The sequence below is a fragment of the Brachionichthys hirsutus genome, chromosome 14 (assembly GCF_040956055.1).
Source record: "Brachionichthys hirsutus isolate HB-005 chromosome 14, CSIRO-AGI_Bhir_v1, whole genome shotgun sequence".
NCBI lineage: Eukaryota > Metazoa > Chordata > Actinopteri > Lophiiformes > Brachionichthyidae > Brachionichthys > Brachionichthys hirsutus.
Genome location: NC_090910.1, coordinates 5,439,304 through 5,504,137, shown reverse-complemented (window position 1 = coordinate 5,504,137; position 64,834 = coordinate 5,439,304). Strand labels below are relative to the sequence as shown.

At 47.9% G+C, this 64,834-nt stretch overlaps 6 protein-coding genes across 6 annotated transcripts; 3 read left to right on the top strand and 3 right to left on the bottom strand.

The window, feature by feature from the left end:
- Positions 1–18,505: 18,505 nt before the first annotated feature.
- Positions 18,506–29,634, bottom strand: pdcd6 (programmed cell death 6). Its single transcript, XM_068747914.1, has 6 exons — positions 29,457–29,634; positions 26,846–26,907; positions 22,449–22,493; positions 21,844–22,002; positions 20,936–21,045; positions 18,506–20,218 (listed from the first exon to the last, which is right to left on the bottom strand). Exons 1-6 carry the CDS (start codon positions 29,537–29,539, stop codon positions 20,120–20,122), a joined length of 558 nt encoding a protein of 185 aa, XP_068604015.1. The 5' UTR covers positions 29,540–29,634; the 3' UTR covers positions 18,506–20,119.
- Positions 29,635–30,104: 470 nt separating this feature from the next.
- Positions 30,105–36,693, top strand: rec8b (REC8 meiotic recombination protein b). Its single transcript, XM_068748092.1, has 18 exons — positions 30,105–30,160; positions 30,309–30,377; positions 30,610–30,752; positions 31,854–31,929; positions 32,021–32,132; positions 32,368–32,443; positions 32,630–32,697; positions 33,283–33,364; positions 33,507–33,558; positions 33,772–33,946; positions 34,257–34,391; positions 34,530–34,605; positions 34,960–35,114; positions 35,386–35,416; positions 35,585–35,660; positions 35,736–35,837; positions 36,055–36,161; positions 36,281–36,693. The coding sequence occupies exons 1-18, from the start codon at positions 30,105–30,107 to the stop codon at positions 36,370–36,372; spliced, it is 1,683 nt and encodes a 560-aa protein (XP_068604193.1). The 3' UTR covers positions 36,373–36,693.
- An 867-nt stretch (positions 36,694–37,560) lies between these two features.
- si:ch211-196f5.2 (uncharacterized protein LOC556372 homolog) lies at positions 37,561–38,294 on the top strand. The gene is made up of 3 exons (XM_068747917.1): positions 37,561–37,826; positions 37,912–38,011; positions 38,118–38,294. Exons 1-3 carry the CDS (start codon positions 37,621–37,623, stop codon positions 38,286–38,288), a joined length of 477 nt encoding a protein of 158 aa, XP_068604018.1. The 5' UTR covers positions 37,561–37,620; the 3' UTR covers positions 38,289–38,294.
- Positions 38,295–38,827: 533 nt separating this feature from the next.
- On the bottom strand, positions 38,828–47,772 carry ipo4 (importin 4). Its single transcript, XM_068747916.1, has 30 exons — positions 47,707–47,772; positions 47,410–47,496; positions 47,207–47,286; positions 47,047–47,088; positions 46,811–46,940; positions 46,444–46,623; positions 46,295–46,360; positions 46,109–46,210; positions 45,939–46,022; positions 45,503–45,658; positions 45,332–45,385; positions 45,138–45,247; positions 44,881–44,989; positions 44,587–44,716; positions 44,253–44,366; positions 43,612–43,725; positions 43,397–43,520; positions 43,101–43,212; positions 42,887–43,017; positions 42,726–42,803; positions 42,575–42,632; positions 41,898–42,003; positions 41,496–41,689; positions 41,343–41,393; positions 41,125–41,250; positions 40,762–40,988; positions 40,561–40,693; positions 39,773–39,877; positions 39,138–39,207; positions 38,828–38,979 (listed from the first exon to the last, which is right to left on the bottom strand). Exons 1-30 carry the CDS (start codon positions 47,770–47,772, stop codon positions 38,849–38,851), a joined length of 3,270 nt encoding a protein of 1,089 aa, XP_068604017.1. The 3' UTR covers positions 38,828–38,848.
- Positions 47,773–54,010: 6,238 nt separating this feature from the next.
- On the bottom strand, positions 54,011–58,561 carry tm9sf1 (transmembrane 9 superfamily member 1). The gene is made up of 8 exons (XM_068748139.1): positions 58,355–58,561; positions 58,018–58,149; positions 57,507–57,629; positions 57,048–57,406; positions 56,779–56,933; positions 56,447–56,632; positions 55,473–55,746; positions 54,011–54,621 (listed from the first exon to the last, which is right to left on the bottom strand). The coding sequence occupies exons 1-8, from the start codon at positions 58,559–58,561 to the stop codon at positions 54,228–54,230; spliced, it is 1,830 nt and encodes a 609-aa protein (XP_068604240.1). The 3' UTR covers positions 54,011–54,227.
- A 2,118-nt stretch (positions 58,562–60,679) lies between these two features.
- fen1 (flap structure-specific endonuclease 1) lies at positions 60,680–63,214 on the top strand. The gene is made up of 11 exons (XM_068747954.1): positions 60,680–60,799; positions 60,934–61,036; positions 61,118–61,220; positions 61,517–61,580; positions 61,654–61,763; positions 61,831–61,967; positions 62,090–62,156; positions 62,341–62,472; positions 62,554–62,705; positions 62,826–62,940; positions 63,080–63,214. Exons 1-11 carry the CDS (start codon positions 60,718–60,720, stop codon positions 63,155–63,157), a joined length of 1,143 nt encoding a protein of 380 aa, XP_068604055.1. The 5' UTR covers positions 60,680–60,717; the 3' UTR covers positions 63,158–63,214.
- Positions 63,215–64,834: the final 1,620 nt, after the last annotated feature.

Sequence of the window (64,834 nt, the reverse complement as noted above, 5' to 3'; positions counted from 1 at the left end):
GCATCGCCCAGCACAGAAAGGTACGCTTTAGGGGAAAAGTTTTTTTATTTAAAAGCTTCTTTCAACACAGTCGTATATTTGTATATAATCAGAATTCTACAATATTTAAATTAGAATTCTATGCTGATCTTGAAATAAAAAAAAATAGACCACTTTGGTTTAATTTAAGTTTTGGTGAAGGCAGATCAAGCTGTGAGTAAACAGAGGTTAAAGCCTGTCGGTGCATGATGATGCTCACAGCTGTAATCCACACTAAACCTACGTATCGCTGCAATCAGACCTGGAGCACAGCATTGTGGGTTGTTAATTCATTAAAAAGGAAAACAATATCGTGTATCATGCCCAGAAAACCAGAAAATGTTTTTATGACATCAAATGAGAACTAATCTCTCCCCTGCAGAAGAAGCTCTGCAGAGATTAAATCAGCAAAACGCTTGCGTCAGCAGATCGGTGGGAGAATTCGCCTGAACCGCGCCGTTCTCTCGTGTACGCGTGCCACGAGGCCGGCTTGGTGACATCATCGACGGGTCTGATTCCTGCATCAGGTGCTTCAGCGATGTCACTGTGCCTCCATGTCCACGTGAAAGTGCTGCACGACATCCGGATCAGGTGGATGCCAGTTCGACTCCCTACATCTGGCTACCGGATACTTCTTTATATTTATTTGAAGTTAAACTCACACGAAGGGATCATCCCAATTACGAGGATTAATTGTGGGGAGAAGAATTCCCTGAAAGAATTATGATAATCTTCATCTGCCATCTAAACACAGAGGGCAGGATTTGCACACGGAAGACTTAAAAGGGATTTAAGGATTGAGGAATGTGAAAGCATTGATATCAGGCAGGAGAAGTTGTACTGCGAAGGATGTGTAGCCTAATCCTCAGAATGCTGCTCGAAAGAACCGGGAGAGGACAGTACAAATGTTGAGTTACGGCTTTAGCGCCGGATGTGGAGCCAAATACAGGAAACAGAGTCACTGGAGCAAATGAATATTACACAGGATCTTTGTCTGATCTTCTAGAAGCCACTGAAATGTTACGTCTGAAATTTATCTGCAAGGGGGAATGGCAACAAAGTGAAACCAGTTGTGCTTATATATATATATTTATGTATATTATGTGAGGCAGACTAACAAAGGGGGATGTACCACTAATATCAAAATACTGCTGACGGTTGGGAATAAATGATGCGCAGCAGAACCAACCCTAAATGAGAACAGCGGCCTAATCTCAGCGAGGCCTCGGAGGGACGCAGCGTCTCGCTCTGGCTAACAGCGTTGGGCTCGCGTACAAAACTAAATCACAACTGACTGAATGAGCCGCCGCGGGTCGGCCGTCGTGCCAATCAGAGGCCAGCAGACAAGAAGACATCGTCCAAAAGACAATCATAGAGGAGGGGGGGGGGGGGGGGGGGCTATGCTGCCAGTTTATACTCTACAATCTACAATTTGATGGCTATAGGGTACGTGCCTGGGGGGCCTAACTACTGCTATTCTCCGTTTTACACGATAGTATAAAGTTATGAAAACCTTTTCATCTGATACACTTTTCTTAATTTATTTTGATCTGATCAATAAATCAAAAACAATGAAGTCATGCTGATTAAAATTAAGATCTTCAGCCATTTCGTACACCATAAAAGGTATCCTGTATTAAAACATCTTTATCTTTCCACTGTGTTGTTGCTGTATCCATATAAACCTAATGTGGGGGGGGGGGGGGTCCTTTGCATGTATACAGCATGCATTAATCTAGATTAATCTAGATAACAGTCAGGGCAGCAGTATTTTTTTATTTCTCTTTAACCCTGTTTTCTTCCCATCAGAACATTAAAAACTCCTCCTTCGTCCCAGTGGACATATTTATACTAATACTGAGTCTATACCCAAAGACATGGAGCAACATAATGGAGGCCATGGATAGAGAAACGAGGAGAGAGAGAGAGAGAGAGAGAGAGAGAGAGAGAGATCTGCAAGGAACAGTAAGCTTCTGGCATCAGTCCTAATTTCTAAAGAGCACCAGCTGGAACTGGCATACTTTATACTGCTCAGCACTCCTCAATTCCATGCCACGATCCCGAATCCCTTATTCCCCCCCCCCAGTCCCTGATTCTGTTTGACCACCCCCTTATTGAGAGCACATGTGTCAGACATGTTTTCATAACCCCAAATCATCGTTCGAGCCTTTCGTTCCCCCCCCCCCCCTCCGCTCTCATGCTGCTGGGACTTGATTCATACTCTGCAAGCTGGACTCTCTTTCTCTGTAACATTGAAGTGAATTAGAATGGAACACATATCACCGATCCAGGGCCCCGGTTTGGATTCTGACAGGCAGAGGGCTGTGATTAGGTGGGGGTGGGGGTGGGGGGGTGTTACACTGTCTGCCCCGTTGCAGGAATGTGTTCTACTGCATTGTGAGTTACAGGCTGAGCTTTGTGAAGTGCTGAAATGCAACACGCACGATGTCTGACTTCCCGTCAGTCAGCGAGAGAGAATCCTGCAGATCCTTGCAGCGCAGGTGTGAGCGAGGTCAAACACACGCACACACACGCACACGCACACACACACACACACACACACACACACCGCGTTGGCCTCCATCCCTGATTATCAGAGCCACAGATAAATCTGATCAACACATGACTGCATCATGTTAGATCACATTTAACACTTAATGTGCTGTAAAGTGGATGTTATTACAATAAACCCAACTGTTAAACACTAATGCATACTAATACTACAAATAATACTTACAACTATATGAGTGGGAGAACAATCTGTTTATACTTTGAGCCATTTCAGTCTTTAAGTTAAGCATTTTAACTTTTTAATTCCAACTCTAGTCTATTTGACCACCAGCAGCAACACCTGTGGTACATCATGCACCCCCCCCCCCCCCCCCCTTTTTTTTTTTACTCCTCAGCGACAGGAGGTCGCTGAGGAGCTTCTCTCGGCCATGTTCTGTACAATCGTCCTTGATGGCAGCAAAAGAGAACAGAAGGAAGGAAAAGAGAGAGAGAGAGAGAGAGGTCGGCTATAAACCAGTAACAAGACACTGGGATGTAATGAAGCAGAGCACGGCTCTATAAAAAGGTCAGATAAAGAGCCCGAACGACCTCCAGTTTGTCTTTCTTTGTTGCTCCCGCTGGCACCGCAGCTATCAGCCTCCGGAGGAATCTCTTATCCGCAGCACTCGTCTCCGGCACCTCAACCCTCACCCTCCTCTCTCCGTCTTGATAGTCCTGTCTCTGATGTGTCCCGTTTGCGGGAATTTACACAGACCTGCGCTTTGTCCCACATGAATGGGAGCCGGGAGGCTGGGCGCACATCCTTGAAGTAGTTTTAACTCAAAAGGCATGTTTGCCTTGAAGGATGATGGCTGAGACGGAAGCCGGTGGCTTCTGATCCCTTCTGATCTGAGGGAAATTCCTGGCGGTGATCCCGATACAAGATAATCAGTCGGCTTCCTATAAATAAACGTGCGGATTTGTCATTATCGGTTCTCCCGTAATGAGTAAAACATTTGCGAAGGAGTTCCTTGTTCAACTCGCGTAAGCCCCACGGCTTATTATCAAAGCTGATCCTGAGTCAGCTAAACGTCCTCACAAGAAGACAGATGGACGGTTCTGCCCGTCACAGCCTCTCTGACTGACTGCTATGTGGAGGAGAGAAGGCATTCGGTGTCCTGTGGTACCAAAGAATTCGCTGTGATGTAAATCATCATGAAAGAAATGCTAAAAATGCTCAAACCGAGTTCAGTTTAGTTTTTTCTTTGTTCTGTAGAATCGTCAATCAGCATTTATTTGCTTCAAGTCACTTAAAGAGCTCCCGTCATGCTTCTGGCGGATCTGCTTTTCTGTTTCCGGGCTAACCCTTGTGGCAGCAGCCTCGTGTGGCGTTCTGCCTTCGCGTCTGAAACTCTTCCGTGTGTAAATATATTCTGCCGACCCGTCTCCACGCCGCCTTTATTTTAACGGCATCACACAAACGCAGCACGCGATTTTGGCAAACAGCAGAATAACACGTCAGCGACGTTTACGACGTTTACGACATTACGAAGTCTTGCCGCGCGAGGATAATCCTTTAAATCAATTCATTTTGAATTAACTTTTTACTCACTTGTGAAGCTTTTATGTCTTACACTGAGCCACTGATGATGCACCGTGCATATCGTGGCTTCACCTTTTACACAATTCAAAACGGAATATATTACATGACTTCCATATTCTACAAAGTGTAATCTATGTTTTTGCTGCAACAACGGATGCTGTGGATCTCTTGAAACTGTGCGCATCCATTTACTATGAAGAATCAATCCAGGCAACAGTCACTGATAAAGAAAAACGCCCCCCCCCCCCGAGTCTGAGTCCACTTTTCAGCCGTTGTCCGGTGCATTGATTCGTAGCTGATCCCTGAACACGTTGTGGACTTTGAAACGAATCAGAAACGGCTTCCGTTTTCTACTTGATCTTGGTGCCAAGTCAGATAAGAGGCGACCACGCGCTGCGGGGCGCCACCTCTCCCACCTACAGCTGCTAAGAACCCCCCCCCCAGAGCCAAGTGTGAAACGGGACACACTCGGCATTCTGGTTTGCTGCTGGCAGCCGCACCACATCAAAGTCAAATCCACTACAATGGCCTACAAAAGCCTATGAGGGTAATGCGATTAAATTTGATGTGGATTAACAGTTTCCGGACGGCAGCGGGCTGAAACGGACAGAGGCAGAAAGGAGGAAGCCTTCAGGAGGAGACTCGCTTTGAAATACTCGCTTGGAATGACTGAAATAGCTCCGAGTGGGCTGGATCACAGGCCGGTGCCACACAGTTAACTTGATTTCATATATTTAGCCCACAGATTTAATACCAGGGGCCGCATTCTTTCGAGCAACGTATGGAGAGACCACCAAGGCAGCAAACGGCGCCTTGTACCAGGAAGACGGCTGCACCTCACAGGAAAGAATAAGTCGTCACCGTTTGACTTTAGATAATCAATTAAACTATCGGTGACTGTTAAAACGACGGCCATATTTCTATTTATCCAATTAACACGATTAACTGATTTTCACCTCGGCACTCGCCATCCCTCATGGAAAGGAAGCCCAGCGGCGCCAGCTTTGAGGCGAGATGATGTAATTACTGCACAACGGCGCCCAGCTTCCGATTCGCCAGTCGGGTGTTTGAATTGGCCGAAGTTACGCAGGCTTTGGACTGAGGTTGGACGTTGATTCAGCGTGCGGCTTCTTCTGATTCGCCATTCTTAAGTCTCTCATCCGGCAATGAGACGAGATTTAAAGCTGGGGAGGAAGGGAAGGGGACGCATTCGTGATCGATTGGGGTGTGTGTGTGTGTGCGTGTGTGTGTGTGTGAACACTTTCCATTTCAAACAGGAAAATCAGAGACCTTCTGCCGTAGCAATCCCGAGCAGCCTCCACGCTTGCCTCGCTTATCCTCACATGAAGCGTGACCGAGCTATTTTACGTTTCCTTTTCTGGGGGCCGACATTTCTTTTCTTTTGCTTTTTTTTTTTTTTCTTTGTGATGTTCCTTTGGTTTAACAACCCAAAATATCATCGGAGAATTAGCTAAGCGCAGGGGTTCCTAATTCAAGTCCCTCAAAACTCAAAGAGGAGTCGACACTAATGACGCAACCATCTCTTCCTTCTCATTTCCTCCTCGGCGAGCCAAAGGGGCCCCAGACAGGAAGCCGCACGTTCGGCAGCCAATCACGTGCCAGAAAACTGTCAGATCCTTATGGCGGCCATTGGCCCACATCAGAGTGGCATATAGTGAGCTTCTGAGGGGTTTTTTTTTCTGACTTCCAAAGCAGGGATTCCCTCCAGCTGCTGCCATCTGCACCCAACCCCAAACCAGTTGCAGAATTCAACCATTAAAAGGAAATAATGGGTAAGAAACGGTTTCTTTAAATAAGCTGTGCTTCCCACATAGCAGCCCGAGGTTTGACGTATATGAGGAAGGAAGTCTGGTGTTCATTGTTTATTGATGACAGAGTAAAGTAAGGTTCAACGCATGCTGCTATGTCTTTTTTCAAAACTGAGGTCTTATAAGAAAGCATTGTGGAATGCAATCCCATTAAATCTTCACATTCCTTCAGTCATTGTAGGACTTAAACTGTAAACAGGCTTGGAAAGATGGCGATGGTGGCTGTGCCGCGTTAAGCTGCACAGAGCGTGGGTTTAAGATGATGAGAGCCAGCATTCCAAATAATAATCACTCTGTTAAACACGCATCAGAACGGAAAGCCACAGCGGTTTCCACTAAAGCACAGGGAAACAAACAGCCCAAATGTGTTGACAAACAAGCCTTGCAGGAAAAAAAGTGGTTTGAAGAGGCAGAGAAGGAAAGACGGGCAAGAAATGTGTGAAGAATGTGTTGAAGCCAGAGTTTATGGCTGCAGGAGTCAGATTATTCTCCTCCTGAGCGGGACACAAAGAGTCAGGTGGAGACTTTTCTGTTTGTGTCCACATGCAGCGGGGAAATGAGCATTCATTGTGAAAAGCCAGACCAAGGACAAGCAGGGAACCCCCCTGGAATCAGACCTACATGAACAGAGGAGGGTTGGATCTGGAAGGGCATCCAGTGTAAAGCATCTACATTCAAACAGATGAGTCGATCCAGTGCAGAGAACAGCTGCAGAGCTTCCTGTCAACAAGTTGTCTGAAACAACCAGCTGAAATAATTAAAAGAAACGGGAGGAAAAATAAACGCTAAAAAAGACACAAGAAGAGTTTCGCACTGGATGACAGACGAGTCAGAAATACAAGACAGCTGCTCGGATGCTCTCCTGCTAAATTACAGGCCGGAGACGATAAGCGCAGAGAGTTTACAGTCGAAATGTGCTACTGTCAGGAAATTATAGCACGAAAACGGTATTTATAAACACCATGGTCACATTTAAAACCCGTGAGCGGCACGGCCCAAAGCAGCGACAACTGCATGAGCCGCCGTTACATTGTGAAAGACCTGCGTTAGCTGAAGGATGTTTACAGCAGAGGGTCCAGAGAACTAGTCGTTCTTTTAAAAACTGCAGGTGAGTCAGCGGGAAATCCGCGCCAGCAAGCTCCAAGACGCGGAAAAAGGGAAAATGTTGTTTATAGGGAAATGGCGTGACATAAATAATACGTAAGCCCTGTTGGGCCCCCCCCCATAGTGGAAACCTGGCAGCCGGTTGCTTCCTCTCCTACTTATCAACGCTGCCCAGCAGACTCTGGCTGGGATGTCAAAAGGTCACCGTCCCCGGCGTTATCGGACTAGAGCTCCATTCTAGCGACACAAAACAAGAGGAGCCCGGGGTGATAACGCAAGGCAGAGCAACAATGTCGCAAAATAGAAACGGCGTCGACTTCCTGGTGGTCGTCGTTGTATTATTGGATGCAAAAAAAAACAACAACAACAAGGATGCCGTCATGAGCTGCAACGCTCAATGCAAAGGGTGAGAGATGGATCTGCTGCTCTCCTCCAGCGCTATCGCCACGGCGATCGCTAGCAAGGCGAGCAGCGGCTGGATCAAAAGCACGAGTATCCAAAATGATCATATTAAAAAGGGGAAGTGAAATTAGTTTGAGCACCAGCCGAGATCAGAAGTATTCACATTCATTACGGCAATACTTCTACAAGTACTAGTAAATGTTTCACAGGAAGATGTACCTCAATCAGCTGAGGTAAGGAGTTGTTTTAATAAATAACAGCAGCACGACCAGCAGAAGAAAAACCTGAAATATGAATGATGTAAGTAATGAAAGGAAGAAAAAGAAAATCACAAAGTATTTATAAGATGAAGTGAAAATCAAACTAGAGATGTGAAGGTGCATAAATATCCCAGTAAAAGTATTTTCAGTGAAGATTACAAATATTCCTGATACGACTTTTAACTCAACGACCATCAGCTCCTGTGGAACACGTTCCCTCCATCGCCCTCTGAGCTGCATGCAGAACCGGCTCAGATCCCCGACGACCTCCAAGTCGGTCACTGCTGCTATAAGTAGCTGCACCGGCACCAAAAACACACTAAAACAAGCAAAGCTGTGCAGCTCTGGCACGGGGGGGTCACCACACAATCACGGTATCCACTACGGTATATCAGAAACGCGTCTTATGTGTAGATTTCTTGCTCTGATTTTCATAGTAATTCTACTGAAAGTGCTTCCAGATTTGATTTCCTGATCCAGTTTCTGACTATGGCTACAGGACATCAGCTCCAGACCACCGGCTCCATCCAAAATGCGTGAAACGATGCAGTCTAGACGGGATGTAGGATGTCGTCTGTATCCGTGCAGTACTTCAGTCGTGTACTCTCTTCACAGCTCCATCGGCTGTGGACGGAGGACACCACTCCCTAAACTCATCCACCTGTCTCCCCACGCCCTCCATTAAGTTATGTGGAAGCACAGATACAGCCCTCTCTCCAGCACATAGACGCAGCCTAAACAGCGCTCACCATCAGACCGGGACCCTTGGTGACATCTTGCTCCAATTTGAGGGAGGCTGTGTGATTGGCCAGCTCTTTCAGATCATAACCGGCACAGAAATTCCCTCCAGGAGGAGACCACAAAATTACAAAGTATGGCAGCTGGAAAGTCGGAGAGGAAGGGAAAATGATGAGGATGAAAAAAAATTTGGATTGCAGCTCGCTTTGGGGCTGGCGGGCATACAAATGCTCCCCTTACCTCAAGGGCCCAAATCCAACGCGTAGTTGCGGGGCATGCACGTGTTCACATAACGCACATACACAACATCCTCATTAATGGAAGACTTAACACACTCCGACCACATCCCCCCTTCAGACGGCTTCATGTGGTAACCGCAACATTACCCAAGAGGCCTACAAACGCTATGTCACAGGCTCAGGCAGAGACTCGTAAAATAATAAAATCCTCCTCTCTGGCTTATTGCAGCTGCAATGAAAATAATGTGCCAGCGACACCCATCATCTGGGAGCTTCGACTACAGCTGCGGGGCCAGCGCAGAGCAATTACAGACACGCCGCGCGTCATGTCGTTAATGGGAGCGGAGACGCGATGGACCTTCCCTCAACTCCGCTGTCCCCGCAGGACAAGAACCAGCAGAAGCTCCTGCAGAATTATTTCACTCCGAGGAGGGCGGCCGGCGAACCGTGAAGCCGAGCACACATTCGATTTACTTTTGAGTGACGACGTCTTTCCAGGAGTGTAAGAAAAAAAACACAAGTTTACGCTCAGAGCAGTAGGTTTTTGGTTTAAATCCCATCCCTGGGGGGGGTCTTTGTGTGAGGAGTTTACCTGTCCATGGTGAAAATGTGTCAAATCACAGGCGTGAATGTGAGCTCGAACAAATGTTTGTCTTTCTGTGTCAGCCCTGCAATGAACCGGTCGAGCCCACGCAGGGGGGGGGGGGGGGGGGGGCAGAACTTTGCACCCAATTTCAGAGCCCCCACTCTCTCCCACAGCCGCCGGTAAAAGATAAGCAGTTACAATGGTTGGATAGAAGCCTTCTTTAAAGTTTAAAAGATCTTCTTTGCTTCGTTAGAAACTGTTCGCTCGATGTGACGTCTTCAGTCGATGAGTCACAAGATAAACCTGAGGTTCGATAAAAAGGTTTGGAGGCTTTTGTTTTTACCACTTCTAACCTCCATCTGTTGAAAATGAGTGACAAACGGGACATGGAGAGTCCCCCCCCCCCCCACCCCAAGCGCTTACATTTAAAAAGAGATTTCAAACCAAACCGTTGCCTTTACGCCAAACGCATTCTAAAGTGTCAGAAAAAGCACAAGCTGGCTGAGCTTCTTTTGTGCCGCACGGGTTTCAGGATCCTGCTCTGGTGCTCGCCAGCTCGCTGTCAAGTTTCCCCGTGGCTGACGGTCCGTCCTCGCTCACACAGAAGAGGCTTCTGCTGAATTTTGTGGAAGTAAAATAAGAACAGAGAAACTAATGAGGATTTATAGACATTAAAACCGGCTTCATCTCCCACCCCAGCGGAACCTGTGGCACAGCTGGGTTGATATTCAGACCCCAGTTGACTGCGAATACCCACAAAAATATGAATCCCACGCACTTTCAGTACGTGCCAGCGTTAGTCGAACCCTGAAACTTGCAATTACTTTTAATTTTAGGGGGGTAAAAAAACACACACACAAAAAAAATGCTGACACAGAGAGAGTGATCACATCGATGCTAAATTTGAGCAAAATGGATTCCTTATGTTTTCAGAAGCGGCACATCCAAACCTGAAGCTCCCGCCTTTGTCATGTCACAACACAGACGGACTGCTAATCACCATCGAAGGTCAGCGTTCTGAGATACGGGACAGGCTGCCGACAGGAATGTGTGGTGAGGCGATTAAATTCCCATTATAGACACGGCGGGAAACACAGAAGAGCCACTTCAACCGGAACAAGGAGCCGCGTGCCTCCAAACTAACGCAGGACCGGTGGTCCCGAGCGGCCTCCAGCCGGAGAGGCTCCGACCTCCGAATGACTTTTGACATTGAAAGAGTCTTTAGAGCACATAATAAATAGCCCAACATGTTTTCAATGCTGCAGCACTGGCCAAGACTGAATAAAAAGATTCTACATTTTAATTAGCGAGGCTCCAGTCGGTGGTGAAGCAAGCCCTTCCGTCGACGCTACAGATGTAGGAAGTGTCAAGTCTGGATCCCTGTCGAAAGCCCCCCCAGGTCATCCCTGGGGGCCACGTTACGGCTCGTCTAGCCCAGAACAATAGACCCGGCTCTGAGTGATGTACCAGACAGTAGCTAAGACGGACCACGGCACACGAAAATGTAAATCCATTTACGTGGACCGATCTGAGGACGGAACCAGCGAGGATAGTGAATAAACGCATCGATTGTCTGGACCGAGGTGAAGCCGCCGGTTCTCAGTACGTATTTGTGAGTGGTTATGGCTCGCGGTCGCAGCAGGCAGTTGACCCGACGTCGTTGGGATCATCCCAAGGAATCGAGTCGTCAGCCACAAAGGCTGCAACCGAGAGAGCTAGAAAAACAAAGCTACAGGATGCACTGACCTCAAGGAGAAGGAACTGCTCAACTAAACTCAGCAGAGAGACTGAAATCTGATTGGCAGCTCACTTTTTTTGGGGGGGGGGGGGGGGGGGGTGGAGCCTAAAACACCTCTTGCTGCTTTTAATTCATAGGAGAGGAGCTTAAAGTTAGAATTCTGAGAATTAAGCCATAACTTTGAGAAATGAAAAGAATATGTTAATGTCACGTTACTACTTTTCTGGTTGTGGTTCAAAATATGATGTTTTTTTTTCCTGCTTGCAATTAATCAATTGAAAATAATCAAATCATTATGAAAAATAATCACAGCAGACAAAGAAAACATATTTTCACCGAGCACATTTGGTACAGTACAGGTTTTAAAACACAGGTGGGGCTAGAACCGAGTTTAACTTTAGGTTTATCACTTTGGCATCCTGGGTGAGACATTAATCACATTTTAATTGTACCTTTGTTTGCTGTGGACTAAAGATTAGTGTTGCAGATCTGCCCTTTAACTCGTGTTCTCACATTTGTGAAATGTCACTTGTGATGGAACCGTTTCCTCGCAGAAGAAAAGGGATGATAGTGTTATTGGAAAGTGCAACACTTTTTAGATTATTTTAAATGTAATATTTGTATTTAATTTTTTATTTTGAAGGTTTGAAAATCTGTGAACTGTTAGATATTTTAGTAATTTTAGTAATACATGCACGCTTACAATACATAGGCCACACCACCACTCTGAGCTGCTTCATTTCTACATACGTCATAGTAAACATACACATACATTAATCACACATAATGACACATGGGTAACTGATACATGGTAGGAATCAGTTAGGGCTCATCCCAGGTGGAGGGTGTAAGCACCCCCTGGGAGGATGGTGATAACGCCCAGGCGCGTCGACAGGGGGTGGGGGGACAGCCGGGTATGTTGCCCCGGGCCCCAACAAGTCTGTTGACGGCCCTGATGATGCCCACTATAAAGATCATGGCCGTAGATCATTCGTGACTCTTCTACAGAGTCTCGCTTCCGATTTGTAATTACTGAAAACACTCAGTAGACTTGATATTGTAATCCTGACTCTTTATTGAATACACACCTTTAATACGAGAAAAAGGAACCGAGGGAAAATTGAGAATTCTAACAGAACACTTATTTGAACAAAAACATTGGAGTTCACTTTGAGGAGTTTTCCTAATAAATCATTTTAAACATTTTTACTTGTACAGTTAGTAACTTTCTAACCCTGAAAATTCTTGATAGAGGGCAGAAGAAAATAGAATGAATATACAGTCGAGTCGTGAAAAGTGCTAATTTTGTGATGATTATAAAAAGGAAAAAGGGGTCATGCATCACCAAAATGTTTTCTTAACAGTAACCAATACTGTCGTAATAATGCAGGTCTGTAAATTGTCCACTAGAGGGCGCCGTGCTGCTTCACTGTGAAAACTTGGGACTGACGTGCTGCCATGTTACACTGATCAGTGAAGAGCTTCTCCTCGTCCTGAGGCAGAATGTGAAGGAGTAACGCTCTCCTCCCACTACCTCGCCTCAGTGCAGCGTCCAGAGTCCTCCAGTAGAGGGCAGTGGTTTGGACTGGTTTTGTCCCACTGCCTCGCCCCAGTGCAGAGTCCAGCGTCCTCCAGTAGAGGGCAGCGGTTTGGACTGGTTTTGTCCCACTGCCTCGCCCCAGTGCAGTGTCCAGCATCCTCCAGTAGAGGGCAGCGGTTTGGACTGGTTTTGTCCCACTGCCTCGCCCCAGTGCAGTGTCCAGCGTCCTCCAGTAGAGGGCAGTGGTTTGGACTGGCTTCGTTTCCGATGGCTCCTCGGCGTGATCTTTTCGGTGACTGTGTGCGCTCCTCCCTCGGCGCCTCCTGCTGGCCTGTAGCAGAGTCATTAAGTGCTGGTTAAATATTATATCAGATAAAAACGCTGCACAACCCTCTAAATATCATTTCGCAATATATCCATGATGATTTATTGATCAACCGCAATTGGAATTTTGTGTTTTACCCATGTGCAAAGAGTAAGCAGCAAGTACAGGCCAGATTATCTGTGTTGGGGGGGAGTTGCAAATTAGTCAAATTTTAATATTTCAATTTTAAGAAGTCTGAAAAACTGCAAGTTCTGTATGAACAATTACAATTAAACTCAGGAAATAAAGATTTTTTTTTTCTTTTAATCCAACAAAACCATTCCTACAGGAGTGGGATGTGACCCGGGGCCAGGCGCTCCTGTCAGGCATTAATCAGGGAACAATTACGCGTGTGCCTTATCGTGCATCCGCTGCCTTCATCTGGGTTCTTATCAGACAACATCAACATCAGAAGAAGAATCTGGATGAGATTCGTGCTCATCACCTGATCTGTTGACGCGTCTCCACGGCGACACAAAGCAGGAAACAGTCTGTGGGAAACGTTACAGAACAGAGAAGAAGCAACCGTTCGCATTCAGGCTGGAGTCACAGGCGATCAATGACGTTGTCCAATAGATGACGTTAAGAAAAGCTGCTTGGAGGATACGGATGCAGGATCGGAGCTGCTTCTCCTCTCCCAGGCCTGACATCCATGCAGGAGAAAAGGGGAGGAGCGTCAGAGGAACACCTGCTCAGGTTACTAGCAGCACTTTAGAAGTGCATCTAAAGGTGGGAAGACTTTGCTGTAATGAAATAACTGGTTACAAAGAACCAGATCTACACGCAGTGTGTGTGTGTGTGTGTGTGTGTGTGTGTGTGTGTGTGTTCAATGCACACTCACTCCTGCATCCCCAGGAAGTGGAGCAGAGACTGGTCCGGCTGTTTGTTCAGTACTCTGCCTCCACCTGCAGGCAGCGCAGGGCGAAGAGATGAGGGCAGAGTCGAGGGAGCACCAATGGGAGGAGCCGAGAGGCGGGAACAGTCGAGGGAGCACCAATGGGAGGAGCCGAGAGGAGGGAACAGTCGAGGGAGCACCAATGGGAGGAGCCGAGAGGAGGGCAGAGTCGAGGGAGCACCAATGGGAGGAGCCGAGAGGCGGGAACAGTCGAGGGAGCACCAATGGGAGGAGCCGAGAGGAGGGCAGAGTCGAGGGAGCACCAATGGGAGGAGCCGAGAGGCGGGAACAGTCGAGGGAGCACCAATGGGAGAAGCCGAGAGGAGCAGCTCGCCACCAGAACACTGCAGACAACCATGAGGAGCAAAGGGTCTACTTTGATGAGATACATTTCAAACAGGGGGGGTTTCTCCCAGAGGCCTCCTGTTTATTTCAAACATGGCTGCTGCTGTTGTTGTTGTTGTTGTTGTTGTTGAACAGCGTCTGATTTGTCATGATAATGTCAAACGATGTTCGTCACCAGTTCAGCAAAGTGTAAAGGACATCTACCTGGAGACGGCACTCCACAGTGGTCCTCATGGGACATGTACCTGTAGACGTAGCTCCACAGTGGTCCTCACGGGACAGCTACCCTGAGATGTTGCTCCACAGTGGTCCTCAGGGGACATCTACCTGGAGACGGCGCTCCACAGTGGTCATCAGGGGACAGCTACCTCCAGACGTCGCTCCACAGTCGTCCTCAAAGGACATCTACCTGGAGACGGCTCTCCACAGTGGTCCTCAAAGGACAGCTACCTGGAGACGTCACTCCACAGTGGTCCTCAAAGGACATGTACCTGGAGACGTCGCTCCACAGTGGTCCTCAAAGGACATGTACCTGGAGACGTCACTCCACAGTGGTCCTCAATGGACATCTACCTGGAGACGGCGCTCCACAGTGGTCCTCAAAGGACATCTACCTGGAGACGGCGCTCCACAGTGGTCCTCAAAGCACAGCTACCCGCGGCCGTCGCTCCACAGTCGTCCTCAGGGGACCGCCACCTCCAGACGTCGCTCCACAGTCGTCCTCAAAGCACAGCTAGCCCGCGGCCGTCGCTTCACAGCGGTCCTCCACAAAGGACAAGTACCTGGAGACGGCGCTCCACAAAGGACAAGTACCTGGAGACGGCGCTCCACAAAGGACATCTACCTGGAGACGGCGCTCCACAAAGGACATCTACCCCGCGGCCGTCGCTTCACAGTCGTCCTCAGGGGACAGCTACCTCCAGACGTTGCTCCCCAGCGCTCCACAAAGGACATGTACCTGGAGACGGCGCTCCACAAAGGACATGTACCTGGAGACGGCGCTCCACAGTGGTCCTCAAAGGACATGTACCTGGAGACGGCGCTCCACAAAGGACATGTACCTGGAGACGGCGCTCCACAAAGGACATGTACCTGGAGACGGCGCTCCACAAAGGACATGTACCTGGAGACGGCGCTCCACAAAGGACACGTACCTGGAGACGGCGCTCCACAAAGGACACGTACCTGGAGACGGCGCTCCACAAAGGACACGTACCTGGAGACGGCGCTCCACAAAGGACACGTACCTGGAGACGGCGCTCCACAAAGGACAAGTACCTGGAGACGGCGCTCCACAAAGGACATCTACCTGGAGACGGCGCTCCACAAAGGACATCTACCTGGAGACGGCGCTCCACAAAGGACAAGTACCTGGAGACGGCGCTCCACAAAGGACATCTACCTGGAGACGGCGCTCCACAAAGGACATCTACCTGGAGACGGCGCTCCACAAAGGACATCTACCTGGAGACGGCGCTCCACAAAGGACAAGTACCTGGAGACGGCGCTCCACAAAGGACAAGTACCTGGAGACGGCGCTCCACAAAGGACAAGTACCTGGAGACGGCGCTCCACAAAGGACAAGTACCTGGAGACGGCGCTCCACAAAGGACAAGTACCTGGAGACGGCGCTCCACAAAGGACAAGTACCTGGAGACGGCGCTCCACAAAGGACAAGTACCTGGAGACGGCGCTCCACAAAGGACAAGTACCTGGAGACGGCGCTCCACAAAGGACAAGTACCTGGAGACGGCGCTCCACAAAGGACAAGTACCTGGAGACGGCGCTCCACAAAGGACAAGTACCTGGAGACGGCGCTCCACAAAGGACAAGTACCTGGAGACGGCGCTCCACAAAGGACAAGTACCTGGAGACGGCGCTCCACAAAGGACAAGTACCTGGAGACGGCGCTCCACAAAGGACAAGTACCTGGAGACGGCGCTCCACAAAGGACAAGTACCTGGAGACGGCGCTCCACAAAGGACAAGTACCTGGAGACGGCGCTCCACAAAGGACATGTACCTGGAGACGGCGCTCCACAAAGGACATGTACCTGGAGACGGCGCTCCACAAAGGACATGTACCTGGAGACGGCGCTCCACAAAGGACATGTACCTGGAGACGGCGCTCCACAAAGGACATGTACCTGGAGACGGCGCTCCACAAAGGACATCTACCTGGAGACGGCGCTCCACAAAGGACAAGTACCTGGAGACGGCGCTCCACAAAGGACAAGTACCTGGAGACGGCGCTCCACAAAGGACATCTACCTGGAGACGGCGCTCCACAAAGGACAAGTACCTGGAGACGGCGCTCCACAAAGGACAAGTACCTGGAGACGGCGCTCCACAAAGGACATCTACCTGGAGACGGCGCTCCACAAAGGACACCTACGTGGAGACGGCGCTCCACAAAGGACACCTACCTGGAGACGGCGCTCCACAAAGGACATGTACCTGGAGACGGCGCTCCACAGTGGTCCTCAAGGGACATATACCTGGAGACGTCGCTCCACAGTGGTCCTCAAGGGACATATACCTGGAGACGTCGCTCCACAGTGGTCCTCAAAGGACATCTCCCTGGAGACGCCGCTCCACAGTGGTCCTCAGAGGACATCTCCCTGGAGACGCCGCTCCACAGTGGTCCTCAAAGGACATCTCCCTGGAGACGTTGCTCCACAGTGGTCCTCAAAGGACATCTCCCTGGAGACGTCGCTCCACAGTGGTCCTCAAAGGACATCTCCCTGGAGACGTCGCTCCACAGTGGTCCTCAAAGGACATCCACCTGGAGACGTCGCTCCACAGTGGTCCTCAAAGGACATCTACCTGGAGACGTCGCTCCACAGTGGTCCTCAAAGGACATCCACCTGGAGACGTCGCTCCACAGTGGTCCTCAAAGGACATCTACCTGGAGACGTCATCACGCCCACTGGGGGAATTATTGGCTAGCGTTCCGGAGCTCAAAAAGGACATCAAAGGACGAAACAGTTGTTGTTAAATACGAGTGGGTTAGAGCAGGAAGACACTCTCCAACGTCCGAATGAAATTCTCTGTCCCGTGATTTTTCACAGAAACAGAAACCTTCTGCTTCATTTCTACAGATTTCTGCAGAGACAGAAGATTCTCCAGCGTCTCCTGATAACAGGCTCCATCACAGTTGCTGCTTTAACAGCAGAAACTGAAACACTCAGATTAGCTTCTCTGAACTGGAAGATTTTTTAATTTTCTAAATTATCGTACGTTGACCAGACCTTAATTCACATTAAACATAGCGGATTAGATTGGCATCACCCTTAATCCACACAATATCTTTATTTATTCACAACGTTATTGACTCAACTGCCAGGGCCAAATGGCAGTTTTAGCTTTAGCATTAGCATTAGCACCGCTACATCAAGCATTTTCTCAGAAGTGACCTTCTCTACTTGCTAATTATTGCTCCAAGATTCTCAAAATACTGAATTAGAAGGGATGGATAACTGGATAAAAGTTACCGGCTCAACCGACGGAGCCAAACGGCAGCTGGGCAGCTTTAGCTTTAGCACTAGCATTAGCATTAGTTTATCTCCATCCAACATTCATACCTACAATTTCCGCAGAAATTAGCTTCTTTACTTGCTAATTCTTCCTCCAAGATTCTCAAAATACTGTAATGGAGAAATTACATTTGATTAAATTGAAACTTGCACTTACCGCGTTCGTAGATCTTCTTCTGAACGAAAGACAAAGTCGTGAAAAGTTGTCTTCAAGAAGAAAGAAATCTTCGGTAAAGATATTCTCAAGAAAAGTTACTAAATAAAGGCTTTCCAGTAGCTGCAGTCCGCGGGTGCGGGTCGCTCCGCGTCCGTTCACCACTTCAAAGAGTCAGCAGATGAAAGCCGCTCTCTAGTCGAGAAGGCATCTCTTATATAGTCGCGGATGACGTCACAACATCCGGGGCTTCTGCGAACCCTGCGTCTTGAGCGTTGGCGTTCGCTCGCCAGCTGTGGACAGTTCGGGCAGCTGCGAGTGTCAAAATGAAACAAAGTGAAAGTGTTCCGTCTCCTGCTCATTCTGGACCAGGACGAATTGGCCCGGGGTCCATTTAACCATTTAAATATTAACACTTTCATTTCGAGTCTTGTTTTGATTTGTATTCAATAACATAAATCAGGTCCACTTACAGTTTAACAAGCTAAAACCCTGTAAAATAAATGTGTGATATATAAATCAATATTTGCAAAATCTGAAATCCAAAAATATCTGGTGGCTGCTTAAAAGAGAATAAACACACACGATTGTTTATTTGCACAATAATCAGAAGTAAACATGGAAACATTGTCATAGTGAGTTAATAATATTGATATGAAGGCCTAGTTTCCTCCTTATTCTCGTGTAAGGCACCGTAACGCCTTAGCATGGAGGAAGTGCTTTTATTGTACCCCAACTCCTTGGAACACAATAAACACCTCACCTTTATTTATTTTTTAACTTAAACTTTATTAAGACTTTTGACAGCAACAGAGCATTTGATACCAATATTATCATCCACCTAATACATAATAGTAAGACATCATAAACACATTTAGATTTTTAGGTCCAGTTTTCCTATACAATGGGAGAAGATCCAATGAAATGTCCTACATGAGGACATTCCCCCCCCCCCCCAATTAGGAGGGGAATACTTTGAACGAGACGCTGCTAACTGATGTGATTGGATTGGCCTACAAGTTGCTCGTAAATCCAAAACCTAAAGCAGACCCGGGAGCACTTTGACCCAGAAGAAACTTGACGTATTCATGTTCACGTGCACACTGAGAAAGAAATTCTCGTGTCTTTGGACAATGATACTGTAATAAACAAAGTCGCAGAGACCAGTTCACCGCTCAGGCGTTTATTAAGGTTGTCGGGCCGGCCATGTTTCTTTGAAACTGCTCTTATGCAGAGGAACAAAAGATAATGGCATCATTAGAAAGTTATGTTATACTGTGAATAACAAATGTACAGAGAACAGTGTACCGGTAATAATTATTTTATAACTGCATGTTTCAATTCATTCCGCGCAGCACCTTTATACTTCCCCAGAGAAACAAAAGCAACAACAGGGTTCTGGGACAAACTTTTGACGCGCCGCAGTGTTGGAACTCGCTGCTGACTGAAGAGGGCGACATTGGATCACCTTAAATGAACAGTTTCCCCTTAAAACAAAGATAGAACTCAAGGAAAGATTTGATCTTTTTTTTTAATAAAAGATTTTTCTTTTTTTTTTATACATTATTAAGGCATCATGCAGAAAAAATAAGTCACACTAATGGCATTATGCTTTTTACGCTCTAACAAAAATTAAATGTTCTAACATTTTGAAGTCTTGCTGAAATAAGGTTGTACAAATATGGCATGTAAAGCTGGCATGTAAGTGAATCTCAAAGCAGGGCATCACCTGCTTTCGCTGTCTTTGTAAACATGGCTTTGAGCAAAATAGGACTGAGGAAAAGACCAGAGAAAGGGAACGCATGCTTCAACGTGGGATGAGATTTCCCTGTAAAGCATGCAATGCATCTTAAATCATATTTACAATGCATCATCTTTAATCTCAACATGTTTGTTTTTTTAAAGTTAAGACATTAAAAGGTTTATGGACAATAACAGACAAACAGACAGTGTGCCCACGATGCTCCCAACCCCTTCACAGACAAAGCTCAGGTTGGTCATCAAACAAATCACGACAAGATTTTTCTTCAAAATACATCAAGTATTTTAGTTGTACCTTCAGACAATGGATGATATTACAAGCTAAACAAACGAAGGCTCCTTTAAGGCCATTTGTACTCGTTTTTATGAACTTGTGTGAAACAGCTCAACTGGGACTAACAATGATTTAAAAAATCTTGCAGTGTTCAACATGTCATACATCAGGGAGGGGGGGGAGGGGGGGGGTAGCTTTGGCACAGCTGGGGCCACTTGTGCTCTATTGTGGCAGTCCATGTGCGTTATACTATATTGAAGACCATAGATAAATACTGTTCATATGAAACTTGGATCCAGCCATCTTGGTCCGTGTCGTACCGCCTGAACACGTCAGTCAACCTCTGAGCAAAGCAGAGAAGAAAAGGGAATCAAAAAAAATGTATTATTTATCACAACACCAACCTCCAATTCCTCACTTTTATTAAGTCCCCATTACGAGCCGATAAATCATATTCAAACTTTGTATTTTCAGTCATAACTTAATAACATTTCAAATGTTTAGTTTAAAGTAGAAAAACATTAAGCTCAGGGTTACTGAATATATCCAAGAGCTTGAATTATTTACCGGATGCCGCTACAAATCAGTATCTGTGGAGCCGGAGTTATTGCGATACCTTGAGCAAGGTACTTAAATAGCGGCTGCGTTAAGGTAAGGCAGCTTCCTCCAGTATATGTGTAGCATCACTGAAGGCTGAGAGTGGAACTACCGCAGGAGATTAGTAATCTAAAAGGGAAGACTAATGTGTTTGCATAATTATCATTTGAGGAACACATGAGTCGACATGAAGCTTCATTATGTGCGTGTGAAAGAGGGATTTAAAAAATCTCTTGTTGATGTATCTGATTGGATGAGAAGCTTTTTCCTCACCGGTCCATTCAGCATTAATCCAGTCAGTGTCGCTACAGCGCAGCATGAACACACTCGTGTTAATTATAAACTCACACAGTCCACCAAAGACTGTAGAGCTGCTTTCCAACAGTCTAGCATGACTCCACAGAGAGGAGGCGCTGCAGTCGGTCCTATCAAATGGGGCGTGTCTGCGTGCGCCGTGTGTTACCTGCAGCACAATACAGCACTGGATGAAGTCATCGAAGGCCACCTGTCCCTTCCTCTGGCGGTCAAACTTTTCTATCAGTATGCCGTAAAACTGATCCGATAGCCGATAGCCTGCAAGAAACACAATTAAGCCACTGACAGCGATGCTGGGCGTAGATTCTCAGCGACGGCAGCGTCGGACGCAGGGGCGGAGCGGCGGCTCGGTCGGCTGAGGCCGCTAGTTGATCAATCATTTGATTGGATCTCAGCTTTGTTGCTCTTCGCTGAGCCAGTAGTTCCGTTTACGCCACAATACCTCGTCTGCAGCTTCAACAACGTGGCTCCTCCGAATTTACTGGAAAAACTGAAGCCGAGAGGAATTTTACCGGAGAGACTTTTAACATTTTAAACAGACAGGATGATTTCTCCGGCTTCCTCCCACCGCCAAAGGCGTGAAAATAAGGTGAAGTGGTTACGCTAAAATGTCCATAGGTGTGTGTGTGTGTGTGTGTGTGTGTGAATGATTGTCTGTCTTTGTGTGGCCCTGCGATGACGTGGCGGCTTGTCCAGGGTGTGCCCCCCCCCTGCGACCCGGTGACGGACAAAAGCGGTCAGTTATCCAGCTGTAAATTCTGGTTCTTCAAAATAAAATGTTCACATTTAGAGCTTAAAAGTTGGGTCTTTGATTTCTGTTTGTTTGTCTTTTCATGCTAAATAATAATTAGCATTAAGCCAAGCAGGTATTTACTGCACGAGGAGCCACAAGCATTGACTAAATTCTGAACTATTCCTTCAATGAACAATTAAAAATAAATAAATAAATACTACTGAAGAGACGAAATCTGACCTTTTGACCCCGACATAGCAGACAGCTATGAAGCCCACAATCAGTAATGAGATTTAAACACACGTGCATACTCTGCTGCTCACCAAATCCAGTCAGGGCCTGCCTGAGCTCGTTCTTGTCGATGAAGCCCGAGTTGTCCCGGTCATAAGTCCGGAAGATGTTCTGCCAGTCGGTGATGTACTTCCACACGCCAGCAAACTCGTTGAAGTTCACCCCACCTTTATTTTCCCTGTCGAACATGGCTGGAGGAAGAGGAATCAATGAGTCACTCCGTCTCGTAGGTTAAAACGTGACTCATTTACACAGAGTTCTACTGTACTGGTACCACACGAAGTTTAAATAAACGAGAACCTTTCTGCGCTGAATCCCGCCGTTATAAGACAGAACAAAACTCCACTCCTCACCTCTGTGCAGTTTAATCTCATTAGCTTCCAAAAAAAAAGGAGTGACATCACAGGATGCGCTTCTCACTGGCGGGTTTGTTAAAGATTCACAGAGTTTGGTGCAGCGAGAAAGGGAGGTCAGAAGAAAAGAAACTAAAAGCATATTTTATGTGTCTAGATGAGAAACAATAACGTACAATGAGGAGAGTTTGAACATTACGTAATATCATACAACTCAAAACCAAACGTATCCATCCACTCGTCATGGGAACGAAACGTCTTTGTCCCCAGCTAGCGCTACTTACATATGATGGAGCGTACCGTCACTGGGTTGAACGGGGTCCATGTGCCTGAGAGACAGAACAACAACAAACCAGTCCATGAGAACGCACGGGAGCGCCACTCGCATGGAGGTTAAACACAGAAGAAGAAGAAAACATTATAATTGATATAGAAGAGAAAGCCTTTACTGTCGTTGCGTAGTCGATATACGAGATTAGGAGCTCCAGACATGACAATTATGAGCGAATAAAACCTTCATCTTTAGTCTCACAATATTTTGGAAAGACATTTTGTCTCTCACCCATTTGAGGATCTCATTTTGTTATTTACTCACGGAGTCATCACCTCATTATTTGAGATAAAGAAGAAGGGCAGATTTGATCTCAATTCAATAGAAGAGCACTCAGAGCGCACAGCCCTCCGCCAAGCAGCTCATTCCCCTCCTGATTGGATTCACACCGTCCACATGGTGATCTGGATCATCATCAAAAGGTTCTAAAGTGTTCTCGGTGTCTTTATACACCAACCATGAAAAGTAAAAGTGAATCGGAGTTGATGTGTATTTTACCTCCAAGAAAGAATAAACAGGATGAGTGATCAAGAGAGGAAGAGAGAAAGGAAAGGAAAGGAGGCCCGAGGACATGAGGACATCGTGCATGAGGTTCTGTTTTTGTTGTCGTCGAGCTTTCTCCCCGATGCTCCAACTAAACCCTAAAACCTCGTCTGCAGGGTTTGGCCTCTTCTCCCACCGCTCCGTCTCGTTCGGGACTTGCCGCTGGTTTTTCCACACCAACAGAAAAGCACGTTCAGGAAAGGACACAAGAAAATAGAATAGCTCGCCTTTGAAGAGGTCCGAGAGGGCGTTCAAAGAGGCCAGAGGAAGGCCCGTCCGTAGCGGTCGGTCCTACTGACGGGTGTGTTTGGGGCAGCGTTGTTCTGGGACCAGGCCTAAAGCGCTGACTGGAGCTTTGTTCAGGCCCCTGATCTGCATTCATGCACATTCTGCAGCGTTTATTGAGAGTCTGACCTCAGCGCCGCATGAATTCATGAGTACATTTGGTGTAACGCAGCCTGAAAACGCCTCCTTTTGTCCACCGAACCAACACTGATGAGAGCATTTCTAGATTTTGAACAGCAGCTATGAAACCAGTACGATTGGCTGCCACCAGATTTCACACCCATTCGGTTTTTTGCCGTACTTGCGTTTGGTGCAGAACCACGTTAGCATGCTAGCAAGCTAAACAGAGAAAGTAAACGTCATATGTGCCGATATCACCATGTCGGAGTTATCGCTTTTTTACCGTGTTAGCCTTGAGCTAGTTGTTGAGCCTCACAGGCGCCGGTAGTGTGGCTGCAGACTCCTCTGCATTGATTATTGATTGGCCTTGAATTGTGATATTAAAGGAGCATTTAGGAGCTAAAAATCAAAGTGCCAGTGGTCTCAGGTAGGAAAACAACCCAATGGGGGGTCGCGTTTAATCGTGTTTTTCTTACTCGGCGATAAGCTTATGTCAGCATTTTAAAGGCCTTGCTGATTTCCTAGTCTAATACTAGTCTACATTTTTTTTTTAAATACATGAGAAAATGTCTGGTTGGATCTGCACATGAATCGTTTTTTTTATTTTTATTTTATCGCTGCCGCATTAGAGCTCTCAGACAAACCGAGGAAGAAGCATCGACTTCCCGGCCCTACTGCCACAAGCCCAGCGCGAGTCTCGTCAAGACGTTTGGCCGACTCGTACAATAAACCTTCTGTCCGGTCCGCACACTGGACTCTCTCACTGCTGAGGTGGGGAGAGAGGAAGAAGAGAGGAGGAGGAGGAGGAGGAGGTGAAGAGAGAGCAGTGTGTTCACATGCATGACACGAAGCAAACGTTTACGGCCACAGGCTTCACAGAACACGCAGACGCTTCACCGGCGGGAAGAACTCCGTCCCAACAGCCCCCCCCCCCCCCGTTACATCTGGGTCTGCACCAAGGTGTAAAAGAATCGGTTCTGGTGCAGGACCCAACAAATATAATCTAACTCTGCTAAGCAGACGTGAAGGTTTCATCGTCATCATCATCATCATCATCATCATCGTCGTCATCTTGCTGAAACATTCGGCCGAGGCCGTCCGGCATCAGACGAAACAAATCTACAAAATAAATGAATTAGAAGTAAGAAACGAAACGATTAAAGTGAAAGCAAAGGCTCGGAAAAGTACTCAGAGTGTAAAAGTAAAAAGTATGTAGGAAACTTGTGCAAATATCTGTATAACCAACTGAACTCCATGATGTTATATTAATATAATAAGATGCTCATATTAAATTAAGGGATTAGGAGTATTTAATTTATTCTATGAATCAGTCTTGATGTCAGGAAAGCTTTCACACACACACACACACACACACACACACACACACACACACGCACACGCACACACGCACACACGCACACACGCACACACACACACACAGACACACACACACACACACACACACACACACACACACACACACACACACACACACGCACACGCACACACGCACACGCACACACACATCTAGTCACTCATAAACAGTGCTGGCGACTCAGAGTTAGCCGAGGACGACAGGCTGGATCTGATTCGCTGCGACAGAAAAGGCTAAAGAAAAAGAAGACGGGAAGGAGCGACGTTGGTCTAAAGAAGCCACGCCCACCCCCTTCTGACTGAAGCGTAGCCCGACAGCAGCGTGAAACACTCGAGGCCGACCATGCGGCAGGACATCACTGGCCCCTACACACTTCAGCAAGTACAGCGTGTATTCATGCTCACTGGCTCCGATTCATAGCAGTGACTTATGAGCAGGTGGAGACCGAGCAAGACGCACACACACACACACACCATGAGATACACACACACACACACCATGAGACACACACACACACACCATGAGAGACACACACACACACCAGCAGTGACTTATGAGCAGGTGGAGACCGAGCAAGACGCACACACACACACACCATGAGAGACACACACACACACACCATGAGAGACACACACACACACCAGCAGTGACTTATGAGCAGGTGGAGACCGAGCAAGACGCACACACACACACACCATGAGAGACACACACACACTCACCATGAGACACACACACACACACCATGAGAGACACACACACACACACCATGAGACACACACACACACACCATGAGAGACACACACACACACCATGAGAGACACACACACACACACCATGAGAGACACACACACACACACACCATGAGAGAGACACACACACACACACCATGAGAGACACACACACACACACACCATGAGAGACACACACACACACACACCATGAGAGAGACACACACACACACACCATGAGAGAGACACACACACACACCATGAGAGAGACACACACACACACACCATGAGAGACACACACACACACCATGAGAGACACACACACTCACCATGAGAGACACACACACTCACCATGAGAGACACACACACACACACACACACCATGAGAGACACACACACACACCATGAGATACACACACACACACACCATGAGAGACACACACACACACACACACCATGAGAGACACACACACTCACCATGAGAGACACACACACACACCATGAGATACACACACACACACACCATGAGAGACACACACACACACACACACCATGAGAGACACACACACTCACCATGATACACACACACACACACCATGAGAGACACACACACACACCATGAGAGACACACACACACACCATGAGAGACACACACACTCACCATGAGAGACACACACACACACACCATGAGATACACACACACACACACCATGAGAGACACACACACACACCATGAGAGACACACACACTCACCATGAGAGACACACACACACACCATGAGAGACACACACACACACCATGAGAGACACACACACACTCACCATGAGAGACACACACACACCATGAGAGACACACACACACCAAAGCAAAGACGTTCATGCATCGCGTCCTGCCTTGGAACTGCTCACAAAACGAGCAGCCCTCCCACACGATGGGGATAAACGTGCACAAAGAGCCACTCAGTCGCACACTAATCAGGACGCTGAGGGCCCAGTGCAAAGGAGCCCTTAATCCTGTTTGAATCCTCCTCCTCCTCCGAAACGCACCTCACTGGATTACAAATTGCAATCGCTGCGTAACTCCAGCACGCTGGCTGGTGCTGCTGCATCGGAACCCTTTACATTATCATGTTCATCATTATAAACAGGGATTCATCAAAGGGCCTCATCGTTGACGCTACGCCGATTCCCATTTCACCATTTTCTTCTTCCGCGTCGTCCTCGGCTAAAAACAGAAGCGTTTGTTTTTATTCTGTTCACCTGTCTCTCCAGGAGAAACATAAAACCCAAATCCACGCACCGTTGGATAAGGCCTGCTGGAGCTCCGAGTCCGATATCACCCCGCTCCGGTCCTTGTCCACCCTGGGGAGGAGACACAGATTAGACACCGCCTGCGTGAGCCACGCAAAACGCTCGCCAGGTGAAACCCCATCGCCCTGGCGCGTGTCAGAGTTTCAACAGTTCACTGAGAATGAATGGAGTCCTCTGATTCAGGACACCCCCCCCCCCCCCTCAGCTCCCCTGGGACGGGCCGGACGAGTATAATGTCCTCTGGAGGGGACGTTAAATGAACACAGGCTGGTGCTAGTCAGACTGGATTCTGTGAATGTCTAAATAGAGCTGATCAAAAGGAGCATTTAACTCAAATTACGCTTTCTGTGTGTGTGTGGGGGGGGGGGGGGGGGGGGGGTGTTACTGCATTCATAGGGTCCATCTATTCAGCAAGAACTGAGAAAAGAGCACATCTACTGCACATCAGTGCCGGAGCGCTCACAAACCGAGCCCCTCAGCACCGGCTCGGCTGTTCCCTAGCAACACGCCGGTACACAAAGAGCACGGCAGACAAACGACGTCTGAATACCAGCAGAAGAAGAAGAAGAAGAAGAGGGAGCGACGCCATCGGGGGGGAAACCCTTCACACGAAAACATCCCAGTGCTGAGTGTGTGGGGGCTGTTTCTGCTCCGGGGGGGGGGGGGGGGGTCACATCTCCACCCCTACAGCTTTGGATGATTTCTGTAAGGTACGTCTGTATACCCCCCCACACACCTTTCTGGTTTCCCAGCGGAGTGGAACCAGCTCTCAGAGCCTCCGTAGGCGGTGAGGGAGTGATTGGGGTGGTGCAGGTATATAAACATAGATTAACTCAAAGACGTATGTGTGTAGAGTGAGGAAGAGGAAGAGGAAGAGCCCCTCCCCCTCGGTAAGCCTCGAGCAAAGTTACCTCACCAGATGTTAATGTAAAATGAGGAGAGAAAATGATTCAAACTTCATCCTTCCTGCAGCACATCTGGAATTTGTATATGAAACGTGAAATCACGGCTCCGTCGATGCTCAGCTTTTCCCCGTGTTTCACCGTTTCCCATTAACCAGTCCGGTTGGACTCACTCACTGCTGGTGGAACAAAGGCCGCCTTATTCCACATGCAGTCCCAAGTTTGGCAAAGTCGCCGTGGTAACGGAGCAGAAAATAGAAATCTTTTAACTTCCAAGGAAATCCTGGTGCCAAACCGTCAGCTTCTAAATCTTTGTTTAAAAACAATTGGGTTTTGATTTCACCCCCCCCCCCCCCCCCCCCCCCACCAAGTTCTGATTTGATTCTTAATTCCAATTAATAAAATGAGAAAGCAACAACTGTGTTCATTTAAAATCAACACAAACCCCGCCGTTGTTCATGGAAGGCTGGGCTCAAAAACATTTCTGTCGCGGCAGGGACTCCCCGATGACTCATCAGTGACGAGTCCTTGAACCGAAGGCAAGTGGAAAACGTTTTACTTAAACTGGCGGCAAGTCTGCTTTTCTCACTTAAACACATTTGGATCTTTAATGCGTCCGACAGTTTCAAGTGTTTCCTAAAACGAGAGGAGCAACAACGCGACAGCGGGACGACGAGTCACGGGCGCCTAAATCAGATCGAGAGGCTCGACCCGATCGCATGACTGAGGAGATTCCAGCACCGCTTCGTCACCTTTCCACGAGTCAGCAGATTGGGCGTTTTGCGCGGACGACAGCCGTGACGATTGTCGTAGTCGCGAGGCGAACGACGTGAACGGGAGAGAATGAGCCGAGAGGATTCACACACGCCACATAAATCATTTATAAAGGGGATGTTTGGAGTTTAGCAGCATCAAAAAGGTTTTGAGAAAACCAAAGCAGCAGGAGAGAAAGAAGAAAAAAAAAAAAAAAAGCCCCTCTGCAGTATTACATAAGTCAATATGTTACTACTCCAGGGGCCAAAGCATATGGAGTCCTCCCCTCGTCCACCACGGTGACCTTCGCTGCCGCCGGCACGTTTCACTTCCAGCGGGAAGAGGACGTCCATCAGAGGACGTCCATCAGAGGACGTCCATCAGAGGATGTCCATCAGAGGATGTCCATCAGAGGACGTCCATCAGAGGATGTCCATCAGAGGATGTCGGTGGAACGTCAGGACAGATTTGTTCTGGACACGGATCCCCACGAATAGAGAAACCAAAGCAGCAGGAGAGATTGAGGTTGCACTAAATATCTCAGCGATAGCCGGGATTTTGGGGGGGGGGGGGGGGGAGATCTCATCTGGAGATGTGATGGTGCCGTAAACAGAGTGTAGAATGATTAATTCATAAGATATTCTCTCATATCTCTGCTTTTAAATGAAAGTAAAACACTTTTAGCAACAGAATTCAAGGACTCCTGGAGGTGCTTGACTCCTTGGACACCCCCCCCCCCCCCAAAAAAAAAAAAAAAACTCTCACTGGTGAAGAAGACAGTTCACCATTACTTCATTCAAAAAAAAAAAAAAAAGAGGCAATAATAAAGCGCTAAGCTAGCTGACAAAGCTAGTGACGTGTAACAGTTATATATATACAGGAAGTCTCTCGTCGGCTCCGCGCCACGAACGACTAGTTTCCGCCGCGGAGCGGAGTGACACTCACCTCTGAAAGATATTCCACAGGAAGCCCTGGTCCGGAGGAGCGTTGATGTGCGGCGGGGCTTTGTACGGGCTGTGATACGCCATTTTAAAGGGGCTGCTCTGTCAAAGACGTGCCAGCTAACGCCGACAGACTGCTTTTCCTCCTTCTGTAGTCTCCTTCCTAAAATGCTTCAACCCAGACTCCAACACCCAGCGTTCACGTTCCTTGCCTTGCCTTCCTCCCTCGCGCGCAGAGGCGTGGCCAATCATTCACCCTTTACCCAGCGAAAGGATGACGTCAGATCTGCCCCTCCCTTCAGCAGCGTAAAAATAGAAACTGTATTTTGTAAATATTTGTTACAATATTTTTTCCAATGAGGTTAATTCTCTCAGAAAACGTGTAACAGCAACGAAAACGAAATAAGTTTCACGAGTTCAATAATTTTAAGCACAAATTCCTTCTCATCGCAGTCTTGAACGTGAATGGAGTCAAATTACAGCGTCATAAGAATGCAATGAATCTGGCGATCTGATTGGTCAAGTGAGATTCGACCCGGGAAAACGCTGACGAAGGAAGGACGAAGCATCTAAAGCTTTTATTATTATTGATTTATTGATTTATTATTATTTACTCGTATTTATCAACAACGTTTCTATCAAAACAGCGAACATGTTTTACTACCCGCAGGTGCTTCATCGGCGCACTGGATGCTTTTCCACAATTTGGTGAGTTTTTAGAAGCTAGATCCTCAGTTTTGTATGCTTAAATTACACCTTAGTTAGATCCTAAAGCAATATATCTTTCACATCGTTATTAACTATCCTACAGATTTACGTTTATCTCTAAAATAGAAGATTGTGTTTTGTGTTTCAGGTTAGCCGCCACCAAGGGAATGAGGATTACTCGCAGGGAGTTGCTCAGGGTCAACGTCAAGCTAACATGGTAAGACTGTCTACAGATGGGCGGCTAATGTTAGCCTAGCCGTCTGTTCTAGTGACGTCACTCAGAGAGAAGCCTGAGAGATTACCTGTTTGGGTAATATATACTGTTTAAAACCACCAGCTACACACACACCTCACATCCCTCACCTATTTCCAAAGTACACGTGTGTGTTTTTGATGACTAGTTTTAGCGTGTGTACGTTGGTAAATACATGCGTATAATACATTTACAGCAGCGACATCATGGACTACCTGACCGCCCGAGTGCCCCCGCCCCAGCCCAGCCTCCCGAAGCCTCTGTTCTCCCTCTACCTGTCGTCCCAGCTGCAGTACGGCGTGGTTCTCGTCTTCCACAGGCAGTGCGGCTTCCTGCTGGGTGAGCGGCAGGCGTAGCGAGCAAAGGACGAACACAGCAGTCCCTCATTTTCAAAAAACAAGTGAAATCCGCAATGTAGTGATCTTTATTTTATTTTAATTATTATACATGTACATAAATGTTTTAAGGCTGTAAAACCCCTCACCACACACTTTATACACGTTTAACAGTCAGGCGTTAATCTAAATAGATTGTTTCAGTATTATAGAATGAAACCAAAGATCAGAACCTGTTTTCAGAACTAAATATAAATATATAGTACGTACAGTAAACGTTTTCCCGTTAATAATGTTAAGGCGTGCAGGTCGAGGAAAGAGCCGCTCGGAGTGCAGAAGAACTAATATTCTACTCGTGCTGTCTTTAGCCTCTCATGCTGCTTTATTGGATAGCTTAGCACAGCGGCGGCTACATGTATCAACAGGAAGAAACTAAACCTAAAGGGACGTGACGTTTATGCTCCTACAAAATAAAAGCCTCTTTTTACACAGAGAATGAGAGCGCTATAAAACAAACGCTTAACAAATAAACATGATAGCTTTTAGAAATAACGAATTTAATTTTAATGATCAACCTACGAGGCGTATTTCACAGTTCCTCCGACCGCGCCTTCGTCCTTGCAAAAAATAAAATCTGAAAAATTGCATTAAAACTCCGCGAAGTCGCGGAAGATGAACCGCATTATATCGAGGGACTACTGTACAACCAATAAAAGAAAGAAAACATGGAAATCTGCTGTTCAGGGATTCTCCTGGATGGAACGGTGGCATGTTATTTCATCCACACACGCTTTGTGCGTCCCGTTTCATCGGCGTGGCACGTTGGATTCTTCCCAGTTCCGTTAGAACGTGATTCACGCGCACTTCTGCGAATAGGGCGATGCCTTTACTGAGATTAAAGAGTCCAGACTAGCGTGGGATTACAATAAACCCAGAGATTACGCAGAAGAAATCACCATAATGGTGTAAAACATGCTGTGGTTCCCGGGTTTTCGTGTTCTTTCCTGTTTGGACGGACGTCAGCGCCGGCTCCATTACGTCTCTATTCTATTACAGACCTGGACTGACATGTGGCTTCTGCGTTCTTTTCATTTCCCGTTTCCAGAGGAGGTTCAGCAGACCATTGGCCGCCTGCTGCGCTTTAAGAACTGCACGCGCATCGACTTGGCTGAGGGTGACAGGTGTGCGCACGCGCACGTGCGCACGCACGCACGCACACGCGACCTGACGGTCTTGCCGATATCCTGCGCTAACGGCGTCTTTCTGGCGCAGGCTGGCTGCGGCTTTGGAGGTCCCCGACAACATGTGCGCGCTGGAGGAGGCGGAGGGAGCTCAGGACCCGTTCTTCGGCTCCATGACGCCCGGCCCCCGTGACCCGCAGCAGGTATCGCGTTGTTCCCGGTTAAATATAATCGGTACGGCTTCCCGTCCGACGTGACGTGCGCGCGGCGTGCTCAGAGGAAGCAGATCTCAGTCGGTAGCCTCTCCTTTACGCCGTGGTTTAAATCCTCTCCTTCAGAAAGGCCGATAAACTAAGACAGACATTATTTAAACCTTGAGACGAAAGCACGCCGGGGTCCAAAAGGAAACCGTAACATCGTTGTAATGTGCATTTCCAGCCCGCGCCGGCGATCGAAGAGGCGAGTTCACAGCGCTCCCTGCTGCCCAGCGGCCGAAGCGCACCTGAGGAGCAAGGTGAGGTGGATGTTTAAACAGCACAAGGGGTTAATGGCGTCAAACGTCGCTTTTAAATCCTGTGTTTTCATGAATCCTGCTTTATCCCGAGTCGAGGGCGTGTCGTTGTGCAGGATGCTCTTCTTCCTCTTCCTCTTCCTCTTCCTCTTCCTCTTGTTCCTGACTCCTCCCTCTGTGCTCCACCAGGTTTCCAGTCGCCTCCGGCTGCCATCACCCTGAGAGACAAGGAGCAGCTGCTCCTCCCCGCTGCTGAGGTAAACCCCGTTGGTCTCCTGGTGGGTCGCCGAGACCACCGCAGCTCGAGTTCAGGTCCTTGTCCTGGTTTAACCCAGCGGCTCCCCTCGCCCCCCCCCCCCCCCCCCCGTGTTTTAAGTCTGGCTCCTGGTTTGTCTTTTAAATTAAGTTTTCTTTTTCTCTTCCTCCTCACTTAGCAAAGAAGCTCTCCAAAGACGTTTTGTTTGTTTGTTTGTTTGTTTTTATTAATTTTCGATTAGTTTTTAAGTGACGTATCACGTGCCCAAGGAAATTCACGTCGGTCGTTTTTCAAAATAAAACACCTTTTACACGCTAATAATCGATACAACGGTAATTGTATAAATTAGTTCTTCTTTCTGTGCGGCCCGGTAACAAAGCCTCACGGCCCGGTACCGGTTGGGGCCCGGTAACAAAGCCTCACGGACCGGTACCGCTGGTTAAACCGCTTGTGTGTCGATCGCACGCGTTGAACTAGCAAACGCAGAAAGGTTCTGTCGTCTCGTCGGTGTAGTTTTTTTGTCGTCTTCCTTCCTTCTGTTCGTCGCCCATTCCTCCATTATTTCGTCTCCCTCTTTCTCTGCCAGCAATTCGAAGGCGATGACCTCGCCGAAGCCACCGCCAGAGAGATTGAGTTGTTGCTGGACCAGCCGGACCATTTCGGGAGAGGTGTGTGTTTCTGGGAACTACGCCTTCAACAGGAGGCAACAGGAACTACATTTAGCAACAAGAGTTGCACCTTGACAAGCCTTTTATTTGCCTTTCATTGTGTTTTGACTCCAACTCGTTTTCATTTGCTCGTTTTAAACAGATGTGGGCGACAAGACCGGCGGTCTGGACAGAGGCTCCGCCTCCATCGACCAGTGAGACCAATGTCTTTCCATCTAGCACAGCAGCTACACGACTCGAACGAGCATCTCCGGGGCAACGAGGACATGCGATGTTTATTACTGCGTATTAGTACCGACGAACGACATGTCCTGCAGTACTAAGGAAGGCCTGATACTGCGTGTCTGAGTCAGGCCCGCGATGGCGCCCGTTTGCTGTGGGTTGAAACGCATCATCGGTGTCCCCAGGCTGAAGGACACGCACGGTGCGTATCTGCTGGACGGAGAGACACGTCAGCCTGGCGAGCGTCCTCCAGAGTCCATTGGCCGAGAGACGACGCCGACACAGGTTCCCATGCCAACGCCGCCCTCTGGGGCATCTGGGAAAGAGGGAGACGGGGCCACAGGAAGTCTCTTTGAGGAGGTGAGACGTCCTCAGATGTCGAGTTTTGTTTTGCGTAGGAAGAAATTAAAGATTAGACGCACCTGTGACCGCCTTGCTGTGAGGCAACAGCACTAACCGCTGCGCCACCCATAGCCAAAGTTAATCCGTCTTAATTTCTACTCCACATTTGGGGGACATTCTGGGGTCGGAACATTTACCCAGCAGCTGCTGGTCCGTAGAGTCTTCTCCTCAGGCCCTGTTGGATTAAGCCGCCTCCCCCAAATTGGATTAAGCCGCCTCCCCCTGTCCGTCCCTCGGCGTCTCAAGCTGCGTCTCTCTCCGTGTCCAGGTGGACGTCGCTCCTCGTAGGAGGCCTGCCGGAGGTCGCCGGCGTCAGCTGGTCTTCGCCGACCCCGAGATGCAGATTTCTGACGGAGCCATGACGGAACAGATCAGAAACCCGCTGGCTGAAACGCTAGACCTGGTACGGAAACCCAATGTGTGGCTGATGGGGGGGGGGGGGGTCACTTTGAGACCCCCCCCCCCCCCCCTTGTAACTATACACACACAGAATCCTGTTTGAACCCGCACCATCCGGCTGACATTTTGTTTTTCCCCTCAGTCCGCAGTGTTGGTGGACTTGCCCCCCGAGGCGAAGCGTGCCGCTCCTGCTCAGCTCTTCAGCGCCCCCTGTGGACGTCAGTGCCAAATGCAACGCTTCACACGTGACCGCTGCAGCCATTTAATAGCTTTCAGAATGATAAAATGTCATTAAGAATCACGCAAGATGGAACACAAAAAGAGGAACGACACTAAACCAACGCGGAATTAGTAAAACTCAGTCATAAAATCTAAATAAAAATGTACAATTACTGAGACCAAGGACAAAAGCGTTTAAAGGAATCTCAACCTGCAACCTCTGGGTCTCTTTAAATCCCAGAGAGTATCAATTATTATATTACATTATAAATCAACCCTGAAGGGCCACGGAAACGTTTTAGTATTGATCAGTAGCATTAAACACTAAATGTTTAATTCCCCCCCCCCCACAGCACTGCTCCATGCGGACCTCCTGTCATTGTGGAAGCAGCATGCCTTGCTCACCAGCTTGTGGAAGGGGAACGATGAGGAGTCGACAGGGGAGGAGGAGCAGGACAGAGAGATACTGAGGACGGAGGGAAACGGGAGACTCTCAAGCTTGAGGGAGGTGTGTGCGTGCGTGTGTGTGTGTGTGTGTGTCTGTGTGCGTGCGTGCGTGTGTGTGTGTGTGTGTGCGTGCGTGTGTGTGTGTGTGCGTGTGTGTGTGTGTGTGTGTGTGAAGGAGTTTCTTTATATTTAATGATCCAAAGAACTGAACTGGAATTATTATAAAGGAAATCGATGAACCTGAAGAGAGAAAATTCAGGTTATTCCATGAAGCCCCTCCTCTCACGCATTCTCTCTCTCTCTCTCTCTCTCTCTCCCTCTCTCTCTCTCAGATATCCATTGAGTCAGGACTGCAGGGCTCATGTAAGACTCCTCTGTCCCACACATTCTATTCAGATCAGGTTTTGTTGTCTAACAACGAGATGACGCAGCCAATCACATGCGTGCGTGTGTGTCTGTGTCTGTGTGTGTCTGTGTCTGTGTGTGTCTGTGTCTGTGCGTGTGCGTGTGCGTGTGTGTGTGTTTGAACAGCTGCGGTGGACGCGATGCTGGAAACGTCCAAAGAGGACAGATCAATAAGCGACGTGATCACTCCCGTCAGCAGATGGTGAGTGTCAAACTGCACTCGGAGTGTCTCGGCAGCCCGACGGAGGCGATTCAGGAGGCCGGCGTGTTTCCGCAGGTCCCCCCGGGAGGAGGCCCGCCCACCGATGGAGGCCATCGTGGAGGAGAACATCCAGATGCCCGAGGCTCAGGCTGAGGCAGAGAGCGGGAGCATGAAGAGGTAATTCCTGCAGCACGCCGCGGCCGTGGGCGGAGCTTCTGCTGCGTAACGCTGTCATAGGTCGGAAAACATTAAGACCTGGAGACACGGGTCACTGAGAGCGCTTGAATTTATATATTTGTAGAACACCATTACTAGAAGTTATTATTATTATTATACGCTCTAAACTATTTTCCAGTCTGCATAAATGTTTCTTTTTACCCTGTTTTATTTCCAGCTGGATCGCCTTGTGCCTGCAGAGGTTTGGAGAGGTGACCTTTGGCTCTCTGGTGCCCCCAGAGGCCAGCCGCAGCATTGCAGCTCACACACTTTGCAAGCTGCTGGGTGAGGAAACGTTCTTCTGACTTTGGAGCTTTGAAAGACGCGGCTCCATCCAATGAAAACGCACGATCAACCTTCACACACTGCAGGATCGTTTGATCCTATTAATGCTTCATCCTCAGAGCTGCTTTCTGCAGGAGAGGCGACTGCGCAGCAGGCCGGACCCTACGGCGACATCGCCGTACGCCCCGCGGCGCTCCGGGGGGCGGCCTGAACATTCACGCGCGTCGTTACCCGCCCGGTTCCGGATGACGACTGGGTTTGGATCATTGTGATGTTTGCAGTTACACAAGATCTAATCCAAGACTAATGGAAGTTACTCGTTTTTATACGGGTGGAATACTGAACCACGTTAATAATTCAGTCGACTTTTTAGCATTCATGCGCTTGTATTGAATACATTTTCCCACCCATGTTGTTACTCGGGTTTTAAAGAGTGTTTTGTGTGGATTTTTACACTTTAATGAGATTGTTTTTTGTATCGGCTGCATGAAATATTAGCCCTTTTACCTATTTGGAACTTTTAATAAACTTTTACAACTAAAACAGTGTTTTATTGCCTCGGTATGATTACCTGCATACAGATACAAACCCAATCCATGGAGAGGGTGATTACTGCTGTAATCAATGAGGGGGGGGGCGTTAATTACTGATCTTGTTAAATGTTGAATACTTCAGTTTTGTCACTTGAGAAATTAATTGTTCTCGTGCCTTTACTTTGTTACTGATTGAATAGAATTAAAAGTTAAGAGGGAACTAAAGGTTGTTCTTTCCACATGACATAAATTACCAAAGAAATTTAACACGACAGCTTGATTTGATATTCCTCAAATGTAGTTTTATTGCAAGGTTAAAAACTAACAGAAAATCCGTTATGTGCCGTTATGTCCTCCCTTTGGCTTCATACATTCCCGAGTCCTGACATCATCCGTCCCTCCACAGCAACGCCGTCTCCATGACACCAGTCATTGTGAAAACACTCGAGGAATGTTCAGGACAACACGCTGCACCTGAACTGACCTCTCCACCGCCCGTCACACAACCACGTTTGTACATTTTATAATACAGGCATCAGCTATAGGTCCTAAAGCGGTCGGTCATCTACAGCCTGACAAACCAGGCACCATCCATCACCCCAGACAGTCTAATAAACCTCGCACCCGAGTGGCACATAGCGCGCGCACACACACACGCACACACACACACCCCCCCCCCCCCAACGGCTTATAACAGCCGGGGGGCAGCGACCAAGCCTGAATGCATCAGAGACGCTGCCCTTCATCAGAGACAAAGCTCTGGCTGACGACGGACGAGGAGCGTGGATCCAACGGAAGCTAAAAGAGGTTCCGTTAGAGAGCATCAGTCCCAGAGATAAAGGGGGGGGCGGGGGGGTACTCGTCACGGTCTGCTTCAAGATACTCGTCGGCAGGTCAAGCTGGCAGCGGACAAAACAAACTACTCGATGGAGGGGGGCGTGGAGCAGGCCGGCAGCGTACGGGACGGCCCAGGAAGCATGGACTCCTCCGGACCACACTGCAAGGTAGTGAGAGTGGAGCTGGGGTGGGAGCTCCCCATGTCGGTCACCCTGCCCCTCCAGACGCATCCCGACCCGGCCCAGCAGTCATTCCCCTTCCTCCACGAGACACTTGCCGGCCTGGACATCCAAGAGTGAGTCCGTCTCAACACGAGGGACCTGAAAACAGCCATGTTTACCGACGGGTGTGTGTGTGTGTGTGTGTGTGACTGCGTCCAGGTCTGAGGTGAAGGAGAGGGTGGTCTGGGTCGACACCAAGAAGACCCGGGTTAAGAACCGGGCAGGGAAGCTGAAGGAGAAGGAGAGCACCATACTAGAGGTATGAAGCAACGAAACGCCTCGAGTTCAGGTTCGACCCTTGACCCTTGTTGAAGAGACAGACGGACGTCTGGGGGGGGACAGATGCTAAATGTCTCCCCTTGTAGGTGCGAGTGAAAGCCCAGAGGCCCGGGGAGAAACGGCTCCAGGAGGTGATGTACAGCGCCGAGTCGCACACGGACCGCTCCTGCTGCCGCACAGGAATGAACATCCTGCCCTGGAGACACTCCACAGGTCTGGAATCAGTTTGCGTAACTTCCCACCCGAGAAGCTTTTAAGGCGACTCGCGTCGTGTCTTCAGTTCTCAGAGTCGGATTCAGGCTCGAGGTGTGTAACGTACTGTTCCCATAGCTGCTACGAAGGCGTGGCATTTGTCCTTTTGCATCGCCATTAGCTCATGATGAGACTACGGTTTGTGTGGTCTCTGTATTTTAAAGATAAAGGACCAACACAAGTGCAGCTGATCGTGGGCTCGCTGAGGAATCCGGGCTCTGAACGGTCTCAGTGAGATAAACAGCCAAACAAAAGGACGCCTCTTAGTAAACAACAGACAAACCAACAGCCCCCTATCCAACACTGGGAGTGAGAACTTTAATTTATCCGACTTAAACAATGTGGCAGAGTCACCGGAATGAAAACGCACGGCAACACCCAAACTCTTAAAATAATAAAAGGTGAACGGCGCATGCCAAACAGGAAATAACGTAAAAGTGGGACCGCAACGACTGAACGTGATGCTGCATCTCGATCCATTTGAGGGCAAAGGTCAAATGACTGGCGTAAAATAATTTCCGGCTGAATAGCGGAAGGTGTGCGTGCACGTACGCGTGCGTCAGAGCTACGCAGCAGACATGGCGACGCTCAGCGCGGCTTGCTGCTCCGCAGGGAGCGACGCCACAGCTGCTTGGAAGTCTGCAGGCTGCTGTTGAGCAAACCGCGTCATCAGCATGGACAAAGCGTTCTGGGTCTCTGTGGACAAAAGACGCGAGAAGAATTTAGGAATGACAGGAAGACACTGAAGGAAAACGGCAAACAACGGTCCAACGGACTGTAGCAAGCAGGGGCTCAGCCAGGACCGGTATTGATCCTTTAGTGTTCAGTCTAGTTATCAAACATGAAATATTCACCTTGATCCACATCCTTGTTGCCAAGGACGCAAGTGGAAGCTGCAACTATGGGCTTCATGAGTTTCACAATCTGAAAGAAATAAAGTCAGAAATAAATAATACAATACTGTTATACAAAACGCACAATGTGAATGACTGAAACATGGACATCTCTCTAAGTTCTAAAGTTTAAATACCCTGCGTGAATGCAGAATGTTTTAACACTGTACAAGATTAAATGTATATTAAAATATTGATCAACGGCCTCCTCTTGGTCCTGCTTGTGTTCGTCTCTGTTCTACATGTCAGGGATCGTTGCTACAGTTTCAGGATGGACGGCTGACATTTTCTTAACTGCACATGAACAAAGATTTTATTTTGTGGGTAATATACCAAACTATAACTGCTGGGAGGATCCATGATTAAAGAGTTGGATCTAACTGAAGGTAAGTCTAGTGAAAGACATTTGTAACTAGAGAAGCACTCAGAGCGCAGACCTCCGCCAAGCAGCTCATTGACTTTTCAAGTTTATCGACAAGAAGTGGACAGAGTGCGCTTAAAGATCTCTACAAAAGGAGATGCAAGATCAAATACACATTCCCTCTCCTACAATTCTACATATATATATATATATATAGATGGTATTTGTACTGTACCAGAGCAGGACTATTTGTGTGCAGCATAGCCAGGCAGTTGAACACCGTCTTGTTCTCCTCCATGTCTTTTTTGAGGGGGAGATGAGCCACCAGCGCAGGAACAACCTGTCAGAGAACACATCGGGTGATCTGGCTGAACGACACGGAACATCCGTCTCAAAACTCCCGGTTTGGGAGCGCTAAAGTTCACTAGTGAGGAGCGCTAAAGTTCACTAGCGAGAAGCGGTAGAGTTCACTAGCGAGGAGCGGTAGAGTTCACTAGCGAGGAGCGGTAAAGATCACTAGCGAGGAGCGCTAAAGATCACTAGTGAGGAGCGCTAAAGTTCACTAGCGAGGAGCGCTAAAGATCACTAGCGAGGAGCGCTAAAGATCACTAGTGAGGAGCGGTAAAGTTCACTAGCGAGGAGCGGTAAAGTTCACTAGTGAGGAGCGGTAAAGTTCACTAGCGAGGAGCGCTAAAGTTCACTAGTGAGGAGCGGTAAAGTTCACTAGCGAGGAGCGGTAAAGTTCACTAGTGAGGAGCGGTAAAGTTCACTAGCGAGGAGCGCTAAAGATCACTAGCGAGGAGCGCTAAAGATCACTAGTGAGGAGCGGTAAAGTTCACTAGCGAGGAGCGGTAAAGTTCACTAGCGAGGAGCGGTAAAGTTCACTAGCGAGGAGCGCTAAAGTTCACTAGCGAGGAGCGGTAAAGTTCACTAGTGAGGAGCGGTAAAGATCACTAGTGAGGAGCGCTAAAGTTCACTAGCGAGGAGCGATAAAGTTCACTAGTGAGGAGCGGTACAGGATACCTGCTCCAGAGGTACGGCATCCACGTTACTCATGATCATCCTGCAGAGGGCAGCGCACAGATTGTCGATCACTAAGAGGTCCGACTCCTTGGTGAGCAGGTTGGAGAACACGGCGAGCATCATGGGATAGTGTCTGGACGAGGCTTCGTTGAGGAACGGCTGCCGTTTGTGTAAACGAGAGGCAGAAAGAGGAAAGGATACGACACAACGCCGGGTCCGGCCGCCTCCGCCAGGCATCCCATTCCAAACACGCTGTTGTTGCGAACTTCCGGATCGCCGTCCCTCATTCCCGCTACAAGCACGGGAAGCAAGCGATCGGACAGCCGGCCGGCCACGCCCCTGCCGCCGGCCACGCCCACCAGGGCGTGCAGGACTTCTCCGATGGTTCCCAAGGAGAAGGATCGCTCCGCCACAGTGCATGAGGACTTCTACTGGAAGACAGAGACATTGTGATGTCCTCTCGTCCTTTAATCAGGGTCGTCGTTGGTAGCCAAGTCGGTGCAAAGACCTGCAGTTACACCTTTCTACCTCCAGTCGGCTGTTTTTTTTTTGCAGCAGGCTCACCGCTTTGCTCATGATGAGAGGCAGCAGGTCACTGAGGAAAGGGGCGGAGCTGTCCCCCGGCACAGAGGAGGTCAGGAGGGGGATTCCTTCCCCGGCGATCTCCAGGAGCATGGAGTCGTACTCCGCCTGCACCAGAGAGCGCCTCCACAGTAAGTAGCAACCCGTATATGCAGACGGGCTTTTAACGTTCATGACCGTGCTGCAGGAACACAGCAAACCTGCTGGTCTTCATCGTCGGCTTCATCCCCGCCATCGCCCTGACACGCAGTCTGAATAGAGGGAAAACGGCGCCACAGGGTCAGCGCGGAAAACCTCCGGGAGGTAACCGTCACGCGTCTGAAATTATTCCTCGTCGGCCTCCTCTCCCTCACCTTCTTCTTGAGCACGTCCCGGATGGCATGGCTGACCTCCTTCAGGCGGGACGGGCTTCGGAAGGCCTGCTCCTTGCAGGACTTGATGACGCCGTTCATGGTTTCCAGGACGCCCATGACGACGAGGCGCTCGTGCTCTTTGCGCACCGCTTCCACAAAACAAGGGAGCACCACGTCCAGCAGCTTCTGGAGGGCTGATCGGGGGGGGGGGGGGGGGGGAGATAAAGATCAATGAGAGATAACTGTGGGTTAACAACGGTGATGGCGGTCGCTGTTGACCTCTAATCCGGTCAAGAAAGAACCCATCTCTGTATCCCGTCTTGTTTTTTTTTTTGACGTTCTTTGATAACCCCCACTTCCTAAACGAACGACCCGAGGCGCTCCTGAAAGCAGAGGCCGTACCCCGGTGGTTGGCCTCCGACGGATCCTCCATCCACACTTTATGCTGAGCTCGACAGAACTGGCCCATGGCTCCAAACACCGCCTTGCGGACGTCGTCGTGGGGATACTGAGGACACACACAAGAATAATGTCAACCGCAGCCAAACACGCCGTCCTAAAGGTCAGGAATAGAGGACCCGTCCGGTTCAGTTGAGCTCCGGAGGAAAAACGTTTCTCCTAAATCTGAGGAGTAATGTGTGTGCTCTGTGTGTACTCTGTAGTTCGAATCAAAGACCTCACCAGTATTCATCCGACAAACAGGACTTTACATGGGGCTTCGGCGGACTCTAGAAGGGCCGACCCAGAACTACACACACGCACTATTCAGGTCCCCCCGTTGCTTCCAGCTCCACAAATACACAGAGCAACATGGAACTAAGAAATGACCTCCAAATGACCTCTAAATGACCTCTAAACGACAAAGCATGTCCGTTTGCAGCAGAAAAAAAAACAGTCTCTCCATTATTTTATTGTCCGTTTGTCACGATTTACCGAGTATCTTTCGACCGTACCGTCGCCAGAAGAATTTCTAACTGAAGAAAACGGTGAAATGAGAAAAGCACTTAAAATGAAAGCCCGTCGGCCGCAGCGAGGAGCCATGAAGGCCGTCTCTGCACGGCGACACGACAGTGACTTACATCCTTCATGTCATAAACCTGCTGGAAGCTGGACTCCAGGAAGGGCTGGAAGGCAACGCTGTCAGGGGAGGAGGGACACGGGACAGAGTTAAATATCCCCGGGTGTGTGTGTGTGTGTGTGTGTGTGTGCAGATGCATAGATACCCGTTACCCTGTGCTGAAGGCAATCTCTCCCAGAGCTTCGCAGGCATCCTCCTTCTCGTCGATGTAGGCGTTCTCCACGCTGAACCTGAGAGACGGACACACTTAGCATCGCGTGACGCGACGGCTCGACAGCTCGGGCGTGGAAACGCAAAGCGACGCGAACGCTACCCTGCGACATCCTGAAAATCTAACTCGGTCTCATCTTCGAGGGTGTCGTCCTCATCCTTCTCTTCTCCGCTGTCATCATCATCATCATCATCATCCACCAGGACGAAGGTCTTGTCCTCGGCAAGGTGTGCCTGACGAGACGAGAGAGTGGGCGAGAAGCGACGCTCGATATTTTCACTCGGCTGCAGGCTGCACTGCGGCGTCTATTTCATACCATGATGCCGTCCCTGGACTTGAGGGCGAGGAGCATGACCGTCGTAATGGCCGTGAGGTGAGGCGTCAGGCAGCCCGGGCTCACCGTGGACACAGCCGAGTAGAGGCTGTACCTGCCAGAGGGACGACAGTTCTGGATCTCTTCTGGGTCGTCACCGAAACGGAGGTTTTAAAATGTACTAAACCATCTATTGTGCCGTGTGACAAAACAATTTTTTTCTTTTTTTTTTAATGTAGTCGCATCTGTTAATAGTGAATCAGCAGTACCAGAATAGTTTGCGTGTTTGCGTCACATACGTGCAGCGTCTCAAGTCGGGGTCATCGATGGCGTCGGTCAGGTTGAGGCCCAGCTGAACACACTCTGCAGCGAGAGGGCTGAAGACATCCTTTCCGACGGTACGGGCCAGCACAGAGAGCGTTTCTAGCAGCAAACATGGAGGTAGGGTTGTTGGTTTTATTCTAAATGCACAAACATCACTATTGCTTCTTTTGCTTCTCTGTTGTTTTCCTACCCAAGGACTGAATTTGCAGGGACCTCATTTCCTCTGTGGTGGTATTCAAGAAGCCTTTCAGGCTCTCAATGACCGGAGGGAAGTAGGGCTCCAGTAGCTCCTTGGCAGCGTTAGCTGTTGGGACAGGGATTCACAAAAGGCCTTCAGACAGTCCGTTTTGATCCCAACAGTAAAAATAAGAAATAAAACGCCTTCAAGATTCAAGATACTTTATCATTATGCGAACATAATAAAATCGTGAGTACCAGAATAACCCAAATTTTGTCTCAAACCCCTTCAGACATATTTTGTTTTGCATGAAAGTATAAGCGCTGCCTTTTATCTCAAACACTGATTACAAATTACAATACAGTAATACCTCGACATACGAGCGTGCCTGCGAGCGATATTCTGCTTTGAGATGCGAGTATAAATGAGATACTGTTAGCGTTAGCTTCAGTCTCAAAGGTAAAATTCATATTAAAACCACATTTATATTACAGTAATACTGTATATTATTTTGTGTGTCTGTATATATATATATATATATATATAAATGTATTTGACATGCGAGGGATTTGCGTTACGAGCTCGGTCCAGGAACGAATTCTACTCGTACGTCCAGGTATTACTGTATTACGCTTTCGGACAAATCTTCTCACCTATGGCACCGATGGCAGAAACCCCAAGCTCTTTTATCTTAAGATTTTCACTGTTGGAAAGGGAAAACAGCATCGTCTCCATCAGGGTGGGCAAGTAGGGCTCAATATCAGCTCCTGTTCAGAAACGGAAGGATAAATAATTAAAATACTACATTTTTTTTTTTCTGTTGCAAAAACTAGCTAAGCTAAATATTATGTGATGGGGTTTTTAAAAGCATCTCAAAACCTCAGACGAACTTGAAGTTTTGTGTCGATTGTTGATCTTTTTTTTTTTTTTACCGGTTCAAAGAAAATAAAAGAACTCTTAAACTTGAAACTTTTTTTTTTTGCTAACCTAAATTCTCCATAAAGTTCTCCAGGGCGTAAAAGACCTTGGTAATATGGCCAATCATGGCCTTGTCCAGGGACGACAGGTAACCAAGCAGCAAAGGCATCAAATCGCTGCAGTACTTGCTCACGTCCGGCTGGGAGGAAGAAGGAGAAGACGAAAGGAAACCACAGAAATAACTTTGTACGGGTCAACTCGTAAAACTAGATTCCATACGCCAAGAGAGAAGAGACATTGTTTTGTAAATGTAATCGCTCACTCCGATGATGCATTCTGAAAGTTACTTGTGTATTGACTCACCTGTAAATGCTCAGAGAACTGCCCCAGGGCAAAGAGGGCAGCACTGCGCACCACTCGGTTAACATCTGAAAGGCTCTGGCACACCGTCTGCAGCACGGATGAGAGCATCCTAACAGACAGAAACAGACAAATGTCGGCAAACAAAAACACGATCATTGTAATTTGAGTCATTTGAGTTAAATGAATGTCAAGGTATTACAGTATATAATACATAAAAAAAACACAGAGGGAACGTTGCCATGTCAGCAGGTACATACTTGGTGCGCATGTGATCAGCACATCCTTCAGCCAGGACAGCCAGACACATGAGACCCCCCTTCTTCTGATAAGGGTTATCGCTGGCGAGGCAGGCCTGGGCGAGGGGCATCTGTGAGAATGCAAAGAAACAATCACGCCAGAGAAAGACACGCCAGCCGCAGCTCGCCGTGACGGTGACGTCTGAGCAACTTACTATTTGTTGGAACAGCTTCTCCGGAGGCATGTGAAGAGCCATCGTGTCGATTATCTGGAAAAGCAAAAAAAAAAACAAAAAAAACAAATTGCAACGGGAAGTGAGTCAGATAAAGTTGTTTGTTTGTCATGCAGAAGAAGAACACATTCTATATTTAACGCCAACAACCACCTGAGCAGCACCATGCTTGGGGCTGTTGTTCTCCGAGCCGTCTGCGTCATGATCCTCCTCGTCCTCCGGGTCCTGCCGACCCGGCGGAGGAGCTGCAACCAGCACAGGGAAAATGGCCTCCAAGATGGGGCTCAGCAGCTTCTGCTTCAGCACCGCCTACCGAGCACAGGACCGACTCGGTCACCGTATCAACACGAAAAGCATTTTAATTCTCCCCCAGATAGTTTCATTTACATTCAATAAAAAATTGAATGACGTAAAATCCTTTGTCCTCATGTTCTATAATATTTGACACGATGGAATCGATCTTAATTAATAATTGAGCTGCCATCTCCTCCAATCTGATGAACACTTTTCTCTTCCTGCACGTCCGTGAAGACGAAGACGAGGGCTTAGCGACGCGTCGCGGGTCGTTCGTTCGGAGCAGCCGGCGTACCTTGCTCTTCAGCTTGACGAGGAAGGCGACACAAGACAGCGCCTTCACGCGCAGCGAGTCGGTCAGAGCGCCGTCGCCGCCCACCTGACAGGAACATCGACGACGAGCAAATATTAGTTCCCCGTGGATGGACAAAAAAAAAAAGACATTTTCAGACACTCAGCCTCCACCTCCAAGCAGAAGAGGACAATGGCCGCCACATGCGGGCCGATGATGGACATCTCACTCTCCATGAGTTCATTCAGAACCTCCATGGCCTTGCTGGCTTGGTCCTACACAAAAAACAAAAAGGTTAAATATACTTAGACACAATTAACCGAGACACGGCCGCACGTATCTCATGTGTTCCAATCTACCTCGTCGGCCTTGATGAGGAGCTTCAGAGCCACGATCAGGCTCGGCAGGATTGAACGCATTTGGTTCTGGAAGACAGGAAGACATCAGCGAGCTGTCCCCCATGTTGTCCCTGTCAAATAGGGAGAGTCCAGCGGTAAGGCCGTCTCACCAACTCCTCCGAGCCGGTGAAGGCCGTGATGGCGCTGAGGCTGAGGACGCAGTAGTACAACGCCGTTGGGCTGCTGCGGTCCTGCAGCACGGAACCGAACAGCTGCAGCAGCTGCTTGTAGTGAGGCCTGAAAGGCTCGGGGTTCGATTCGATCACCTTGTTGAGCAGCAGAAGGCCAACCTGAAAACGAAGCCGCGCAACACAATATAACCCAGAAACAACTGTAGGAAGCCGCGATCACCAAATTAAATAAAGTTTAAACCCCCGGTAATGGTGGCATTCACGCAGGCAGGATAATAATTCATCTCTCGCCACAGTTTGTGGTCGTTTCTTTTCTCCTAGCGCCAAGCGACTGAGCGTTTGCTACCTGTCTGTCGTGGGGGTCGCTGCTCTTGGTGGACTCGTTGAGGAGCTGCAGGAGGGCAGGCCAGCGGTCCGGGGCCTCGTGTTTCACCATCACGGCACACAGCTGGGAGAGCGAGTGCTGGACGGAGTGTCTGAAAGGTAAAGGTGCAGCAGCTCAGGCTCACGGAGACGTGACCCCTCACAAATATGCATGGCCTGACTATTGAGCACACACACACGCATAAAGGTGCAGCTTACTCCGCTTCCTGCATGAAGGCCCGCAGCACCACTGCCTTGAGGCTGCGTGATCGAAGGCAAAGACGATTAAACCGATGCTTTAATTTCGAAACGGATCAATAAAATAATTAATAAATGAAGCACTGGATGAATGAATGAATGAATAAATGAATGAATGAACCTCTCTCTGTCACCGGGGCTGATCTTCTTCCAGTGTTTCTTCACCCTCATTCTCAGCATCACAGCAGCAGACTGTCGAATCTAAGAGATTTAAAATAAAATCAGACAGGACTTAGTGACGCAATCGATACATTAGCACGTGTTAAATCGATCAATTCCACAGTCAGCGGCTCTCACGCACACAATACCTCACGCACGCAATACCTGCGGGTTCGGGGAGCCGCTCATCACAGCACAAAGGGCCGGGATGATGGCCGGATCCTGGAAAAGCTGCTTCAGGCGGGTCGTGGCCTGAAAAGAGGGAAAGATGAAAGAGATCTCCTCGATTGTTCATTTATTATTATTAACTTTTACGTTTCATTTAGCTGCTGCTGCTCACTGGACAGCGAAATAAGCAAGTCACGTGGTCCGACAATCAGCAAACCAATAAGCTAATAGCTACACATTACACGCCTGTCTCAACGCTAGCATGAATAAAGTTTTTTTTGCTTTTAGCATTACCTGCTGAATAACGGCGTTGTCCGGCTGCGACAGCTGTGAGAGAATCTGCTCCAGCTCCTCCGTCATCTTGCCAGAATAAAAAGGCGGAACCTCCGGTAAGTTTTATATTTATTAAACTTAACTTAAACTTCCCCTCCCGAGTATGCTAACGCGTGTCAGATAGGCGAACAAAACAACGGCGGTCGCTTTTCTCTACGAGCTAGCAAAGTTTGACGTGAAAGTTCACCCCCCAAAAGTCGAATACAAATATATACATATACATATATATATATATATGAAGTTTATCTTTGGCATCGGTCACCACCATGCGGGTCAGAACCAGAACCGGCCAACAGCGCCATGTGAGCGGCGTTAAAGGGACCTGCTGCTGTCAGTGATCGCAGCCCCGTGGCATCAAACAGCGACCCCTGGCGGGGAGGAGGCCGCACTGCAGCCACCTGGCACCCTGAACGCGTCACTCCAGCTGCTGCAGTCAGCGCGCCTCAATGCAACTAACGCCACAGAAGCGTTGCGATAATCCGTCATTAAAGCCTTCATTTAAGTGTTTACTGAAACTATTTAAAGAATGTTGCAAAAAGGTTTTTGGGATTTACCCTGTTCAAGATTTTTTTAAACAAAAATATTCAGGTTATTGTGCATAAAAAAACACATGCTGGTACAAAAAAATCAAGTTTGATTGAAGACGTTTCACCTCTCTGTGGATTTACCCCTGAGCTGTATGACTGAGAACCTTAATTGTAAAATATACACTTGTATACTGATTTTTACTTAAAGATTGGTGCATATTATATACATCACAATTGAATTGTATCAAAACCTAATCGCTCCATGAGGACTTGATGAAAATTGGCTTATTTCTTGCAGATCAAGGTAAAAGGACAAATCAGGACAAAGGAACAGAAGAATTCATCATTCAATTTGTCCAAGTGGAGCAGCAGTCTAATTCAGCACAGCATTGTTTTTTTCCAATGTATCAATAATCCCCATCAGAATCTGCTGTTAGGCGTTTTTCAGAGGAACTAAGAACACGTTATTTTTAGTATTAAAACACTCGCAACCAACCACAAGGCGCCACACATTAGAAAATGTTGCTTAAATGTGGGTGCCTTAAGTGCAACATTTTCCCAGGTGGCTGACCTGCATCAAAGTCTTCCAGAGCATAGCAATGCTAATGGTTACAACAGCCCCCTCTACACAAACCTATACAATCAGGCCCCATTGTCCCCTAAATCCAGTCCAGATCAGAGAACTAGGTATAAAACGTGTATATGCTAATATTCCAATCATTCAACCACCATGCAGGTTGTTGGCTGTTAGCATGTGAATAAGAAAAGGGGCCCCGCCTGAGCAGACGTGTGCTAATGTGTGCTCAGGTGCTAATGCTCCAATCAGACCGATCGTTAGTCCACCATGCCATCCCCAACCGACCTCTCAAAGATGAGGGCACCAGGCACACAAACAACTATTTGGATGCTAATAGGAGTTCCTCTGTGTGAAAAGGTCAGAAGACCGAGGAGGGTTTGTGCCAGCGTATATCTCAAACCGAGAGGAACTGCGTTGACGTGGAAAGATCTTGTCTTTGAACACAGCAGTCAAAGATACATTTTAAATCCTGTCTGCAGATTTTTACTTCTGACAAACAGCACTTCCAAACACCATGTTGTGTCAAATACTTCTTAAGTAAGTGGCTTTAAAGCTTTGTGTGCTTTACGTTTTGTACCACACTTCACTATTTCTTAATATTCAACAATAATGCTGACTAGAAGTATTTCTGATCCATAAACGTTTTGTGGAAGAGATTCTGTATTTAGTCAACTGATTTGGGATTAAAACCTAAAACATAACACCATTAGGGGATTCAACAGACTCCAAAAAACACTCAAGCTAAAGTGCTGACAAAGCAACCTGCACAAACCTCCCCCAAGCAGCTCATCCCCCTGCAGGGCTTTATTCATTCATCTTGTCTGTTACCGGGTCGCGGGTCGTGCTGTAGACTATTCCAGAAGTCTACGGGTGATTTCACGTTGAAATAAAATAATAATAAATAATACAAGATGCAATTGTTGGAAAAATAAATAAAAATAGATTTATTGTTGGGTTAGAAGTCTATATAATACAGAAGAGGAACAAACAAACAAACAGCACCGGTCATATATTTTGAAATGTCTGGATACACATGGTGATCCAGATCATCATCAAAATATTCTGAATTGTTATTTGTATCTTTATACACCAACCATTAAATGTAAAAGTGAATCAGAGCCGAGGTGTATTTTTTTAACTGATTTCTGAATCCCTAAATGTTTTTTTTTACTGAACTAAATTATCTCAACTCGGATTTATTTATAAAGCACTTTAAACAACAAAAAGCTGAACCAAAGTGCTGTACACGAATAACCATAAAAATAAAGAAATCTAAACACACACGGGAAATAATAAAATAATAATTAAAGCCATTGAACAGACGATAAACAAAAATGTTTTGGAGCAGCAGCAGAAAACGGTCGGTGAGAACTTCCACTTGGACTTTGGCACCTCCAGCAGCAGAACTATGAATATGAATGAAGAGGCTCAGAGAGGTAGAAGCGGGGAAAGACCATTTAAAGACTTAAAAACAAGGAAAATAATATTAGGATTAATTCTAAACTGCACATAGTCAGTGAAGTGAGGCCAGAATGGGATGCAATGACTCCAAAATAAAGCGCATTACAGTATTGCAGCCTAGATGTGATAAAGGCTTTAATTACAATTTTAAAAAGCCTTTTTTTTAAAATCCAGACTGGTATCCAGATCTCACAATTTAATGGGATCTAAATGAGACCGAGATCCGTGCAGCAGTTTCCCCGTAACAACAATAACATCCATGGCGGAAGTAACAAAAGCAAAAACATAAAAAATATTCTAGTAAAGAAACAGCAGCGGAATCCGGTCATTCGTATTTTAGTCACGTCCTTTTGTCTCTAAACCTGGAACTGATATTTAAATGAGAAGAATCAACCGCCGTAGCAAATGAGGTGTGGCAGGGGGGGGGGGGTTGTGTTGCGCCCCCCCCCCCCCGCCTCACCTGCACGCCCTTAAAACGAAGCCGCCGGCCCGGCGATGCGCGCAAACTCCGGACGTCTGTTGGCGTTGCTGCTTCTTTCTTTTTTTTTGGACTCGACCGGTTGGAGCTTTATTCGGCGTGCCGGTGCACTCCGCGCACTGGTGCGCTGCAGCCGCCCCGAACCTCGAACCTCTGACCTCTGACCTCGAACCGGACTCAAGCGCCGCTGACGCCGCTTCGCCGCTTGTTCCGCGTCGCAGCGCAACGAGCGGAATGGCATCTTGCTTGGTGCATCTGGTTTACGACGAGTGCCTCCAGTTCCGTTCGTACACGTTCGCCGCCGACGACGCCTCGCCCGGAAAGGCGCACGGATGTAAGGAGCGCACCTATTTGAGAAACGACCCGGGAGCCCAGAACAGCGCCGCCGCCGGTACCGAGGGGTCCCCGCCGAAGTGCGCGGGGGAGCGCCGCGCTTTCCGGTGCCAGGGCGCGCGTGGCGGCATCGAACCGAATCCTCTGCAGCGTCAGGAAGGAATGAACGGAGAAAACGGCGCAAACGGAATCCCGCCGGCCAGCGGCGATTCCAGCATCGATCCGGGGCGCGTTTCTCCAGGTGTGTATTTACTGGTCGGATAAATTTGTCGCACGAAAAAAGGTTCCATCTTTAAAGTGTGAAAGTTGCGCCGTTTTCAAGTAAAATGAAGGAATGAACGACAAAAGTGAGAAATAAAGGTTTAGTGGAAACTTCTCGCTAGAGAGTCTGAACAATAATAATTATTTTGATCTGGTTGGATTCATTAGCTGGAGTGCGTTTTCACAAATTTAAATGTCTTAATGCATCAATTTTGTTATATTACAAATTCAATGAATGCTGATTGATCCTGGATGTAATGGAGCTGATTCTATATTTTTTTTAGAATCCAGCTCACAGTTCGATTCTTCTCTCGTAGATTCGTGGAGTTCCGGCAGCCACGGCGAGGAAGGCTTCCTGCAGATGATCTCCGATATCTTCACAAAGCCGGACGGTTACGGCGAGTTGAGCAAGAAGGGCCCGGCCGTTTCCAGCTGCATGATGGAGGAGCTGCAGCCCGAGGGCGCGCTGAACGAGGTGATCGGCGTCAAGCCCGAACCGCCGGCCGTCTCCACGCCGCCCTCTTTGCCCAACGCCAAGATGCGTAGAACCTTCACAGAGAGGCAGATGGATGTCCTCGTCCGGCGCTTCAACCTGCACCGGTACCTCCCCCCGTCTGAAATGAAGAGCCTGGCAGAGATAGCCGGACTCACCTACAAACAGGTGAGGAGCGCGCGCGGAACCAACCGGGATGGGAAATGTTCCGTAGACGCGTTCTGATCTCCTGTAATCTCCTTGTTCAAAGGTCAAGACTTGGTTCCAGAACCGAAGGATGAAACTCAGGAAGCACCAGAAGGACAACGGCTGGGCGTCCGAGCGCTACGGTGCCAGCAGGGGCAACCCGGCGGGTGGATTTGTTCCCCCACATATGCAGCCTGTAAGGAGAGCTCTCATTTGGCAGCGGCGCAACAACGAGAATATCAGAAACTCATTTTAACTTGTCTTTAAGTCTTTTCAAGGAGATGCGCATCCTCTGCTCCGGAAGCTTTACAACCAGCACGTGATGAGGGCGACCTTCCAGAGGCCCGCCCCCCAGAGCCTGGCTTCGTATGATGTTGTGGTTTCTGGGGTCAGAGCACATGCCTTCTACCCCATGGGCTCCGGTGTCCACGGAGGACCTGCTTCCTACCCCGGTGTCCACGGAGGACCTGCTTCCTACCCCGGTGTCCACGGAGGACCTGCTTCCTACCCCGGTGTCCACGGAGGACCTGCTTCCTACCCCGGTGTCCATGGAGGACCTGCTTCCTACCCCAATGTCCACGGAGGACCTGCTTCCTACCACACGGGCTCCGGTGTCCACGGAGGACCTGCTTCCTACCCCAACGTCCATGGAGGACCTGCTTCCTACCACACAGCCTCAAGTGTCCACGGAGGACTTGCGTCCTACCACACGGGCTCCAGTGTCCATGGAGGACCTGCTTCCTACCCCAGTGTCCACGGAGGACCTGCTTCCTACCCCAGTGTCCACGGAGGACCTGCTGGCCCCCCCACTGGCTCTGATGTCCATGGAGTACCTGCTAGCTCCCCCATGGGCTCCAGTGTTCACAGAGTACCTGTTGGCTACACCACCTGGTCTTCTGGTCCACACCAGGCTGCGGTGCCACAGGCCAATGGCTGGCCTGCAACCCCGGGCGTCAGCCACTGTGAATTCGGGGCCCCTGATATATCTGCACACGACCAAGGCTTCGAGATGGAGAATGAGACGCCGGACAAGATGACATGATGACACAAATGCCGCCTTTGCTCGTGTCCGCCGGTGCTCGATGCTCCTCACCATCTATGCTTACTGTAGGTCGCTAACTAAGAGTACCTTCTGTCAGACTGGGCGTGCAGGACTGGCTGCATTCAAAGGGATTTTACCCTGGCCTTAATTATATGTATTTTTGATATTCGTTTTAGACAATTTCAGGACAAGAGCTTGGTTTTGTGTTTTTTTTTGTTTGCATTGCATATTTAATGTGCACATTTCAATAGAGGTTCATTCTGGCATTCTTTTAACTGTTTTTGCTCTGATTTTACTGTGCATGGTTAATTATTTAGCTGCGTGATCTGATGTGAAGGAGAAGACGTGGACAAAACGGGCTGCACACCTCCCCGTCTGCCACTGGGTGGCAGGGGCCGCGTCTTCACAATGTAAACTGCTAAACTGAGATGCATGCCTTTCAAGTTTTAGTATATTTGCTCCATATTGTATTTTTGTTCAAATAAAAGAAAAAAAAACAAATGAATGTGTGATTCTTGGAAAAACTAGACAAGAGTTGTTTGGTGATATCATATTCAAATTTATTTAAAATACTATTTACATCAGAAGCAAACAATGATCTCGCCGACCCCCCCCCCCCCCATCACCAATATTTTACTCGTCGATTTGAAAAGGAATTCCTTTGATCCTTGTCTTCCTGACATGGAAAAGTTTCTTGGTTGCCACGTTTATAAGTGCAGAGGAATATTAATTAAATGGAATATAGAGTAGATGCAGTCTAAGCCCTGATTTAACCTGTAAAACAAAATGGACGCTGCAGCACACAAAGATTAAATCCAGTCACATCAATGAGCTTTTTCCTCATTGGCTCCCGACGGGACCCCGATCCCGACCCCCCCCCCCCCCCTTTGTACACAAACACCCCACGCTATCCAGACTCACCCTTCACTATTGAGCGCATCATCCCTTCTTCCAATGAGAGACCCTTGATTACTAGCGCCCGACAAATCAAGATACGCTCCCCGTGTCTCCTCCCATTAACCCTGCAGGAGGTGTAAATTGCGTGTGAATGAACGACTCGTCAATGTGTGTGTGTGTGTGTGTGCGTGCATAAAGCTGTTCCTCCATATGCACAGATCTTCTCTTCAATCCATCTTGAGGCTGCGGTAGATGTAGCGAATAAACGCCAGCGAGGCCCAGAACGACACGCTTCCCAGCATCAGCGAGAAGACCATCGCCGTGAGCAGCGAGTAGCCGAAGAACTCCGTGGTCTGCACCAGGCCGCTCATGGAGGAGCGGTTCCGGTAGTAGAAAACCGAGTAGACGAAGATGAAAAGGCCGGTGGAGCCGGTGCTGAGCACGCTCCGCCACCACCAACGGTAGTCCTCGCCAGACAGCAGGAAGTAGGTGAGCGCCACGGAGATGCAGGCGCCCACTGAGAGGAGGATGGCGAAGACGCACAGCAGGATGCCGTAGAGGGTGTAGTACTCCCTGCCCCACACGGTGGCGAAGATGTAGTACAACTCCACTGAGATGGCACTGAGGGGGACAGAGGGAAGAGAGGGCGTGAGCGTGTGCAAATTAACGCCAAGGAAATATGTCAATAGAGTATTCACTCGTGGTAAATAATCAGGTCAGACGACGCAAAAGGATCAGTTTCAATGCAACAAAAAGTTTCAGACAGACTAAAAACTAAAACTCAGGGAGAGCAGACCTCGTTCCCCTCATGATTAGATCTACACCGTCCACATGGTGATCTGGATCATCACCAAAAGGTTCTAAAGTGTTCTTGGTGTCTTTATACGGCAACCATGAAAAGTTAAAGTGAATCGGAGTTGATTTTCTAACAATCAGTAAATGGAGTTTTCAATGTTAAAATGTAATGTTTTTTTCCCAACGTCATTCTGGATCCGATCCAGATTAAATTTGTAGGTGAGATAGAGACCCTCCACCCTACATGACGGTGTCAAATTCCATGGACATCGGTCAATAATCAACCGAGATACCGAGGAAATGTTTTTGAAGTGCCGTTGACTGCAATGTTAATGAAAGTTTCAAACTGATTCAGAATCCAGGATCTCTTCTGGATCAATACCAAAATGTAATCACCTGTTCCTGATAACATTCTCAACATTTCCTGAAGATTTCACCAAGAGCCGTCCAGAACCTTTTGAGGTATCTTGCTAACAAACAAATGCTAACAAACATAACCCCCGCCTCGGTGGAGGTAAAAATATTCTAGACCTAAATGATAAATATAGACATTAAATAAAATAATACTCAAAAGTGTCCTTTAAGAATATTTGAAGAATCTGACAAATGCTCCAAGGTGAAAGGAAAAAAACAATAAAACTGCCTTTTGCTGTCGGTCAAAGCCAAAAACGTCTCACCTGAACGGCAGGAAGCCGCCAATGGCCATGTGCACCACGGCGTGCTTGTACCAGGGCTGCGTGGGGATCTGGCGGGCAATGTTACGAGTGCGGCAGGGAGCCTGGAAGCAGCCAGCTCGGTTCTTTCCCACAATTCCACCGATGACCGTCAGCGGAAAGCCAACCAGCACCCAGGCTCCCAGCAAGAGCAGCACGGTGGTGGCTGGCAGCGCCTGGGTGGAGCCGCTCCACCAGTGAACGGAGTTCACGACGCTCCACGTCAGGAAGAGAGGAGCTGGAAGAGTGGCCGTTGATTGTTAAAAGATAAGGAGATGTAATAGTTTGAGAACTAAAAAAGATAAAGAACTTATTATGTGTTCAATTTGACCAGGAATATTTCATGTGCGATGAAAATATTCATGCAAAGAATGAATGCTGTAAATCATGAACTCTATAGAGAAGAGTGATCTTTTACAGAACACTAATGGCGGCTGCTTTGATCACCTATTGATAAACCCCTTCTGAAAATAATTATATCCATTGTGTTGGTCTAAACTATAGAAATACATCCATAAACATTTACCTATTTTCATCTCCACAAATGTTCAGAATTATAAAAAATACAGTTTAAGTTGAACCTCAGTTCCAGCTCAACATAAACAACATCATGAAGACAGTTCCAAATCTCCACAAGAAAAAAAAACATTTGAAATAAAAAATTTCTTTTATATTCTTCCAAGCATCTTTTCTTCAAATTGATGATGTCATTTAAGTCGCATAAATGGGAAAACTATAAATACCAAATCAATATAGTAGCAAACAGCAGCTAATCGGATTCCATAAACTGTGAGGATATTAATAAACATGGTTTTAATTAGCTGTGAATCTGGGTATAATGCATCCAGCCATTGAATAAAGATAGCCGGTCTCCTCGGGCAACGAGACATTAGTACACAGAATGGCGCCGGACGCCGGAGACATTCCACTGGACTCACCGGAGAAGAGCGACGACGTGAGGATGATGTTCCACACCCAGTGCTGCCCGTTGATCTGCGTGTAGAAGCTGCAGGACACGTAGCCTGACACGCAGCTGGTCAGAGCGTACAGGACGATCGCAGCAGAGTTGATGGCGCCGTGGCGGTGCATGCTGAACATCCCCAGCAGCGCCATGACGATGATTCCTACAAAAAAAAAAGAAAAAAAGAAAAACGAGGTTAGCATTAAGAGGGACGAGCCCCCGTATAACGATCGGGGTCGGTTCCCGGCACAAAGACGCTTCGCACTTTTAAGGGACGACTTTGTCATCCTGTGAGAAATGAAGGCCAACCTGTGGCGAGCGTGAGGAACTGCGCCCCGACCCCCAGCACGGCACACAGCAGGCTCTTGTAAGGGGGGAATCTGAAGACATCGGTGTGTATGATCTTCCAGCCGTTGTCTCCCTGGTCCAGGTCGTCGCAGCTGCCGTCCTCCTCCACGTTGTACCTGCAGAGGAAGGACAAAATGGCGTCGGCACAGAAAGCTCGAGAGGAACGTACAGTCAGAAATAAATGCTAAAGAGGATTCTGTGATGCTGATGGTTTCTCGCACAACACTGACCTGGCAAAATCGTTCTTGAGGACCCGCATGAGGATGATGATGACGAAGCCCAGCAGCAGCACCACCAGAACCAGCGAGTTAATGATGGACAGCCAGTGGATCTCCAACGTCTTGGGGAAGAACGAATGGTCCCGGAGGCGCTCGGCCCTCCGGGACTGAGGCAGGCTGGACTTGAACCAGTGCACGCTGTAGGTGTGGGTGACCGTCAGGCTGCCTCCACCCACCCCGACTCCGCCGACCGCCGCGCCGGCCCCCTCCTCCAGGGGGACGGGCTTGACTTCTTTTACGGTGACGTTGGCGAAAATGACGGCGTCGCCGTTGTACTCGACGTTGAAGTCGAGATGGGTCCATAAGCTCACCTGTAGAGGTAGAGAGAGAGAGAGAGAGAGAGAGAGTTCAACTAGAATAGGACAATCATTTGTCCATTTATCGTCCATCGAGCCCACGGACGCCGTTTACCTTGTGGCTGTGAGGCAGGAAGCCGTTCTCCTCAATGTAGCCCACAAAACCCCAGATTGGAATATCATCCAGGACGAATTCAAAGTAGAACAATTCCTCGATGGCCTCGCGAAGCTGGTCCACCTGACACACACACACACACACACACACACACAAATCCAGAATCACATTCTTTGATCTACAATGTTCTACAATGTTTGGGCCTGATTCCAGCCGGATTCAGTGAGACATTTGTTCCGACATTTGTTCCTACATTTGTTCCGACATTTGTTCCGACATTTATTCCGACATTTATTCCGACACTTGTTCCGACATTTGTTCCGACATCAGCCCTCCAGAGTGAAACCATCAGAGCCACGACGGCCGTTAGCGTACCGTGAGAAGTCTAAACGATAACCTAAAAGTTGTAGTTCCATCATCTCGAATATTTAAGCACGAGGAACAAGAAACAATCGAAGCTTTAATTTAATTTAATTTAAAGAGACGTTACGCCAGGATGATTATATAATACCTGCTTCTCTGAAAGAGTGAGATGGCAAAGAACTTTTTTCACCACTGGGACATTGAATGGGACGTGATACAACGACTCTGCCATGCGGTCACCATCCAACACCTCTCCCAGGTTCAGGGACTTGTGATGCACCTGAGGAAGACGAAGCATCAGTGAGGAATCGTTTTAGGAGCAAAGCCGTGAAGTAGCGCTAGATTTAAATAAACTAAAAACAACACGGTCACCCTCCTGATTTGTGCGATTGCGTGTGTGTGCGTGTGTGTGCGTGTGTGTGTTGTCTCTTCTGTTTGAATGAAAGGAGCCTATTAACACGCAGTTGAACAGAACGCAGGCTGACCTGGTCGGGCCTGCAAACAGGCAGCGTGTAGTAGTGATACGTCTCCTGGGGGTTGTGATAAGGCCCCACTTTGTTGACGTAGAGAGTCACATTGTCGCCCTCCTTGTAGCCCGCCGCCCAGCCAGAGAGCAGGAGCAGAATGGAGATGCAGGGCAGGTCCATCGGCCTCCGGCGGCCTCCTGCTCGGGGTCCAGTTCCACACGGCATGATCGCCTGTGGCAAAGACAGGAGGAGGAGCAGACGCCATTCAAGATGGACGCCCACGCCGTGAGACTTGAGAGACGGGCTCTCGTTTCAAAATGAGCTCGTATCAATGTGTTTTTTTATACACACAATACAAGATGTGGTTAAAAATGGAGAATTTGAATGGTTTCATCTGTTCAGAAGTACTAGTACTCAGAAGTACTGCTTTCCTGAGTAGCGTCACGGCTGCAGGTCTGATTTCAAACCCTTTTGGGCCATCAATCACGTCTTTCTCAAGCATTCGATTACGTATTTAACGTTGAATTTCAACAGCGAAGCGATCCGTCCTTGTAATGGCATCGAGTCAGAGAACGGCTCAGACAGACAGCAGCAGTGAAATGGCTGCATCAAAGCAAACCCAAGACACGCCCCCCCCCCCCCCCATTGGCCTTGGAAATAAATTCTGCTTCTATGATCAATCATTTGGAATTTGATAACCTCCTCCAACAACGCTTGTTCAAGGAGGTGATGTGTGCATCCTTGATCATTGATTGCCTGCCTTCCTGCTTGGTATCGATTGATCACCTCTTCACGTTCACCATTTTGACTATTATTACTGGACTTTGGGCTTGTCCCGTGAGGGGTCACAGCAGCAAATCAATGTTCTCCACTTCACCACCAGGACAAAAGGGGCTTTCTTTTAAAATGCATTGTTAATGTCATGACAATAATTATAGGGCAATAAAAAATAGTAGTAATAAAACTCATGACTCCATCCTTAGATCCAGATCAAAGTAATTTTGATTTTTAAGATCCGGATTGTGAACGGGATCTGGAATATTGGAGATTTTATTTGATTTTTTAACCCATAATAAACAAACTGCTGCTGGATTGTGTTTGTTCCAAGGCCTGGAAACTGTTTTCATGTTGTTTCTCCCCTTTTACAATGGCGCTGGCTGAAGTATGCTCTCTCTCTCTCTGCGTTGTTCTCTTTTTAGGCCCCGATTTGCAAAACAAACAAACAAATAATACAGAACGAGATAACGAAAAGCAGACTTGCCAGTATCGATATTTGTTAACGAAGTCTCAGCGCTGCAGATCCTCCGGATTCCTCCGGATCCGGGCCACGACCGTCTCCTCTCCGCTCCGACGCTAAATATCAACGCAGAACTCTGGAGCTAAACATGCTAGCAGGTTGTTCCTCGGGTTCGTAATCCAGGCACATGAAGAACTTTTTTTTTTTTTTACTCGAGACGGCGTGGAAGAGGACGACTGACTCCACGTCATCTCATATTTTAAAATAACGCATTAGATTGAGTTTTTCCGGAGTGGGCGGGGAAACACGCCGAGGACGTAAAACTGTTCCCCGCATTCGACCACGCCCCCTCCCACGAGCAGCGTGGGGTTGTTTTGTTTTATTTGTCTTCTTCAACGCGAGCGAAAAACCGAGATTTTCACGCCTTTTCCTGAGCTCTATTATTTTTCCGTGTAAACCGGATTTCCTGTAACCTCGACGAGCCAATGGAATCTCGTTTCAGTACTTCCTTGTAACAAATCAGACCTGTGCAATCAAACACGCACGCTCGATGCGAACGTTTCTTGCGCATTTGACGATCGCGCGCTCGACGGATTGATTATTGATGCCTGCCATTTGATTTCCCGCGAAATACACGCGACGTCTCGCTGCCGAGATTCCGGGACGAGAACACGAACAGCAGCGTTGCAGCCGGGCGGTGAGTTGTAAACAATGAAACGATCTAACGCGCTGCAATAAGAGTCATTATAAACGCTGTTATACGCAGGTGGAATGTGCGTTATTAATACTTTGTGATTATTTATGTTTCAGTCACCCCACCTCGCTACATTTAGCATTTTGCTGCAAAGTTAGCTTCCTTCCTGAACACATTTTAGCCTTGCATCCCCGTTTTCTTTTAAAAAAACCCTGTAATTTAATGTCTTATGACAAATCTTACCTTCCGTATTAAATGTTACTAATCGATCACAGATATTTACAGCAACGAGCCGATTGCCCCACATTTAAATCAGGTTTAAAATGTTGCGTTTTATGTTCCAGTTTTAGGGAGCACTGACCAGGGTCGATGTAAAAAACAACAATAATGCTATTAACACATTTCTTTTCCAGACGTTGGTGACATTAGTTTAAAATTGATCTCATCACAATGGGAATACACGGACTTGCAAAGCTGATCGCTGATCAAGCCCCCGCTGCCATCAAAGAGCAAGAAATCAAGAACTACTTCGGTAACTATTTCACGTCAAATAAGCATAATCTGCTTTATAATAGATAGTTAATTCTCTTTAATGTCTTTCTTCCAAGTCTCTGCTACTGAAAATGAAAAATAATTCGCTGACTGCTCTTTGGAACGTTTTTCCAGGCAGGAAGATTGCTATCGATGCCTCCATGTGCATGTACCAGTTCCTGATTGCTGTGCGACAGGACGGCAACGTCCTGCAGAGCGAGGACGGGGAGACGACCAGGTGGACGCATCCGGACACATTAAGATCTTAAACACGAAGCGGAATTGTTTTTTGACGCCCTGCTTTGCTCTTTTTGTTCAGCCATCTGATGGGAATGTTCTACAGGACAATCCGCATGCTTGAGCACGGCATCAAACCCGTGTATGTGTTTGACGGCAAGCCCCCACAGCTGAAGTCATCAGAGGTTCGCTTTGGCATTCTGCCGTTGCAGAAGTGTTCATTCGATTGGATTAAATGTGATTTAAAGTATTTGGAAATGTGTGTGTGGGGGGGGGGGAACTTAAAGGAAGGATTCAGGAGGGAAATGATTCACCCCTCCGGTCCACAAGCCCGAGTCCTGGAGCGACTGGCGCCCCAAAGGAATTTTAAGGAAGTCACGGAAGTGAATTGAAATGTGAAAAAATATGTTTCACAGACTTCAATGATGAGAAATTCATGGCAACAAACACACAAACGCTTTTCTCTTTTCTTTACCCACAGTTGGAGAAGAGGGGGGAGAGGAGGGCGGAGGCGGAGAAGCAGTTGGCTCAGGCCCAGGAAGCCGGTACAGTCGATGCTTCTCTCACGTCAGTTTGGGTTTATATATTATGGAATATATTCTTTTGTCTTTGCCGTAGGTGAACGAGAGAATATCGAAAAGTTCAGCAAGCGTCTGGTGAAAGTCACCAAGCAGCACAATGACGAGTGCAAGAAGCTGCTGGCCCTGATGGGAGTCCCTTACATCGAGGTTAGAGGTCAGAGAGATGCTTCTGTGACGGGAGCGGCGGGATGAAGCTGTGGCTTTTACGCTGCAGGCTCCGTGTGAGGCCGAGGCCAGCTGTGCTGCATTGGTCAAAGCGGGGAAGGTCTTTGCCACGGCGACGGAGGATATGGACGGACTGACCTTCGGGACAAACGTCCTCCTCCGACATCTCACCGCCAGCGAAGCAAAGTAACGTTGGACCTGCGTCCCGTTGTTGCACCGTTTATTGTATCATGTATCGTCCTTTCTTACTCACGAACGGAGAGTCGGGGGCGGAGTTTATAATTCATCGGGGATTTATTTATTTGTAGGAAACTTCCCATTCAAGAGTTTCACTTCAGTCGAATTCTGCAGGACATCAGCCTGACCAACGAGCAGGTACTTCCCTTCGTCTTCATCTCTTGTGACGGTCTTCATTTAGTCTTTCTCTCGTTGATTAGATATCCCGCTTACCGAATGGCGTCTTTAAAATCCTCCCCTCGTGACTTTACCTCGGTGCGTCACAAACACAGTCCGGGGGGGGCGGTTCAGAGCACCACTGATCCTTCTCTTTCCCTTTCAGTTCATAGACTTGTGTATTCTGCTGGGCTGCGACTACTGTGGCACCATTAAGGGGATCGGACCAAAGAGAGCCATCGACCTGATCAAGCAGCACGGCTCCATCGAGGAGATCCTCGACAACATCGACCTGAACGTGAGTCGCTGTCTGCTGCCTTCCAGTTTAACCTCGGGGGGGGTTAAATTCTTTGTGCACCTCTTGCTCTTCTTCTTGCAGAAGCACGCTGCTCCAGAGGACTGGCTCTACAAAGAGGCCCGGGATTTGTTTTTGAAGCCAGAGGTGATCGATTGTTCCACGGTGGAGCTGAAATGGAGCGAGCCGGATGAGGAGGGACTGATCCGGTTCATGTGCGAAGAGAAACAGTTCAGGTGAGAGCAGCGAGGAAGCAGCCAGTCACACCGATTTAGAATGAGGGGCTTTAAGGCACTGGAACGCACCAACCTGTTTCACGGTATTGATTGATTGATTGATTGAGTCTCTGTGTGCAGCGAGGACAGGATGCGTAACGGCTGTAAGAAGATAGCAAAGAGCCGGCAGGGCAGCACGCAGGGACGACTGGACTCGTTCTTCACCGTCACTGGATCGCTGTCCTCCAAACGGAAGGTCGAGTCAGGAAAACCTTTTCTATTGCAGCTCACGTAGGAGCAAACAGTTCATGTTTCTGTTTTACGTGTTTGTTTTCCCTTTTTAAATGCCAAACTTAGGAGTTCTATTTATTTTTATTTTATTTTTGCCTGCGTAGGAAACCGAGACGAAAGGATCAGCAAAGAAGAAGCAGAAGACGGGGGCCACGCCAGGCAAATTTAGGAAGGGAAAATAGTCCGAACGCGATGCAGCTCTCTTTTTTTGAAACTTGTTCTCCGTTATTGAATAAATGTAATGAGGTCTTTGTCGAAGCCTTTTTATTTCTCATTTGTGGTCAGCAGGATGTTGAAAGCCTTCGCCGCGGCTTTTTTCCACTTGGTATTTTGGAAACGTTTAGTTTTATATTGGGTGGTACATACGGATCATTTCCTGATATACACATGCATCTCAAATATGTTTTTTTTAATATCATGGAACAGTTACATTTTTTTCTGTGATTTAATTCAAGCGGTGAAAATGTCCTATATTTATAGGTTTACTACACAAACTTTAATTCTGATCATTCTGACTAACCAGCTCATCAAAACATCTGGTATCTCAAAATACAAGAATATGTCATAAGATTAGTAAAAAAAAAAAGGAACTCCAGAACAATATATGTAAACCATGCTGGTTCTGCATGGAAGCAACCAGCCTGTTGTGGGTTCTGGTGTTTCTCATCTTCCTCTTGACAGTAGCCCACAGGTTCTCTGTTGGGTACAGGTCAGGTGACTTGGTGGGGTCGATCGAAGAAAAAAGATTTGCAACCAAAAATAATGATGTTGATAGATAATAATAATGGTCTTGTTTGCAAATATTTTTTTTATTTGCGAATCCTTTACTTGCGTTGACTTGCAGTCGTGATCTCCTGGTGTCTTCCCTTCCTTGTCGCGTGTGCTGAAACCGACCGAGAGAGTCGCAGCATTTATACTGCCTAAACTGTGATTAAATCAAACTTGGGATGAAGTATTCTAATATGTCGAGACTTGTTTCGAGTCGTTTCTCTGCAAGCAGCGGCAGTGGCTGACATTACTGTAAAGACTGAGTATATATATATATCCTTGAGAGTGGTTCCTCCACGCCCACGCACGGTGCACAGTGCCCCACGTTCAGTCGCTGAAGATCCGGTTTCTGTGTCGGTTGCTGACCGGAGTGGGAAATGCTGCTGACAAAGAACCTGACCAGCATCATTAGACACTCGGGCTATTTCATCACAACGAGGTTGCCGTGGTAACCGTGAGTGGAAACTAATTTCTCCTTCAGGCTTTGTTGCTATGCATCCGACTTTAGTGAATACCATTCTTCAGTATTTCTTTCTTCTCTGTCATGAATCATTTCTCTGATTTATTGTAGCTGACATTTGTTTTTGTAAATTAGGATACTTTTTGGGGTAAATATTCTTAAACACTTGAGCAGCAAAGTCAGCACATGAATAGTGCTGTGTGGATCACACTAAAATGTGCTGACACAGAATCACATTAGCGTGTAAATGAATCAAATAATTTCGTCTTGGCTCGCGTGATCCACATTTAGATCTTTGAAACCCAAGGAGGTTAAACTGTTGTGATATCTGACTTCCTGTATTTCTGCAGATTTTAGTCATTGGGGTCAAGTCCCGTCGTGTAACTTTCCAGCCACACAAGGGAAGTCTGTTGCCTCACTGCGCTTTCAAATCGGAGCGCTTCATCTTTCTCGTTTTCTAAATGTGGGCTCGTTTGGTGAGGACACGTCTCACTTTTCATGCTGTTCTCCATGTTCTGTGCCGACATTTATTTCGTTTGACTTGTACTTTATCAGTCCAGATCGGTCTCAATATTTTTTGTTGAATTGATTTTGTGTTTAAAATAGATCAGCAGATGTTACTAACTCTAAG

What these genes read in the sequence shown, in the direction of transcription:
- pdcd6 (XM_068747914.1), bottom strand. Translation starts at nt 29,539, where the DNA reads ATGGCGTATCACAGCCCGTACAAAGCCCCGCCGCACATCAACGCTCCT. An exon ending in GCAGGCCCTGACTGGATTTG is followed by an intron (nt 21,046 to 21,843) that starts GTGAGCAGCAGA and finishes TGTTTCTTGCAG; the next exon opens with GCTATCGGCTATCGGATCAG. An exon ending in AGTGCTGTATTGTGCTGCAG is followed by an intron (nt 20,219 to 20,935) that starts GTAACACACGGC and finishes TGCTTTGCTCAG; the next exon opens with AGGTTGACTGACGTGTTCAG.
- rec8b (XM_068748092.1), top strand. Translation starts at nt 30,105, where the DNA reads ATGTTTTACTACCCGCAGGTGCTTCATCGGCGCACTGGATGCTTTTCC. An exon ending in GCCCCCGTGACCCGCAGCAG is followed by an intron (nt 32,133 to 32,367) that starts GTATCGCGTTGT and finishes GTGCATTTCCAG; the next exon opens with CCCGCGCCGGCGATCGAAGA. An exon ending in GTCAGGACTGCAGGGCTCAT is followed by an intron (nt 35,417 to 35,584) that starts GTAAGACTCCTC and finishes GTGTTTGAACAG; the next exon opens with CTGCGGTGGACGCGATGCTG.
- si:ch211-196f5.2 (XM_068747917.1), top strand. Translation starts at nt 37,621, where the DNA reads ATGGAGGGGGGCGTGGAGCAGGCCGGCAGCGTACGGGACGGCCCAGGA. An exon ending in GCCGGCCTGGACATCCAAGA is followed by an intron (nt 37,827 to 37,911) that starts GTGAGTCCGTCT and finishes GACTGCGTCCAG; the next exon opens with GTCTGAGGTGAAGGAGAGGG. An exon ending in AGGAGAGCACCATACTAGAG is followed by an intron (nt 38,012 to 38,117) that starts GTATGAAGCAAC and finishes CTCCCCTTGTAG; the next exon opens with GTGCGAGTGAAAGCCCAGAG.
- ipo4 (XM_068747916.1), bottom strand. Translation starts at nt 47,772, where the DNA reads ATGACGGAGGAGCTGGAGCAGATTCTCTCACAGCTGTCGCAGCCGGAC. An exon ending in AGGTTTATGACATGAAGGAT is followed by an intron (nt 42,004 to 42,574) that starts GTAAGTCACTGT and finishes GTGTGTCCTCAG; the next exon opens with TATCCCCACGACGACGTCCG. An exon ending in ATGCCGTACCTCTGGAGCAG is followed by an intron (nt 39,878 to 40,560) that starts GTATCCTGTACC and finishes GTTCTCTGACAG; the next exon opens with GTTGTTCCTGCGCTGGTGGC.
- tm9sf1 (XM_068748139.1), bottom strand. Translation starts at nt 58,561, where the DNA reads ATGCCGTGTGGAACTGGACCCCGAGCAGGAGGCCGCCGGAGGCCGATG. An exon ending in CTGTTTGCAGGCCCGACCAG is followed by an intron (nt 58,150 to 58,354) that starts GTCAGCCTGCGT and finishes CGTCTTCCTCAG; the next exon opens with GTGCATCACAAGTCCCTGAA. An exon ending in CTCAAGAACGATTTTGCCAG is followed by an intron (nt 56,934 to 57,047) that starts GTCAGTGTTGTG and finishes CTTCCTCTGCAG; the next exon opens with GTACAACGTGGAGGAGGACG.
- fen1 (XM_068747954.1), top strand. Translation starts at nt 60,718, where the DNA reads ATGGGAATACACGGACTTGCAAAGCTGATCGCTGATCAAGCCCCCGCT. An exon ending in AGAAATCAAGAACTACTTCG is followed by an intron (nt 60,800 to 60,933) that starts GTAACTATTTCA and finishes ACGTTTTTCCAG; the next exon opens with GCAGGAAGATTGCTATCGAT. An exon ending in TCAGCCTGACCAACGAGCAG is followed by an intron (nt 62,157 to 62,340) that starts GTACTTCCCTTC and finishes TTTCCCTTTCAG; the next exon opens with TTCATAGACTTGTGTATTCT.